This window comes from Cenococcum geophilum (assembly GCF_001692895.1).
Source record: "Cenococcum geophilum 1.58 unplaced genomic scaffold K441scaffold_48, whole genome shotgun sequence".
In the NCBI taxonomy this organism is placed as follows: Eukaryota; Fungi; Ascomycota; class Dothideomycetes; order Gloniales; family Gloniaceae; genus Cenococcum; species Cenococcum geophilum.
In genome coordinates this window covers 264,454-334,529 of record NW_027137606.1, presented here as the reverse complement: position 1 = coordinate 334,529, position 70,076 = coordinate 264,454, and the positions used below count along the sequence as shown (strand labels likewise).

Sequence of the window (70,076 nt, the reverse complement as noted above, 5' to 3'; positions counted from 1 at the left end):
GATATACTCCCCCTATATTAACCTAATAACTATACCATTAATATTAAATAAGGAAAAATGCTACCTTATAAGAGACCCTACCTAATATCAAAAAACGAGCTTCTAGTTGTAAAAAAGTATATCGACGAGCACCTTAATAAAGGATTTATTCGTCCTAGTATATCACTAGCAGCCGCCCCTATCCTTCTCGCTAAGAAGCTAGGAGGAGGTATTTGATTCTGCGTTGACTATAAAGGATTTAACGCTATTACGATTAAAAACCGATACCCAGTACCGCTTATACGTGAGACCCTTAAGCGGCTTAGTTAAGCTAAAATCTATACTAAGCTTGATATTATCGCCGCCTTTAACTATCTCTAAATACGGGAAGGTAATAAATGGAAAACCGCATTCGCATTACGCTTTGGCTAATTTAAATATACTGTTATACCCTTTAGCATATATAACGGCCTAGGTACCTTCTAAAGCTATATTAATAACGCCTTACGGGACTACCTTAATGACTTCTACTCTGCGTACCTAGACGACATACTTATTTATAGTAATAACTCCTCTAAGTATACTAAACACGTTTAAAAGGTCCTATAGCGCCTTAGGGACGTAGGACTTTATATTAATTTAAAGAAATGTAAATTCTTAGTTATAGAAGTAAAATACCTTAGACTAATTATTACCACTAAGGGTGTCTGTATGGACCCTAAAAAGGTACACATAATTACTAAATAGTAAGCCCCTAACTGCATTAAGGACGTACAAGCCTTCCTTAGTTTCGCTAAATTCTATCGGAAATTCATATATAACTTCTCAGGCGTAGTAGCACCACTTATAGTAATAATGCGAACGAAGGGCCTTTCTGCAAAAGGAAGAAAAACGCACCTACGCTTTACCTAGACGCCTAAATACGAGAAGGCGTTCCAAGACCTTAAAAATGCCTTTACTAAAGCACCTATCTTAGCTTACTTTATACTAGGATAATAACTCTACCTTAAAACTAACTCCTCAGACCACATTAACGCAGGCGTCCTCTCCTAGATGGGCGACAACGGTCTCCTTTACCTAGTCGTATTCTACTCGTCTAAGCTTACACTATAAGAGTGTAACTATGAGATCTATAATAAAGAACTCCTTGCAATTATACAAGCGTTTAAAGAATTCTAACTAGAACTCTCCTTAGTAGAGCCCAACTAGCCAACTAAAGTCCTTATAGACCATTGCAATCTTAAGTACTTTATAACCACAAAGTAGCTAAACTAATGCTAAGCACGTTGGAATAAGTTTCTCTCTAGTTTTAACTTTAAAATTATATATAGACTAGGAGTATAAGGTACTAAACCTAATAGCCTAATACGCCGCTTATAAGACCTTCCTTAGTCTAAAGATAACCCCTATAATTAGTTCTAACAACAGACAATCCTAAAAGCACAAAATTTGGCCCTAGGCATACTACCTACAATAAAGCCAACTGTACCCTAGCTTTATACCACAGAACTAGAGTTACCTCCCAAAATTAACGAGCTTATTACTACGGCATATAACGCCTCTATTAACCTATTACTGCATTAACTTATTACCGCAAAGACCGCTAGCGCCCATACGCTGCCTACTAACCTCTAAAGCTTAGGCCAGATTAATATAGCAGCCTTAGAAGTAAAAGAAAATAGGCTCTATTATAGAGGCCGCCTATTTATCCCCAACTTAGAAAATCTATAACGGCAACTAATCTAAATGGCCCACGACCTCTAATTAAGCGGCTACCTAGGTAAAGAAGGAACCTACAAGCTTCTTAGCTGATATTACTTCTAGCCAAAAATAATAGACTTAGTTAAACGCTTTATAGGTGCCTACTATAGTTATAAGCGCGCTAAGGCCTTTAATATAAAGTACTAAGGACTACTACACCCTCTACCAGTACCTATATAACGATGGGCAGATATCGCCATAGATTTCGTTATTAACCTACTACCCTACAAACGACACGGCCGTACCTATAAGAACATCCTTATAATAATATACCGACTTATAAAAGAGCGCCACTACGTCCTAACCGAAGGCGTAGCCGTTAGCGACGTTACTAACGCCTTTTTTCGCGAAGTTTACCGACTATATAGGCTACCTGACTCGATTACGTCCGACCAAGGCATATAATTTAACTCTAATATATAGAGATGAATCTACTAACGCCTTGGCATCTCCGTTAAGATATCTATATCCTTCTACTATAAAACTGCTAGGTAACTAGAAAACGCTAATGCTAGTATAAAAGCGTACCTACGACAGGTAGTCGCCTATAGTTAAGATAACTGGGTAGATCACCTCCTACTAGGTAAATTCGCAGTAAATAACTACGTCTTAACTACTATAGGACTTACCCCGTTCTTTGCGAACAAGGGTTATTACCCCTAATCCGGCATAGAGCTACTAGAACCTATTAATAAGAAACTACTATATAGAAAACGCCTTAAGATGCTACTTACCAACTAGCATATAAACTATATAAAAAATCTACTTAACTACTATAAGGGAGAAATGGCCTAGGCTTAAGTAAAGTAGGCCTACTTTGCTAACCGTTATAGAACGCCACTACCAGAGATGCGTGTTGGCGACTGGGTATAGCTAGATATACGCAATATCTCTACACAGAGGCCTATAAAGTCACTCGATTATAAGAACCTCGGCCCCTATCCGATTAAATAAGTTATTAATAGGGGAGCCGCATATAAGCTAGAACTCCCGCCTGCCCTAGCTACCTGTGGGATATAGCCCATATTTTACCTATGGCTACTATACCTCTATTAGCCTAACCCCTTACTAGGGCAAACACAGCCTAAACCCCTACTAGTACTAATCTAAGACGAGAACGAAGACAAAAACTATAAGGAGTGGACCGTTAAACGAATTATTAACTCTAAATACTTTAGCAAAGGTAGAGGACGACGGCTCTACTACAGAGCTATATACACAGGATTCGATATAGATTAGCCAGAATGGCAACTATAGGAAGACTTTAAAAATGTAAAGGATCTAATTAGCGACTTTTACTACGCGAACTTATAGAAACTAGGCTTAAGCAGAGACTTTATACCTAATCCTTTATAGGAGCCCTTATAGAGTTAAACCGTTGTATATTACCACGTAAGGGTAAATTACCGTTAGATTGCCGTTAGATTGCGGTAAAGTGCGATTACGTAACTGGAATATCGTTAAGATGTCTAGGAACTTCGACCGGCGGTTAAAGTTATCTAATTAGTTAGATTTTTAGATACCAAGCCCTATTACATAATATTGTTTTAAGCCTTCAGCGATACCCCCCTTTTTCTTCTTTTCTATACCTTAAGTGTCTCTTCTATATATATATAGTAACCACAGCGTCGCCGGAGCTCCGCCTCTATAAGAGGGGGGGTAGTGTTACGGAACCCTACCGCAGGGGCCTCTATAGGAGAGCCCCGTGCTCTTACGTATACCTCGCGTACAGCTTATATCAGCTACGCGTAGGTATATCACCTCCTTACGCCCTCGACCCTTACGATCGATCGCGCAACGTCTTATAGACTCCTCGAATACATACGCTTTGTAGCCACTACCTACGTCCCGTAACAAGCTCCTTATCGTAGATCTTATAGTTATATTTAGCTAGGATTGGTTATTTTAAGAAGTATACTATAGGGTAAAATACTCCGTCCTTATTATATTAAGATAATATATCTCTAGTAACGTAGTTAGATAAATTAGCTTCTGTAATACTTATTTAGTTTAGGTTAAAGTATTAGAGTATAGGCGCGGTAGTAAATATAACCTTTAGGTAAGTAAAGGCCTTTTTATATTCCTTATTAAAGATAAAAGCTTAATTTTTTTATATATTAGAGCTATAAGGAGTAAAACTAGGGCGGAGAAGTTATTAATAAACCATTAGTAAAAGTTGGCAAATCCTATAAAGGCTCTTATATCCTTAACGTTTTTAGGTTTTTACTAGTTTATAATTACTTCGACTTTCTTTAGATCTATTTATATACTATTTATAGAAATAAGGAGTTTAAGGTATAGGACTTCTGTTTTATAAAACCTATATTTATCTATATCTAATTATAGACTAGCTTTATATAGGGCTTATAAATTAAAGTAAACATATTTCCGACATTTAGTTAGGTTATTACTATATATTAGGATATCGTTAATATAAGTAGTATAGAAGATGTCTAGGTAGGGATATAAGTTATTATTTATATAATATTAAAATAAGCTTAGGGTATTTACGAGGCCGAATAGCGTTATTAAGTATTTAAATAATCTATAATAAGTACAAAATGCAGTAAGCTATTTATCTTCTTTTATAATATAGAGGCGGTTAAACGTAAAGATAATATTAAGCTTTATATAGTAGCGAGCCTTACTTAGTTAGTTTAGCGTTTTCTATATTAACGGGATTGGATATTAGTTCTTAACAGTAACGGTGTTAAGAGCTTAGTAGTTTATATAGAAGTGTAGACCGCCACTAGGTTTCTTAATAAAAATTACTAGTACGGCTATAAGCGGTAAGCTTGATCTAATAAATCCTTTACTTAGGTTCTTGTCTAAATACTTTTATAGTACTTAGAGTTTATTTTAAAATATCCTATATAAGGGTCTAAATCTAGGCTGCTTTCCTTCTTTAAGTATAATCTTATAGTTATACGGTCGGTATTCTAGTAGCTTATTAGCTTCCTTTTATAAGAATATATCTAGGCGGTAATAATATTCTACGAGTACCTTCGTGGTAGGGTTAGTGTGCTTCTTTAATGCTAAGGCCTTTTTAATATTGGCTATCGTAATAGTAAAAATCGTATATTTGGGTTTTTTTAGTAAGTTACGCTAGCGGGGTAGCTATAATTATGCGGATATCTAGGGTGTTAAGCTTTTTTAGGTCGTTTATAGTTTTTTATATAGATTCTTGTTTGGCTTTAGGTTTAGTATTAAGTACGAAGTTAGTGTTAGATTTAGGTTTAAGTTATTTAAGTATACTTTTTATAGTAGAGTACTAGTCCTTCTAGTATTTTTATGTGGTAAGCTTAAGCTTTTACTTAGGATGGGGTAGTGTAGTACTTAGAGTTCATTTGTGAGGTTTAGTAGAATTTTTAGATCCTTAATAGATATTGGTAAAAGTCTTATATTAGTGGAATTTAGTAAAATTCTTAGGCTAGTGGAATTGGGTAGACTTCTTAGATATAGGGTAAACGTTAGTAAAATTTTTAGATTTTAGTTTAGGGTCTAGGCAGCGAGTTATAAGGCACTTCTACTTATAATGGGAGGCGGTAAATAGAAGCTTAAGGTTGTTCTAATTAATAGTTACCTTATATAGCTTTATTTAGGGTTGTTTAAGAATTACTAAGTAACTTAGAGTAGTAATAAAAAGCCTAATTAGTTCTTTATGGTTTAGGTATTAGAGTCTTAGGTATACTATATATATAATTTAGCCTAAGACTATACGTTTACTATTAAATTTAAATATATTAATATACTAGTTAAGGGGGGTTAAGGTAAAATTATTATCTTACGCGAAGATCTTATTAATAAATCCTATACCACTAGCTCCTATATTAATTAGAACTTAAGTATTAGCCTATTAATTATTCTACTAAAGATAATAGTTATCGGTTATACTATAATTTTAAGAGCTAGAGTTAATGATATTTAAAGCATTTAATAAAAATTTAAGGTGAGAGCTATTACAGCGCTAGTGGAAACCAATGGATATTAGTAGATTATAGTAGATTATAGCTAATAGATATTGGTGGATTATAGCGGATAGTTATAGATAGTCGCAGACAGTTTTATATAGTTTTAAATAATTGCCGTTACGTAACTAGGGGATTATATATAACGTTAAGCGGTACTACCCTCTATCTTCTTTTCTTTCTCTAGCTTTAGATTCTTATTTATAGACTACTAATCGTATAGGCTTACGCGTCCCTCTTGCCGTGCTTATGCCTTAATTAACTAAGTTGCTAATATTATCTAAAGCTTAACTACCCTTTCTTGTCCTTAATCCGTTAAACCAACTAAGACCTATTTCTTACGTTACGTCCTTAATAAGGCTACTAGGATAAGCTGTCGGAGTCTAATATAGGGCCAATAGCTAGAGTTCTATATTCTTCTATGGTTAATTAATCCTAAAGTAGACGGCTATATAACTATAGCCCATTTAGTGGTTAGTAAAAAGATTTATAACTTATAGCTATTATAAAAGAGGCTATAGTCTGCACTAATAAGTATTTATCTCTCCATTAATATCTAGTCCTCTCTAAATAATTACCTTCTTCTTGCGATTTACGGCCATTTTATTAATATCCAGGAAAAGCTTGTAAATGCTCTTCTTGGCCTTTATACAGTGGCCTCTTATAGTAGGAATAAGCAATAAAATACTCTTCTTTTAGTGCTTAAGGACTATAGGATTATATAAAAGCTAAGTGCCATTATATCTAATAATTATACTATAAATAATAAGCTCTGTTATATAATAAGCGATTAACTTCTCTAGGAAAAAGAAATTAAATAGAATCCTATCTACTAACGGATTTACTATTAGGGCTATATTCTTAACCTTACTATATAGGCTTCCCTCTTTAAAAACTTAATTAGTCTTAATAACATTAAGTTATATAAAGAAGATAAGGTAAAAGGAAAAAAGTTAAATCTAAAAGAGGACAAAGAGATAAGTAATATATTTTAAAAATTTGGCGCACTTAGAAAGCTTTATAATATTACCATATATACCTATAGCTTAGCTAATTATATAAGGGAGTTTAAAGGTCTTATAAGGAGAAGAATTCCGCTTAATAATTATATAAGATAGAATAGCCAGTATTTTATACTTAGCGTAGCAATTTAGAAAAAGTCTGCCCTTAATATGTATACTAAGCGTAACCTTAATACGCTTAAAAAGGACTAGGAGGCGCTTTATACAATAAAAGGTTTTCTTTAGATATTCTACTAAGTAACCCTAAAATGCTAGGGACATAAAGCAACACTTAAGAATATACTCTTTATAATAGATATTATAATTAAGCACCTTGATAAATTCTAGGTTAGTTTATCTCCCCTTTTTATTTTCTAATTTAGATAATATTTATATAATAAAAAGAGTATATATCTAATAAAGAGTTCTCTAAACGTATTAAAAATGCTTAGAATACCTTTAATAGATATTACTATAAAACAGATAACTCGCCCCTTTACGCCGCTGCACTTATTCTTTATCTAGCCTATTATATAAGATATATTAAGCAGGTTTAGAAAAAGAAGTGGCGTAAGCTTGCACTTAATAGCGTTAAAGAGCTTTAGAAAAAATATTAGAATAGAAGTTCTACCCCTAAAAGTATATTGTTGTATAAAAAGCTAGCTCTAGCTTAAGACCTTAATAAGTTTAATAAGATTGCCGAGGATTTTAATAGTATAATGTTTTGACTAAAAAGTTAAGATAAGTATAAGGACTTTATCTCTAAGACGCCGTATAAGATTTTAATAACTATACTTTAGTAGTAGTCTTAAGAACAGTAGCAAAAGCGCTGGCTATAGCTCTTGCTTATAGCACTTAAAATTCTCTTAATTCTAGCAATAAGCGATAAGCTAGAAAGAGTCTTTTTAGGAGGACGTTATACGGTATTATAGGAGAGAATGTATATAGATTTTAAAACTCTTAAGAAAACAAAGTGTTTGAAGAATTGGTATTAAAGAACTATAAGAGAAATAGGTAATTTTTCTTTAAGTATTTAGCTATTATATAGTTAGGGGGGAAGGGTAGATAGGGACCTCCTACGATAATATCGGCAATATCTACTAAATTCTGCTAGAAGCGAGTCCTATTCTACCTAGCTGGGGTAGAAAAGCTCCGCATGGGCACTTTTATCCTTATCGGTTGCGATATTTTATGCATTTTCTATTGAATAAAGGATATTTTATGCTCGCTTATTTGCATTATCCAAAACCACCCTGAGTAACTTAGGCGGTTACTAAGATAGGGTCATTAGTGGGGCGCGGGGTAGACCGGGTGATTCAATTAGACATCAACAGTAAGCCTTCTACGGGACTTTTATTAAGCCATTCAACGACTACAATGTCTTAACGTACTTACAAATATAGAAACCGGAGGTGGAAAATTTATTAATAGGCTAGCGTAATTTCAGCTAAGAATTACACCAAGTTGTATGTCAATACCAACGTATATATAAGCACTCCGACTGCCATTGTTCCCTTACGCCAACCACAAGACATATCGATATATAGGTAGCAATACGAATAAGGTTCAGTAAGCATGCGTCTTCCCGCTCTTATCTCCCTAATCGTTGGTCCTATTATCTCCGCGGTCTCCTCCGCCCAAGCAACACTTTCATCGGCATCTACTTCTTCTCCCGTCATTAAGACGACGAAGATCACCCCGTCCTACTGGCGCGCGACATTCTCGGACCCCCCGCTAAACATCCAGGGCGACGCCTTCTTTCGGGACTTCTACGCGCTCGTCGACCAGATCACCGGCGACCCGGACGTCAAGGTTGTCGTCTTCGACTCGAGTTCCGAGATTTTCTTCTCCACCCACGTCGACCTCCTCAAACCGCTGGACCCCAACCTGTGGCCTGGGAGCCCCCAGTACTGGGACAGTATCACTCGTCTCGCAAAGGCCCCCGTGCTCACCGTCGCTGCGATTAGGGGCATCGCTTACAACGCCGGCGCGGAGATCGCGGCGGTCTTGGATGTCAGATTTGGTAGTAAAGAGAAGGCTGTTCTTGCACAGCTCGAGGTCGGCTTCGGTAAGTGCTATTCTCATGATTTTGACCTATAGTGTTAATGGTGGGTTTTAAAGGAGCTAATCCAGGCGGTGGTGGAATCGAGCTGCTGTGCCGTCTAGCCGGCCGAAGTCGAGCACTTGAGGTTGTACTCGGGGCTAACCGTATCGATGCTGATACAGCTGCTCTTTATGGATGTATGTCATTCCCCTTTTTGTGGACTCGCGTTGTTGTCTAGCCTCTGGGTGTGCCGTTCGTAAAACGTTAGGGAAATTTTTTGACTAAAAAAAGGGATCAATCGCGCAATTCCGGATGCTCAATTCGAAGAGTTTGTCGACAACTTTGCCCGCCGGGTTGCTGGCTGGGACCACTACGCCATAGCCGCAGCCAAGAAGCTCATCAATGAGCGCACCGATTTTCCCACGGCGAACCAGCAGCAGGAGAGCTTCAACTCGTTCTTAGCGGCTGTTGCCCAGGGAGCGGTTTCCGCGCGCCTGAAGGCCATGGGTGCCGCCGGGCTGCAGACCAACCTGAACTTCGAGATCAACTTAGACGAAGAAGAGCTGAAGTTTGTTGGCGACGGGCCATGGAACGTTTAGGCTTGCCTCGGCTTGTCTATAATCCGCGATACACTTTTCTAGAGCTTATTAAGATCTGCACTAAGATAGTGCGAGCCATATTAAAAGAAAAGAGGCAGAGTTAACGATAAAGCTGATGGGGTTGGAAAAGTAGGCTAAAAAGTAAGTTGAAAAAGTAGAGTAAATAAAAACAAGTCCGAGCACACGGGTTAGTGCATTCCACCATCAAGAACTACATCTGATGACCTCCCGCTATGTCAAATCCCTTGTCATAAACTCAGGCACGTACAACGCCTTTCTCCTGTTCGAAGCCCCGGTGGCCGGAGGTCTTTACTTGTCCGAGCGAGGTCTAGATATAAACTCTGGGCATTAAGGCCGGTGGGAAGCAGCGGAAGAGCTGGAGGTGCAAGTGCTAGAGACTCGCAAGGAGAAGCTAGGCTCGGACCATCCTTCCACTTCCCAGCATCTTGGTTGGATTATAAGGCCCGGGTTAGATTCTTTTATAAGTTTTAGAAGTAATAAGAGATCGATAATAGTGCCATGATGAAGAATTTCTCTGGCGCTATGCAGCTGCACTGTGCCAAAAGCAGGCGACAGACGGCCGTACTGGGACAAATTTCTACTAAAACGGGTGTCAGATGCCAAGTAGTGGCTATAGAGCACATTTAAGATAAAGTTATAAAAATATTAACGCGTGTGCAGATTCGGGATCGCTATAAAGTAAAAGTACCTCGCATTTGGCTCGGCATATAGGGGTGCTCGGCAAGCAGGGGGGAGGTTATATATGCTTTGCAGTATATGGGAATTGGCCAAGCGACTTGATTGTAAATCTATGGAAATCAAGTAGAATATATACATGAAAGTAGACCCCTAACTCCGGAGTCTATGACTCAATCTTTGACCATATCCAAGACATATAAGGGTAGTGTTGATCCTATCTCGGAGCCCTCCAGGCGGCGATCTTGTGTCTCGGCATAGTGCCAGTAGTCGGTTACAGGTTAGTTGCCTCATTATCCTCGCTGGAGCATTGAGAAATCTACGGTCTTTAAAGAGGCTGTATAACAATAATATCAGTCTCTTTACCTTTTGAAAATTATTCCAGATATTTTTTCGATAGCGTTAGTCCTCTATCCTAGGAAAGAGTCTTCCTGTTTCAAAAAGAGGTTTAAGTATATCTAGATCTTCTTAAGAATACCCTGGACATTTAAGTTATAATATTTCCACAGTCCCTCGACCTAGACTCCGCATCAGCGCTTTATTTCCTTTAAGGATTGCGGACTAAACCTGCCAAATGTAATCGAGATAATGCCAGGTCTCTGTTAGCGACTCAGTCAATCGAGACATAAGCACGGCAAAAGGGTCGCGCAAGCCTGTACGATTGGATTATCTATAAACGAGAATCTAAAGCTAAAGAAAGGAAAGGAGAAGAAGGGGAGCGCCGCTTAAAGCTATATACAATCTTTATATCACGTGACCGCAATATGCGGCAATCTGTGGCAACTTACCGGTGCGTAGTTCTACCAGTGCCGTAATATTACCCCCCCCTCCAAAAAAGCCTGCCCTTAGGCTTTGCCGCTAAAAGTCTTGGTAAGAGAATCTAACTAATTAGACAACTTCGACCGCTGGTTAAAGTTCCTAGATATCTTAACACCTTACGTGACTAAGAAATTTCTGGGGCGTTTTTGTCCTTATATTCTTCTGGTAGCTTATTATCTTTGTTATACCAGCATTCTATCTACTTATCTAGGTACTTTAGCGGTTTAGGTTTATTAGGGTAACGGCTATAGAACTTCTAAAGCTTATAGGGGCTACCTATAAAGTTCTATATAGGGTACTAAGTAGGGTCTGGGTTATATCCTTTCTAACTAATACGATACTTTAACGTTCCCTTTATAAGTTTATAGGCTAGTATTTCTTTAATTTCCTATTTATTATCGTCGTTAACTTAAATTGGCAGGGGAGGTTTATTCTTTTGTCCGGGTAGTAGGTTATTTGCAGCTTTCCGTAGCTTATCCAGTAAAAAGATAGGGTAGACTTTAATTAAGTTTAGGAGCTTAACCTTGTATAAGTTGCCTATTTTATTAAGAATCTTATATGGTCCTGCTATCTTATAGTCTAGCTTATGGCTAGGCCGTTCTATCTTCTAGTTCTTTATTATAACCTAGACTATGTCGCCTATAGTAAAGTTAGGCTTGCGCCTATGCTTATTTGCCTGCTGTTCCATTAATTTCTGGGCCTTTTTTAGGTTTGTATAGGCTACTTTCTAGGCTTCTTCTAAGCGCTTAGCGTACTGCTGGGCTTCCTTATAAGATAGTTTTTTGTATACAGTCTGGGGCCCTTCTGGTTTTTCCTAGTCAAAGCTTATACGGGGTAGGTAACCTATTTCTAGTTAAATAGGGGCAAATCCGGTAGAGTTATGGGGTAAGGTTGCTTAGGCGTAGTCTATTAAGGGTAATAGTTTAGCCTAGTTATTTTGGAAGTAGTTAATAAAAGGCCGGAGTCTCTAGTCTAAGTATTAATTTATAATCTCTGTTTAACCGTCTGTCTAGGGGTAATATGCCGTAGAAAGCTTTAGCTTAATGCCTAGGATCTGGGTGAACTTATTCTAAAAGGCTGATATAAACTGCGGCCTATAGTCGGATATAATAGTGTCTAGTAGTTTGTAAATTTGGTAGACGTAGTAGATATATAGTTGGGCTGCCTCTTTAGCATTAATATTCTTATAATAGGGAATTAAGAATAGGCGCTTGCTGAAGCGGTTAACTAGGATTATAACTATATTATATCCGTTACGGTCTAGAGGTAGCTTATAAAAGTCTATAGAGATATATTACTAGGGGCGGTTGGGTATTAGGAGGGGTTTTAATAGTCCTAGGGTCTTATCTTGCGGAATTGTAGACCTGCGGTAGTTGTTGCAGTTCTATATATAATGGTTGATATCCGTAACTATTCCGGGCCAGTAGTAGCGGTTACTAATAATCCTGCGGGTCTTATTCTTTCTGGGGTAGGCCGTAGAGACTTAGGTATGTACTTTAGCAATAAGCCGAGTCTATAAGTTCTATTTCTTTGCCACTACCAGCCGTTCCTGATGCTTAAGTAATCCATTTTTAAGGGACTATGGGCTAGTAACGTTCTTTGCCTTTTTACGGTACTTCTGTAGAGAAGGGGCCGTACGGTTTATCTGCAGTAATTTGTCGATTAAGTTAAGTCCTAAAGGGTTAATAGGATATATCTCGGCGCCTAAGGGGTCTATACTTAGTTCTGCCTATATCTAGGGGTTAAAGTACTCTAGTTGTAGTAGCGTCTAGGTCTATAATAAGATCTTCGCAGCTATATGGTCACCTAGGTCTTATTCGCGCCTAGTAAGAGTATTTGTACGGTTTGTAGCGCCTAGTCTATATATAATTAAGAAGTTAAATTGAGATAGGATATCCGCCTAGCGTGCCTACTAGGCCGTAAGGGCCTTAGTTATTATAAAGTATTCTAGGGCCTTATAATCTAACACTACTTTAATGGGTTTAGGGGTCCCCTCTAGCTATATACGCTAGTGCTAAAAGCTAGAGATAATAGCCAGCATTTCTTTATTATAGATGTAGTAGTTTAGTTTAGCATCTATTATAGTCTTTAAATAGTATATAATAGGGTGCTATTCTCCGTCTGGTTGCTTTTGGGAAAAAATACCGGCTATTGCGCCGTCTAAGGCATTAGTTTCTAGCATTAAGGGCCGTTTTGGGTTAAAGTGGGTAAGTAGGGGGACCGACACTAGCCGTTTTTTAAGCTTATTAAAGGCCTGTATATATATAGCGTTAAAGTAAAAGGGCTGGTCTTTTCTAGTAAGGCGGTTAAGAGGCCAGATAATCCTGCTATAGTTCTTAATAAAGTATTAGTAGAAGTTATAGAAACCTAAAAATAATTACACCCCCTTTATAGTCCGTGGGGGCGTCTACTGGTTAATTATAGTCGTTTTCTCTAGGTTGGCCTTAACTCCGTCTATGCTAATAATAAAACCTAGGTACTTTGTACGCTTAATACTAAATTCTAACTTCTTAATATTGGCCTAGAGGCCAGCTTTATAGAGCCGTTATAGGACTTTATAGACGTGCTCTTTATATTCTAGTTCGTTTTCTAAGTAGATTATAATATTATCTAGATAGGCTGTATAGAAGTTATTAAGGTAGTTAAAGAGTACATTATTTATATACCGCTAGTATATAGCTAGTCCATTAGTTAGTCTAAAAGGAAGTACCTTATATTTATACATCCCGTAACGGGTCCGGAATATAGTAAGATCCTTAAACCTAGGGTCTATCCTAATTTAGTAAAAGGCCTAGCGGATATTAAGCTTTATAAAAACCTTAGCTCTACTTATTTAGGTAAGAGTCTTATTAAGTAAGGGCAGTGGGTAGCGGTCCTTGGGTTATATTATTTAGCTTATGGTAGTTAATATAGAAGCGTAGTTCTCTATTTAGCTTTTTGATAAAGAGAATAGGTAAGTTAAAAGGGGCTTAGCTAGGCTCGATAAAGCCCTTATTTAGGTTATTAATAAGGTACTGCTTTATAGCCTATAATTCGGCAATAGACTATAGGTAGAGAGGGCTAAAGCTAAGGGTGCTTCCCTTATCTTGCTTAATCTTAATCTTATAGTTATATGGTCGGTAGGGTAGAAGTATGTTAGACGCTACCTTAAAAAATACGTCCTTGAATTTCCGGTGTTAATTGGGCAGTTTTTACTCCACTAGTTCTTTATCTATAAGCCCGCTTTTCTATCTACTAAGCTTACTTTCCTTTTCCTTAATTATTCGGTTAATTTTATATAGGCTAGTTGTAAAGGCAACGGTATTAGGCTGGACTAGGTTCTAGTAGAATTTTACAGCGCCAATATAGCAGACATTAACTGGTGGGAGGTCCGTAGGTTTCTTTAGCGTCCGTTAGGCTGTGGTTTACGGTATAGGGTTTATAGTCTTCCTTAGCTTACGTTCCATTTTCCGTAAATTATCCTTCTTATCTATTAGTTTAGTATAGCGTCCAATATCTCTAACTTTCCTTTATAGCTTTATAGGGTTCTCTATAGGGAACTTAGCTAGGTCACTACCGACTTCCTAGGTCTCTGGTGCGAGTGGCGTAATATAGGTAGTTTAAGGGCGGCGTAGTATACGGATCCGTTACGGGTTAAGCTATACGTCCTTCTTAAAGGCCTAGTCTCTGCGCATAGTATTGGCCTAGTAAATAGTATTGATCTAGGGCCGTACGAGGTTTTCTATTATAATGCTGATTTCTTTTATAAAGAAAGGGGTTAGGGGTAGAGTTTTGGGCTAGATAAGCCGTCTACTCTATACTTTAAGCTGTAAGCCTAAATAGGCTAGCTATTTTCTTTTTAAGATTATATTATAGCTTCCTAAGTCCGTAATAAGAAAGGGGATATTATACTACCTTTGTCTGTTAACGCGGAGGTAGGTCCGTAAGATAGTTATAATAGGTAGCCCTATCCGTCCGTTATAACCGCAAATAGGGATTAGTTTGGGCAGTTCTTTAAGGGGTGTATTTAAAAAGTCAGCCAGTTTTATAGCGCATTTTGTGTTAATTAAGGTAAAGGCATTTGCTTCTAAGTTAGCTAAAGTAGAGGTTAAAACTTAATATTTATTGCGAAATAAAGTATAAGGGATAGTGTAGCTTCTTTTACTAACTAGCTAACCTAGATTAATATGTAATATATCAATCCCTTTTAACCCTAGAGAGGAGTCTTCCTCTAGGGTTCCTTTTTTTCTAGCTCCGTACTATTCTCCTAAATTAATAGGACCTTGTTTGTTCTTGCCTTTATTAGGCAGTTCCTTATAGAGTGGCCTGTTTAACCATATAAGAAGCAAGCTCCTTAATCGCTAAGGGCCTATATATAGGGGTTGCTATATATAGGCCGGGTGTACACTAGGCCCGTAGTAGGGGTAGCTGCGCGGCTAGCTATTAGGTTAGCTATAGGAGTTGCTAATTATACCGGGGCACTATAGGCCGTACTCGTAGTACTTGCGGCCTGGTTTGTAAGGTTTCTAGTTTTTAGCCAGTTGGCGCGTGCCTTAATTTAATAGAGGCCTTAGTTAATAGCTAGGCAATAGTCCGTAAGTTCCTTTAATGTTTATACCGTAGTATAAGCTAGCAATACGGCCCGCTATAGGTCTAGGGTAAGCTTGTTAAAGAGGTCTAGTAGTAGGTCTTTCTAGGGGATCTGGGCCTATCCTACTAGGTATAGAAAGCGGGTTTAGAAGGCCGAAAAGGTCTCCGTTGTTTTTATATTTAGGCTTTTATAGCTAAGGCGGGCGTTTTATACTTTAAAAGGGTCTTTATAAATAGAAGATAAGTATTTAATTATTTCTTCTTTAGAGATAAAGGGGTCTGCTAAGTCTTTAGTATATTACGGGCGTAAATGCGTCTAGGTGTCTCTGCTAGTACGGCCAAAGATATAGGCTATTCTGGCTCGGGCGTTAGGGAAGTAGTCTGTATTAACTTTAAGCTTGTCCTGTAATTAAAGCTTCCAATTATTAAATATAGGGTCGGTTCCGTCTATAAGTAGTAGGGGGTCCACGACCTTTGCTGACCGCTTTGGTGCTATATAGGCCTTAGTAGATCTACTAAGGCGCTGGAATAGGGCCTAAAGGACTATAGTAAGTCTTTAGTTGTCTAATAATAACTTATTATTAGATATAGGGGTATCTCTAGCTTTAAGCAGCTCTCGCAATTATTTAATTTCGGCATTAGCAGCCGCAAGCTCCGCTTAGGGGGTTAAAACGTTAATTATTTCTTTATCTAAAGTATTTAAGGGTCCTGCAGCTGCTTTACCCGCTGCTGTGGTTCGTGGCATAGTGGTAGGGGTGTTAGGTAATTCTAGGTAATTTCTTTAGGGGTTCTGGTTTGTGTGTGTCTTATAGGTCCTTTCCTTAGGGTTCTGTTCTTTTCTTTTAGGTCCTGTCCTTATAGTCCTAGTAATGTCCTTAGGGTCCTATTCTGTGTTCTCGTAGATATATTTAAGTTCCTTCTTAGGAAGAAAGAGTAGAGTGAGCTTTAGATAATGTTAGCGACTTAGTCAATCGAGATATAAGTACGGCAAAAGGGTCGCGTAAGCCTATACGATTAAATTGTCTATAAACGAGAATCTAAAGCTAAAGAAAGGAAAGGAGAAGAAGGGGAGCGCCGCTCGAAGCTATATACGATCTTTGCGTCACGTGACCGCAATATACGGCAATCTATGGCAACTTGCCGGTGCGTAGTTCTGCTAGTACCGTAATAGTCTCCTAGATTAACGTTAGCAGTGCTTAAGAGAAGTAAAGATATAACGCTAACCTTACTAAATACTTGTGCCTAATTTAAAAGCTACCCTAAAGACCGGGTATTACAAGGGGAGCATTAAAGCCACTAGTGAGCAGTTTGTTCTTAAAAGGCTGTTTAAGATCTCGTTACTTAGTCTTGCTAAGACGTATCTATCCCTTATATTGTTAATGTGATATAAAGTGTAGCCTGTGCGTGCGATTACGAACGGGGTACACTTTATATTATATCAACAATGTAAGGGATAAGCATTTCTCGGCATATATAGTGTCTAAAGATGTCTTGCTAATATCTTTGTATTGGCTTATTTTCTAATATATTTCGCCATTTAAGAAGTTTATTAAATCCGAATATTCCTTGGACATATTGCGATTTATACCAATACACGCCTTATTCCGGATTATTTCTGTCTTATTCCAGAACAAGTCGTTAAAGAGGAACAATTCGTGTACCGCTTTAATTAGCTCTATTCCGGAACAATTACTTCATTCCAGAAAGGATCTAATACTACTTTAAACTTTTAAGGCTATATGGACCTTTTAAATAGATTTTAGCTACTTCTACGAGTCGATTTAGGAAGTATAGGCAGCCAATTGTTGTAAATAAGGATTAATATATTCTTAATATTATATTTAACCATCTAGTAGAGTATAGTCGCGATATTTAATAATAATAATTCATTGCTTAACGTCCGATTTGGATCCCTATTGGGCCCACGCGGACTACTCCTTATATACATGTGGGGAGAAAACTCTATTTAAGAAAACCCCGTGATCTATCTCCCCGCCTTTTAGGACTCGCCTACGAGGCGCCTACGAGGCGCCTGCGAGTCACCTATAGTGCTCCTACTACCTTACTTTTTAACCTCCTTAGGAACCACTGCTGCCGTAATAAGCCTACGGACGCGCTAGTATCGTAAACTTTACTCTACTACTATAGAGTTAACAGGGGGCACCCGTTGCTCGCTCCCCTGCCTTCTATTACTATTTCCTTTGCAACCCAGAACTGGTTTAGTACATTTTGGCTAATAAGCTACTGGGTAACCGCCTTAAGGCCTTTTTATATTAAGAGTAGTGTCTTATAGTTCTCTATACTAGCTACTAAAAGCATTACTTCTTAGTTAGTATATAAGGGGTATAGTAGTATTACATGCTTTAGTGTCTGTCTTAGCTAGCCATATTTGCATCTAGGGCTACCTACTAGGATACCTATCCAGTAGAGCTAGTCTTTTAGTCCTATTACTCCTGTTCTTAAGAGTGTTGCTATTATATTTTCTGCCTTTATTAGGCCTTCTTAGAGCCCTAAAGTGTTTACCCCCTATAGCGTTAACTATGCTACGGCTTAGGTTCTTCTTGCCTTAGTTAGCCTCTATACCTTTAACTCCTATACGCCTCTCTAGCGTTGGTCTAGCTAGTATTATATTATGGTAGTTAGTTTCCTGGTATTCTTTTATACTTTACTTTAGCTCTTTTTTCTCTCTTACTATTATCCTTGCTGGCCTCTTACGCGTTTCCCTTTCTCCTCTATATAGGCCTGGGCCCTAAAGCAGTACTATTCTTCTTCTGCTTTCTTTACCTGTTTCTCTAATATATCTTCCCTACTTTGGGGTTGTTAGTTTGTTCTTCTATAAGGCGCCCTAAGGTCCCTCTATAGTTTATTTAGGCGTGTCTTAATATACTTTATAATATTAAAGTTACGTTCCTTTTACGCCCTTTATATTATAGCGGCTTTAATATATAGTTATAGGGGGGGAATATTAGCTTCCTTCTTAAGTAGTGCTGTGGCCGTTCGCTTATATCCGCCTATTATACTTTAGAGGTAGGCTGTTTAGACCTTTTGGAGTAGTTTAAGGAGTAATTTAGGGGGGCCTTTTTTAGATTCTCTAATGGCCTAAATACTGGACCTATATGTTATGGTTGGCTGGATAACTGCTATATATAGTAGGCGTAACCTCTAGAAGTATGGACCCTATATAGAATTAACGATCCTAGATAATGTGATGTACTATACTTGGCCCTTATAGGCTACTTAAGCCGTATATACGCTCTACCGGAGCTTACTGTCTACCTATACTCCTAATACTCTTAGGCTTTAAACTAGCTAACCCCTAAAGCCTTAAATGCGAATTATATACTAGAGATCTACAGATTGGTTGCGTTTTCTTATAAAATAGATTAGCTAGTACTTCTCTGGTGAGAATTGGACTCTATATTATCTTGCCTATTCTATATAGGTGTTATAAGCTTTCTCTATTGTTCTACAATTCTCTACGGCTATTAGCCCGTATATAATTAGGTTTATATTATTAACGAAGCCTATCCCCTAGGTCGCCCCTTTCTTAAAAGAGTTAAGTAGGTTGCTTATAAAGAAAAGGAAGAGTATAGGCGAGAGGGGTGATCCTTGTGGTATTCCTATTGCAACTATAATAGGGGGGCTTTGGTATCCGCTAAAGACTAGTAATTTTTTTTTTGGCCTATAAACCCTTAAATAAATTATATAATCTATTTTAGGAAGCCTTTTGCTCTAAGAATGTATAGGAGACGCTTATAGGGTATGTTATCGTAGGCGCTATTAATATCTAGGCTAAGCATTAATACTATAAAGTCCCTTCGCATTACCTATGCTAATTTAATAGTGGCAGCGAGTAACGTAAGTACTAATAGTGTTAAGCGGTTCTTTCTTGCCCCTATTTAGCTTTATAGTAGTAGGGCGTGTTCCTTTGCCGTATCTACTATGCGGTCCGCTATTACCCTTTCTAAGATCTTACTAAGGGTATTCTCTAAGGCAATAGGGCGGTAGCTCCCTGGAAATAAGTAGTCTACTTTACCTTCTTTACATAGGATAAACGTTATTATAGCTCTTCTAAGTCTTAGGTAGTAGCCTATTATAAAGCATGCTTTAGCTATATCCGTAAGCTAAGGTACTATTAGTAGTCCGCAGGTCTTTAGGGCTTTATTTAGGATTCTATCTGGTCCTAGTGCTATATTATTTAAAAGGCGGCTAATAGTTCTGGCCATTTCTTTAGTTATTATATTACTATTAACCCTTAGGCGAGTTACTGGTGCTTCGCCCGTAATATTACTAAGGTCTACTAAGGCTAGTTAAGGGAAGAATCTTTCTGTAAGGATTTTTGCCTTTTTATTATTGTTGCTTGTGGCTAGTAATTTACCTAGTCTTTGCAAGGGCGGAAGGTGTGGGTCTTTTACTAGATATCCTGCCTTTCTCTTTGCCTATTTTGCTATCCTCTAAAGACCTTTATTATGGGGGAGGCTTAGGTTAGTAGTATACTTATTTATAAACCATCTCTAGCTATTCCTTACTTCTTTTTTTAGGGTATTCTTTAGCTAGTTTCTTATATCTTTATAATGTCTCTCGTCTTTAGGATTATAGCTACTTATATATTTTCTTCTTGCTCGTCATTAGCTAGTAATAAGAACTATGCATTATACGGACCATACGTGTTGCGTATAGGGGCCCGCTTTTAAGATTAGGCAGTGCTCTTCTAACCTATTTTTAATTGCTGCCTAGATCCTTTCTAGTCTTTAGTTGATTTTCTTAGGGGTAGCTACTAAGCCTCGCTTATTTAGTATTGGGTGAATTTCTTCTAGGTCTTAAAGTTGTTATTTAACTATATTAAGGAAGCTGTCTATCTTAAGCTTTCTTATTACGTATCTTTTGCTATTTAATTATGCCTTAATATCTAGATCTAGCTATATTTAGATAGGGATATAGTCTAAAGCGAGTGCCTATTCTTCTTTAGGGTTGCACCTTTTAAGTCTCTAGTATAGGCCTTTGTCTATAAATATAAGGTTAATTATACTTCTGGCGGTGCCTTATTGCTATATAATTACTCCTAGGGGGGTAGCTAGCTTAAGGCCCCAGGTATCTATAGCTTTTAGTAGGCACTCTACCTATTATTTAGTAGCAATATAGATACCCCCCTACCGCGGGTAGTGGAGGTTTATGTCTTCTAATAGGATAAACTCTATGCCTTCGGTTTCTAGTAAGCTTATTACTAATATAATGTTCTCTGTTTATAGGACCCCTTTAACCCTAGGGTTATATATATTAATAATCTATACCGGTCCCCTATATGTCTAGATTATTATAACTATAATATCTGGGTTAACTGCCTGCTATAACTATAAGGATAGGCTAATAGCCTTACTAATTATAAAGCACACGCGTATGGCTGCTTTTGGTTTATATAGGAGCTAGAATCCTTAGGGGCAGTATATTAATTATATGTAGGTATTATAATACGGCTCTTATATAGTAAGGATGTAGTATTTCTTTAGGTTTAAGCTGTCTAGCAAGGGCCTTACAAGATGGTGGTTTGTGTTGCCGCAGTTATACTATATAATGGATAGGTGGTAGACCCCTAGTAGGGGTCCTTTACCTCTCCTTTACTCCTCGCTTCCTCTATTTCTACTTTCTCTAGGATATTTAGAGCTTTTATCTCTTATATCTGCATCCTAGTTACTACTTATTTTGTATAGAGCTTTCTATTCCCATATCTTGTGTTCCTAGTAGCGCTTCTATATCTAAATCTGTTATTATCTCCGGTTCCTCCCCTATTTTTACTAGTTAGCTATATACCCTTTAAGAGTTAGCTGTAAATGTTATGTTTGCCGTATTAAGTCTAATTCTTAATTATCCTAGTCTTAAGCTTGCTATAGCTATTTATAATAGTCTTCCTATAGGGCGTCCTCTCCCTTATATCCCCTGTAACCCTTATATCCCTATATAGTCTAGTAATATTGTACGGCGTCGCTTCTGGCCCGTTAAGGCTTGGGATAGCTGGCCTAGCCCCCCAGTATTAAAGGTAGGAAATGCTAAAAAGGCACCTATGCCCCCCTAGCTTATCGCCTATTGTTTCTATTTATATAACCTAGCGTGTAGTTATTCCCGTAGCTGTTAAGCCCTTACCTTCCGTCTCCTATATTTAATGCAGTCTCCTCTTTCCCACGCCTTATATGTGCTTTGGTGGTAGTTTACGTATTTTATTTAGTTTTGATTTAAGTAGTTTCTTATATTATGGGGGCCTGCATAGTAGCTGTAGCACACCTATGCTGCGCATATGGATTGGGTGTGTCCCTATTATACGTAGCGGTAGCATTATTTTAGGTAGAGTTTATAGTTATAGAGCCTTGCGTTATATATAAGGCCATTTATAATAATACCTTTTTGGATAAGGAGTTTTTGCATTCCTAGTATATATATGCTAATAATAAGGGAGCTATATGTTCGACTAGCGTCTCCCTAGCAAGTCTCTAGCGACCCTTATATTCTTTTATTGTTCTTATTATATACTTAGTTTGCATTTTCCTGTTAAAGCTATTAGATTTAGGTAATCTTAAGTCCTAGTATAAGGCGTTCCGTTTGTTTTACTATCTTATATATAGTTGCTATATTGTCCGCCTAGCGTCCCTTTTCTACCCTAAGGCTTAGGGGAACCGCTAGGACTTTAACTAGGTAATCTTTATAGAGCACTTTTATGCCAATATATTCTCCTAGCCTGTCCCCTACCCTTATAGCTCGTTCCTTTGCCTATTAGTCCCTTAGGGTAACTCTAATATCTCCGCTCCTAAGGTNTTANACTNNAACNGCGTTATANACCTCTTTANNAATTTTTATAAGNACTTCTNTTTCTAATTATCCCCTAAGCCCCTCTGCTTTCTCTATATTTGGTTATATTATAATTATATATCCAGATATTATCTTTAGGGGGGTAGGCTCCCTATACTATAGAGGCGCAGCTACGGCAGCCTAGGTACGGTTCGCCGGTATAAAGGGGTTTTATTTATTTTTAATTTTGCTTAGCCGTTGGAGGATTTAGTTAAGGGTTTGCTAGAGGGGCGCCTAAGGTTTACTAGATTGGCGGAGCCATTCTACTAGCTGCATTAGTTCGTTATAGCTAACGGTTACTCCCCCGTAACTACGGATACTAGACGCGTCCAATAGGCTTTATATTTTATTAGATGCCTTCTTAATAAAGGTCTTTCCGCTTTATAGTGTGGTATTCGCCCGTTCTTATTATAGAGGGCTATTGCTAGGCGTGGTTCTGGTGGACGCGCGTAAGTGCGAACTACCGTCGTTTAACGTGTGCCTCCCCTGCGATGCATGTATTTTAGGGGGATTCTCTAGGTGTTTTTTAGGGTTCTTTTGGTTGTTTTTGGTCTTTTTAGGCCGGGTGCAGTAAGAGCTCCTCTTATTTTAAATATATATATAGGTAGTCAATATTTAGTCGCGATATTTAGTACCAAAATATAAGATCTTAATTTTCTAACGAAATTTTATAAGGCTCTAGAGATCAACTTTTACCCCCCCCTATAACCACTACACTACTACTAAATTCCATCTAAACTAGATTGCGATGTATTTAGTGGGTGTATTTAAAGGCTTTTCCGCATTATAGATATAGCCTATAAGTAGTAGAACTAAATTAGGTGGGGGTGGGTACCTCTATAATACCTTATACATATCTACCTATTTTTACTAACTTAGTAATTAGAGACTAACTATAAGACTATAATTTACCGCAATCTATAGCAATTTAACGGCAATCTGCCGTATTCCGCTACATTCCGCTAAGTTTTACTAAATCCTGCTAAGTTCTACTAATACCTAAATTTTATTAAGTTCTGCTAGACCTAAATCCTATTCTACTCTATGTATATATTAACTAAGTAACTAAGTTAATAATATATACCCTTTCCTCCCGTTTTCTTACCTTCTTTCCTTATATAATGTTTTAACTTCCTTATATAGTTTATATATATAGCTTAATAATATCTACTTTGCTATATATTATTATCGCTTATACTTACTCTATAATACTATATTACGTTAACTACCTATACTATTATTAATATGCAGAACGAACCTAAAGCTCCTATAACGGCCGCTGGCATTATATCTATACTTTAAGAATAATTAGTAGGGATATAAAAGTTTTTTTATAAACGTCCTTATATAAAACTAAGCTATTTTAAATTAATAATAAGCCGAATAAAAAGTATAATACTGGTAATTAATTAAGGACCTCTAAGAAGAAGTCCGTACCCTTAAAATACCTACGCTAGGACCTTAAGACTAAACGCTATTTTTGGAAATAAATATGTGGAATATAAGTCCTAAACCTATAGTAGTTATTTAACCTAAACTAACTATCGCACTATAATAATCCGAATAACTATTAAACCCTTTAATATTTACTAGTAAATAATAAGAGCTTTAATTATTTCTAAGCTAGCTTAAAAATAAGCTAACTAGTAACGCTAACTAATACCTAACTAAAGCTAACCAACTCTATTATACCCTAAGTTAACTAGGAGAAAAGGTAGCTAACCTTATTAAACCTCTTTAGCCAAACTTAGTATAAAGCCTAGTTATGCTTCTTAAAGCTATATACAGTAACCTAAACCGCTAAGGTACTACTTAAAGAAAGATAAATTATATGGCTTAAGGAATAAAGAGTTTCCTAATATACTTTTCTGAATTTAACTATTATATAAGGGAAACAGGCTAAAATAACTCCGTATTAATTAATAGCCTTATTAAATTTCTAAGCCCTAAACTAAAAACCTCCCTAATAGGCGTAGACCTACTAGAAGCCCTTAATACCTATATAAACGTTATTAATAAACGGTATAATAATATACTACGCCTAATACTAAAACACGCTTCTTAATATAATATAATACCCCTGCGAACATCTACTAAGTTATCTTAGCTTAAGCACCCTAACGCCATAAATATTAATACTAGGACCCTAAAATACGCCCTACTAAGGTTCTTTAAATAAGAATAACGCATTAAGCTAGGCCCCTACTTTAAATATAGAAGTAACTCCCACTTCTCTAACTACTACTCCGCCCCCTTTTAAAAAGATCTATAAATAGTTAACGCTAGCAGTCTACCGCCCTAATTCTCTAGCTACTATCTGCGATTTTTATCTAGCTCTAGCTTAATAACTAATAAGTACTATTTATAAGGATAAAGCTCTAACTAATGTCCTATAAGAAACCCGCCCTAATTACCTCTAAAAGGAAGGTCCTAAAGCTAAGTTTTTTTAGGACGGCTCTGCTATAGAATTTTATTAAATATATTTAATGTTACAAACTCTAACTCTTAGAGCTATAGCATAATTACTAACTACCGTCTTTAGTAGAATAGTTAATAGGCTAATACTTAAATCCTAATTAATATAGGAGCTAGCGGTATAGGATTTATTAATGAGATTTTTGCGTAAGATAATGGTTTTACCTTAACCCCCCTTAACCGGTATATTAATATATCTAGATTTAATAGTAAACATAATATCTTAGGCCGTATTACTTATATAGTAGCCCTAAGACTCTAATACCTAAACCATAAAGAACTAATTAAGCTCTTTATTACTACCTTAGATTACCTAATAATTCTTAGATAACCCTAGATAAAGCTATATAAGGTAGTTATTAATTAAAATAACCTTAAGCTTCTATTTACTGCCCCATATTATAGAAAAGAATGCTCTATAACTCGCCGCCCTAATCCTAAACTAAAATCTAGGAAATCTACTAAGATCTACTAATCTAAGATTTCTACTAATATTTACCCTACGCTTAAGGAATCCACCAGATTCTATTAGCATAGGAATTTTACTAAATTTTATTAATATAAGAATTCTACTAAATTCTATAAGCTAATATTTAGCACCGTACCGCCCTAAACTAAGTAAAAGCTTAAGCTTAGTATATAAAACTACTAGAAGAACTAGTACCTATAATAAAAAGAATACTTAAAGAACGTAAACCCGAATCTAATATTAACTCTATACCTAATCCTAATCCTAATCCTAAATAAGAAACTATAGACGATCTAAGCGAGCTCGGTACCCTAGATGTCTATATAATTAGAGCTACTTTACTAGCGTAACTCGCTAAAAAAACCCCAAATATATAATCTTCGCTATCACTATAGCTAATATTAAGAAGGCCTTAGCACTAAAGAAGCACACTAACCCTACTATAAAGGTACTAGTAAAGTACTATAACCGCCTAGAGATATTTTTATAGAAGGAAGCTAATAAACTACCGGAATACCAACTGTATAACTACAAGATTACACTTAAAGAAGTAAAGTAGCCTAGATTTAGGCCCCTATATAGTATATCCTAAAATAAACTCTAAGTGTTATAGAAGTACCTAAATAAGAACCTAAGTAAAGGATTTATTAGAGTAAGCTTTTTACCCATAGCTATACTAGTAATCTTTATTAAGAAACTGGGCGGCGGATTACGCTTCTACGTAGACTACTAAGCTCTTAATGCCGTTACCGTTAAAACCTAATATTTAATCCCGCTAATATAAGAGACGTTAAACCGATTAAGGCTTGCTTCTATACAAAGCTTAATATTATCTCTATATTTAACCGCCTCTATATTATAAAAGGAGATAAATAGCTTATTACATTTCGTATCCAATATAGATTATTTAAGTATTTCGTAGTACGCTTTAGCCTTATAAATACTCCAAGCTCGTTTCAATATTATATAAATAACGCCCTACGCCCCTACCTGGATATCTTCTATATTGCTTATATTAATAATATTTTAATATATAGTAATAACCTAATTAAATACTAGAAATACGTTTATTTTATTTTATAAGCCCTATAAGGAGCTAATCTATAATTAGATATAGATAAATACAAATTCTATAAAATAAAAGTCCTATACCTTAGGCTCCTTATTTCTATAAATAATATATAAATAGACCTAAAGAAAGTTAAAGAAATTATAAACTAGTAAGAACCTAAGAATATTAAGGATATAAGAGCCTTTATATGGTTTGCCAATTTCTACTAACGGTTTATTAATAACTTTTCCGCCCTAATTTTACCCCTTATAACTCTAACCTAAAAGAATAAAGCCTTTATCTTTAATAAGGAATATAAAAAGGTCTTTACTTATCTAAAGATTATATTTACTACTATACCTATACTCTAATACTTTAACCTAGAATAAATAAGTGTTATAGAAACTAACTTATCTAATTACATTACTAGAGGTATTCTATTTTAATATAATAAAGAAGGAGTATTGCACCTTATAGTATACTTTTTAAAATAACTAAGCCCTATTAATTATAATTATAAGATTTATAATAACGAATTGCTAGCTATTATTAGATACTTTAAGTAATAGTAACCTAAGCTAGAAGGCGCTAGATTTCTAATTAAGGTCCTTAGCAACTATAAGAACTTATAATACTTTATAACTATAAAACAGCTAAGTTATTATTAGGCCCACTAGTTAGAATATCTATTTTATTTCTGATTCTTAATTATATACTACTTAGGCGTTTAAGGTTAGAAGCCTAATACCCTAACCTAACGCTTATAAGACGCTCTAGCCCTAAAAAAAAGCGCTCTTACTAAAATTAGACCCTACTTCGCCCTAAACTATTTAATCCTCCTACTAAAGATTTTATAGTTGTCTGTACGAGTAGAGGTTACGTGGTCATGTCTCTGATTAGTCATCCTTACGGTGACTCATCAGCCCCCTATTTAGGCACCGCGATCCTTACGATCCTCTGCGAAAGACACGAATGAATCAAAGAACCTGTTACCTTATATTGCAATTGCAGTACCCCCGGGTGATACCGACAATAGTATATGTCCTTAAAATAACTAATTAATTAATTAAATAGATTATAGTTAACAAATATCTAAATAATAAGTTTATTTAAGAGACGCTTAAGCTAATATAAGATAGTATTAAACGCTCTAAAAAGATTTCTCTAAGTAAATATAAAGCCTATAGAAACCGCTTATACTACTAAAACTATTTAGTTATCCTAAATTACGATAAACTTAAGCTTAAGCTCCTTAAATATATATACAACTTACTAGTAGCCGGTTACTTAGGCTAAGGAAAGACCTTAAAGCTACTTTAACGGGAGTATTACTGGCCGAATATATATAATATAACATAAAGGTGTATCTTTAGCTGCTATATCTACTAACGAGCTAAAGCTTTATATAAGACGTATAATAGCCTTTTAAAGCCACTACCTATTCCAGACTAAAGATAGAAAAATATCTTAATTAACTTTATTATTAACCTCCCTATAAGTAAAGGCTATATAAATATTATAATAGTTATAAACCAACTATCTAAGATATGGTACTTAATTGCCTGCCCTAATATATTAACGCCTACTATCGCCTAACTATTCCTGGATTATATATTAAAACTTTATAAACTCCCTAAAACAATTATCTCTAATAAAGGTAGCTAGTTTATCTTTATATTTTAGAAAGAACTAACTAACTAACTTTATATTAAAGTACTGCTATCTACTATATATTACCCGGAAATAGATAGTTAAATAAAATGTATAAACGCTATAATGGAATAGTATATCTAAATATATACGTTATATTTATAAGATAACTGGATTAACTAGCTTATATTTACTAAGTTTACTATAAATAACTCTGTTTTAGAAACTATAAAGGTCTCTCTATTTTTAGCTAATTATAGCTAGCATTTATAAATAGGTTTTAAACCTTTTAGTAATATCCCTTACCTTATTTACTACGTCTTATAAGTTATAAAAGTAAATAAATTTATAGAGAAGATAGAGGAACTATAATGGTTTCTTACTAATAAAATAATATAGGCCTAATTTATTTATAATGCTGTAGTAAATAATAAACAAATCCTAGTACTAGCCTATCAAATTAATAACTTTATTTAGCTAGATATAATAAATCTAAATATAAAACGCCTTACTAAAAAGCTTAATTAAAAGAACGCTAGCCCTTATAAGGTTAAGAAGGTTATTTCCTCTTACGCCTACTAGTTAAAGCTCTCTAATACGGTTAAAATCTACCCTATATTCTATACGTTAGTCCTTTACCCTACTACTCCTATATTAGATACCCTGTCTAAATAAATATAAGACCCTCCCTTACTAGTTAAAGTAGATAGTAAGAATAAGTACTTTATTAAAAGAATTAATAATATTAAGTATAATAAACGGAAACGCTAATATATATACCTTATAAAATAAAGAGGCTTTATTAAGCCCTAATAGGAACCTATTAACTCTATAGGACTTATATAAGCTATAGAAGACTTTTATAAACTCTACCTAGAACTACTATAGCCCTATCTTATAAAAGCTTAAGTTTAAAGAGGGAGTACTATTATAGGGCACCCCTATAACATCTTATATACATCTACCTGTTTTTACTAACTTAGTAATTAGAGACCGACTATAAGACTATAATTTACCGCAATATATAGCAATCTAACGGTAATCCGCCGTATTCCGCTATATTCCGCTAAGTTCTATTAAATCCTACTAAGTTTTGCTAATACTTGAATTCTACTAAGTTCTGCTAGGCCTAAATCCTATCCTACTCCGTATATATACTAACTAAGCAACTAAATTAACAATATATACCCTTTTCTCCCGTTTTCTTACCTTCTTTCTTTATATAACGTTTTAACATCCTTATATAGTTTATATATATAGCTTAATAATATCTACTTTACTATATATTATTGTCGCTTATACCTACTTCGTAACACTTTAGTATAATAGCCTTATTTTCTATAATTTATACAAGCTCCTTTTTTAAACCACTTATTTTGCTATAAAATCCGCCTAAACGTCTTCTATTACTAAGATCCTTAGTTTAGCCTTTACCCCTTAGTCCTTTAATTACTTAATTCTTAACCCCTAAGTTTCTATAATTTTTTTTCTCTCTTTAGGTTTCTTTAGTACTATTTAGGTCTATTAGCTCTGGTTTGCTATATTATAGTTTCAATACCTATTATAAAACTATATTTACCTATATTAGTTTACCTATACTTTTACCGCCCTTCTCTAACTAGTAAAGCCTATTATTAACTTTTATTGATTAGTTAATTAGTTCTATTATAGTTATTATATATTCTATAGGTATTATTATTATTGAAACTTTAGCCTTTAGCTCTCTTCAGTACTACGCTATTAACGCCCCTTTATTCTACTTAGTTTACGCTATTAGCGTTTAGAACTACGTTATATAGTCTATAGCCAATACTTTCTATTCTACTATAACCGTTAATTCTATATCTTTATATATCTACGTAAGTTTTTCTACAAGTCTATTCTATATTAAAAATATATATTAAACTTTTAAATTAGTTACAGCTAATCTATTAGCTTATATCTCTATAAAATAGAGTTTAAACTATTCTAGTACTCAATCTGTTAAGAATAATTCTACGTATATAACCTAGTTGGCTAAAATAGCTAGCTTTGTTCCTTTATTCTATATCTTAAGTCTTATTTATATAAGAAACCCTTTAAGCTTTAATTTTTTGCCTAAAAACCGTTCGATTAATAGTATCTTTATTTTTATTATTCCGAAGTTTCTTAGCTTGGTTTTAAAACTTGCCTAATTAATATTAATATAATCTATTATTTCCCTTAACTGGTCTATTATAACTATCTATAAGTTACTGCTTTTTACTAGACTTATATCTCCCTAAGACCTAGAGGTTAATCCTCCTAACGTTATTATATGTACTATTTTAGGTAGTATCTTATTAACTATCATTTTACTATAACCTATATAATAAAGCCTTATAGTAGTTACTATAGTAGACTTATTAATAAGCTAGGTATATTAGTAAATATAATAATAAGATTTAACTATAGAGTAAGTGCTTAATAGACTAACTCTAGTTATATTCTAAGATTTACTATAAAGAGAGAACTATCTAGGTAAAAACTATAGTACTTTAAATATATAACCTAACTTCTATAAAATATGCTAAGTATATTAATACGTCGCGTTTCTACGTTTTTATATTCTTACGTTCCGAATATATCCTTATAACCTCCCACGTAACTTACTTACCCTTAGTCCTATAGTTTAATCGGCTCTAGCGTCTCCCGCGTTATCGCTACTAACTATTACAGAGTGAGTATAAGCGACGATAATATACAGCAAAGTAGATATTATTAAGCTATATACATAAACTGTATAATAAGGTCAAGACGTTACGTAAGGAAAAAAGGTAGGAGAACGGGGAGAAAAGGGTATATATTGTTAGCTTAGTTGCTTAGTTAATATATACACAGAGTAGAATAGGATTTAGGTAGTGGTCCTAGCAGAACTTAGTAGGATTTAATAAAACTTAGCGAAATCTGGCAGAATCTGGCAGATTGCCGTTAGATTACCGCAAATTGCCGTCTTGTGGTTAGTCTTTAATTGCTAAGTTAGTGGAAATAGGTAGACGTGTATAAGGTATTACGGGGGTATCCCATAATAGTACCCCCCCTTTAAACTTAAGCTTCTGCGAGATAGGGCTATAGTAGTTCTAAGTGGAGTTTATAAAAGTCTTCTGCGGCTTATATAAGTCCTATAGAGTTAACGGGTTCCTATAAGGGTTTAGTAAAGCCTCTCTATTTTATAAGGTATATATACTAGCGTTTCCGTTTATCGTACTTAATATTATTAATTCTTTTAACAAAGTACTTATTCTCACCATCTACTTTAACTAGTGGGGGAGGGTTTTATATCTATTTAGGCAGGGCGGAGAACTAACGTGTAAAATACGGGGTAGGTTTTAACCGTATTAGGGAGCTTTAGTTAGTAGGCGTAGGAGGAGATAACCTTCTTAATCTTATAAGGGCTAGCGTTCTTCTAATTAAGCTTCTTAGCAGGTTATTTTGTATTTAGATTTCTTATATCTAGCCAGACGAAGTTACTAATTTAGTAGGCCGGTGCTAGGGTTTATTTCTTATTCGCTGCGGCTTTATAGATAGATTAGGCCTATATTATTTTGTTAGTAAGGAACTGTTATAGTTCCTCTATCTTCTTTATAAATTTATTTACTTCTGCTACTTATAAGGCATAGTAAGTAAGGCAAGGAACATTACTAAAGGGTTTAAAACCCATTTATGGATACTAGCCGTAGTTAGCTAGGAATGGGGAGACCTTTATAGTTTCTAAGACAGAGTTATTTATAGTAAACTTGGCAAATACAAGCCAGTTAATCCAGTTGTCTTATAAGTACGACATATATATCCGAATATACTATTCTATTATAGTATTTACATATTCCATTTAACTATCCGTTTTTAGGTAGTATACCGTAGACAATAGTGCTTTAATATAGAGTTAGGTAGTTAGTTCTTTCTAAAATATAAAGATAAACTAGCTGCCTTTATTAGAGATAATCGTTTTAGGGAGTCTGTGGAGTTTCTATATATAGTTTAGAAATAGTTAGATAACGGCAGGTATTAATATATTAGGGCAGGCGATCAAGTATCTTATTTTAGATAGTTGGTCTACAACTACTATAATATTTATACAGCCTTTACTTATAGGGAGATTAATAACAAAGTTAATTAAGATGTCCTTCTATTTTTGGTCTAGAATAGGCAAAGGCTTTAGAAGGCCGTTATACGTCTTATGCGAAACTTTAGCTTGTCGGCAGATATAATAGCTAAAGACGTACCTTCGTGTCGTGTTATGCATATTTAGCCAGTAGTACTCCCGTTAGAGTAGCTTTAGGGTTTTTCCTTAGCCTAGGTAGCTAGCTACTAGTAGGTCGTATATATATCTAAGGAGCTTAAGTTTAAGTTTATTGTAATTAGGGATAACTAAACGGTTCTAGTAATATAAGCGGCTTCCGCGAGCTTTACATTTACTTAGAGAGATCTTCTTAGAGCGTCTAGCGCCATCGTAGATTAGCTTAAGTGTCTTTTAGATAAACTTATTATTTGGGTATTTATCGGTTATAATCTATTTAATTAATTAATTAGTTATTTTAAGGACGTATACTATAAGGTCCTTAGCGGGAGGGTTAAATAGTTTAGGACAAAGTAGGGTCTAGTTTTAGTAAGAGCGCGCTTCTTTTAGTGCTAGCGCGTCCTATAAACGTTAGGTTAGAGCATCTAGCTTCTAACCTTAAACGCCTAGACGGTATATAATTAAGAATTGGAAATAAGATAGATATTCTAACTAGTGGGCCTAATAATGGCTTAGCTGTTTTATAGTTGTGAAGTACTATAGGTTCTTATAGTTATTAAGGACCTTAATTAGAAATCTAGCACCTTCTAGTTTAGGTCGCCATTGCTTAAAGCATCTAATAATGGCTAGCAATTCTTTATTATAGATCTTGTAATTATATTTAGTAGGGCTTAGTCGCTTTAAGAAGTATGCTATAGGGTGCAATACCCCTTCTTTGTTATATTAAGACAGAATGCCTTTAATAATATAATTAGATAAGTTGGCTTCTATAATACTTATTCGTTCTAGGTTAAAGTGTTAGAGTATAGGTATAGTAGTAAATATAACCTTTAGGTAAGTAAAGGCCTTCTTATACTCCTTATTAAAGATAAAAGCTTTATCCTTTTAGGTTAGAGTAATGAGGGGTAAGACTAGGGCGGAGAAGTTATTAATAAACTATTGGTAGAAATTGGCAAATCCTATAAAGGCTCTTATATCTTTAACATTCTTAGGTTCTTACTAGTTTATAATTACTTCGACTTTCTTTAGGTCCATTTATATACTATTTATAGAAATAAGGAGTCTAAGGTATAGGACTTCCGTTTTATAAAACTCGTATTTATCTATATCTAATTATAAACTAGCTCCGTGCAGGGCTTATAAAATAAGGTTAACGTATTTCTAATATTTGGTTAGGTTATTACTATATATTAGGATGTTGTTAATATAAGCAGTACAGAAGATGTCTAGGTAAGGACGTAGGGTATTATTTATATAATGTTAAAACAAGCTTAGAGTATTTATAAGGCCGAATGGCGTTACTAAGTATTTAAATAATCTATACCAAGTGCGGAATGCAATAAGCCATTTATCTCCTTTTGCTATATAGAGGCGGTTAAATGCAGAGATAATATTAAGCTTTGTATAGTAGCGAGCCTTACTTAATCGGTTTAGTGTCTCCTATATTAACGAGATCAGATATTAGTTCTTAATAGTAATAGCGTTAAGAGCTTAGTAGTCTATACAGAAGCGTAAACCGCCGCTAGGTTTCTTAACGAAGATTACTAGTACGGCTATAGGCGACAAGCTTACTCTAATAAATCCTTTACTTAGGTTCTTATCTAAATACTTTTATAGCACTTGGAGTTCGTTTTAGGATATCCCGTATAGGGGTCTAAATTTAAGCTGCTTTCCTTCTTTAAGTACAATCTTATGGTTATATAATTGGTGTTTTGGTAGCTTATCAGCTTCCTTCTATAAGAATACTTCTAGGCGGTTATAGTACTCTACTAGTACCTTCGTAGCAGGGTTAGTGTACTTCTTTAGTGCTAAGGCTTTCTTAATATCGGCTATAGTAATAGCGAAGATCGTATATTCGGGTTTCTTAGTAAGTTGCGCTAGCGGGGTAGCTCTAATTATGTAAATATCTAGGGCATTAAGTAGGCTTTAGTCGTCCGTAGTTTCTTATATAGTTCCTTACTTAATTTTAGGTTTAGTGTTAGGTACGGAGTTAGTATTAGATTTGGGTTCGGGTTCTTTAAATATTCTTTTTATTATAGAGTACTAGTTTTTCTGGTAGTTTCGTATGCTAAGCTTAAGCTTCTGCCTAGTTCGGGGCGGTATAGTACTTAGAGTCTGTTCGTGGGGTTTAGTGAAATTTTTAGATCCTTAATAGATATTGGTGGAAATTTTATGTTGGTGGAATTTGGTAGAATTCCTAGGTTAATGGAATCTGGTGGATTCCTTAAGTGCTAAATAGACAATAGTAGAAATCTTAGGCTAATAGATTTTAGTAGATTTCCTAGATTTTAGTTTAGGGTTAGGATAGTACATTATAAGACACTTCTACTTATAATAGGAAGCGGTAAATAGAAGCTTAAGGTTGTCCTAATTAATGGTTACCTTATATAGCTTTATTTAGAGTTATCTAAGAATTACCGGGTAACCTAAGGTAGTAACAAAAAGCTTAATTAGTTCTTCGCGGTTTAGGTATTAGAGTCTTAGGTATACTATATAGGTAATTCAGCCTAAGACCGTGCGTTTACTATTAAATCTAAATACATTAATATGCTAGTTAAGGGGGGTTAGGGTAAAACTATTATCTTACGTAAAGATCTTATTGATAAATCCTATACTACTAGCTCCTATATTAATTAGGACTTAAGTATTAGCCTATTAATTATTCTGCTAAAGACGACAGTTAACGGTTATACTATAATCCTAAGAGTTAGAGTTTGTGACGTCTAAAGCATTTAACAAGATCCTAAGGTAGAGCCGTCCCGGAGAGCAACTTAGCTCTAAAACCTTCCTTTTGGAGGCGATTAGGGCGGAGTTCTTATAAAGCGTCGGTTAGAGCTTTATCCTTATAAATAGTGCTTACTAGACATAGGGCTAGTACTAGATAAGGATTAGAGACGGTAACCAGTAAATTAATAAGGTAAACGGCTGCTAGTGTTAGCCGTTTATAAGTCGTTTTAGGACGTAGGTAAGGGGATAAGATAGTATTTTAAGATATAGTCCTTACTTCCACACTTAAAACAAAGGCCTAGCTTAATACGTCTTTCTTATTTAGGGGACCCTAGTGGGGCGTACTCTAGGGTTCTAGTGTTAATATCTATGGCGTTAGGGTGCTTAGGCTAAGATAATAACTTAATAGACATTTATAGGGTTGCCGTATTATATCGGGGAGCGGACTTTAGTGTTAGGCGTAGTATATCATTATACCGTTTATTAATAACGTTTACGCAGGCGTTAAGGGCTCTAGGTAGGTCTACGCCTATTAGGGAGGTTTTTAGTTTAGGGCTTAGAGATTTAATAAGGCTATTAACTAGTGCGAAGTCGTTCTAGCCAATCTCTTTTACGTAATAGTTAAATTTAGAGAAGTATACTAGGAAACTTTTCGTTCCTTAAGCTATATAGTTTATCTTTCTTTAAGTAGTAGATTAGCGGTTCGGATTACCGTATATAGCTTTAAGAAGTATAACTAGGCTTTATACTAAGTTTAGTTAAAAAGGTTTAATAAGGTTAGCTACCTTTCCTCCTAGTTAACTTAGGGCGTAATAGAGTCGGTTAGCTTTAGTTAGGTAGCAGTTAGCGTTACTAGTTAGCTTATTTTTAAGCTAGCTTAGAAATAATTAGAGCTTTTATTATTTACTAGTAAATACTAGGAGGTTAGGTAGCCATTCGGATCGTTATAGTATAGTAGTTGGTTTAGGGTAGATAGCTACTATAGGTTTAGGGCTTACATTCCGCGTGTTTATTTCTAGGGATAGTATTTAGTCTTAAGGTTCTAGCGTAAGCATCTTAAGGGTACGGACTTCTTCTTAAAGGGCTTCTATTATTTTCTAATACTATACTTCTTACTCGGCTTATTATTAAGTTAAGGTAACTTATTATTATTTAAGGGCCTCTATAAAGGACTTCTATATACTTGCCATTTATTTTTAGAGAATAGATATAATATCGGCGGCCGTTATGGGGGTTTTAGATGCGTTTTCCATTTTAGGCGGTAGTATAAGTAGTTAACGCAATATAGTATTACGGAGTAAGTATAAGCGACGATAATATATAGCAAAGTAGATATTATTAAGCTATATATATAAACTGTATAATAAGGTTAAAACGTTACGTAAGGAGAGAAGGTAGGAGAACGGGGAGAAAAGGGTATATATTGTTAGCTTAGTTACTTAGTTAACACGTACACGGAGTAGAATAGGATTTAGGTAGTAGTCCTAGCAGAACTTAGCAGGATTTAGTAGAACTTGGCGGAATCTAGCAGAATATGGCAGATTGCCGTCAGATTGCCGCAAATTGCTATCCCGTGGTTAGTCTTTAGTTGCTAAGTCGGTGGAAATAGGTAGACGTGTATAAGGTATTACGGGGGTGTCCCGTGACACTAACCTACTTATGTCTTCTCTAAGTAGTTGTTCTACTGCTAATATAATGTTTATAGCAATTATTAACTAACTCTAATTTAATTATACTAGTAAGGGTCTAGTACTAGCGAGATTTAATATCTTAGTTACTAGCTAAGTCGCTTACTAAGATAAGATTTAACTAAGTTATAGTAGTAGCCGCTATTAATTATAAAATAAACAATGCTAAAAATATATATAAGTCGAACAGATTCTAAAATAGAGGTAATTTATAACTAAATCCTTATAAAATCCCTACTAGCTTTATAAAACCCCTGCTAGCATTATATAACCCCTATATTTTAGAATTACTATCTTAGTTACTGTTTAAAGGCCCTTAGTATAGAAATATAGGAGAGTCGGCTTATTAATAGAACGCGATAATACTAAAGAGTAATATATCTCTATTAGTTAATTAGTTAACTACTTTAAAAGGTAATTAATTATATTTTAAGGGCCACTTTATTTATATGTTTTAGCTAATATAAAGTTCTAAAATTAGGGATTAGAATTCCTCGACGCCTCTTTCTAAATTAACTCCTTTGTATATACCCCGGCCTAAATCTACCCTTAATGCCTTAAAGCAAGTAGTATTACTAATATCCGTAAGGTATCGGTTAATATATTTATAACCACTATAGAGATCTAGCCCAGCTAATACCTTAATAACTTAACGCTTAATACCACTCCCAAGTAGTAGATTCCTAATGTTTTATAAAGAAATTGGTAATAAACCGTATACGACTTCTATAGATAATAGAAGAAATTAAATATAACTGCTGCTGGACTATCTTAGAATTGCCTAACCCTTTATAACTGCTCTAGTCCTAGCGTTAATTGCTTAACGTAATTCACTACCAAGTGGCGGCCCTATTAAAAACGCGACGCCTTCTATAACTACAACTATAACGGCCACACCATAATAATAAGAAGCCCTATATAGAGAGGGCAGATTGATTCTAGCTCTCCAGGCCTATAAGTGGGGCCAAATTGCGACCCTTGAGGCTGCCGCAAAACTATACGACGTCCCCCTAATAACAGCTAGGCGACGCGCTGCCGGTGTATAACTAAAACGCGGTTGTCGCGCATTAAATAACCTCCTTACACCTATAAAAGAAGAGAGTCTTAAGCAGTGGATTCTATTAATAGATTAACGTGGTATATTACCTAGGATTGTAACCGTATAGTAGATAGCTAGTATCCTAGCTACGTAATACGCTGGGTTAGCTACCCCATTACTAATTGGCCTAAATTGAGTACTAAGGTTTATTAAGCGCCATAATTACCTATAATTTAAATATAATTATAAATATAACTATTAACGGGCTAAATATAAAGATTCTGTGCTTATTCGGGCCTAGTTTAAACGCGTTTTAGATACAATTATATAATATAGGATTCTTAATAAGGATATTTATAATTTTAACGAAACTGGCTTTTAGATGGGTGTTATTATAACTATAAAAGTTATTACTAAAACCGAGTATACTGGTCGGCCTAGAATAGTATAGCTAGGTAATTAAGAATAGGTTATAATTATTAAAACTATTAATGCCCTAGGGGTTGTAATTCCGCCACTTATTATCTTTAAAGCAGTAATATACTAAGCTGCTTAGTATAAGGACGATATTATACTACATAACTAGCTAATTAGTGTTAGTAATAATGGCTAGATAATAAATAAGATTAGCCTAACCTAGCTAATAGAGGTCTTTAACAAGTATATAAAGGATCGCACGGTTAGCACGCATCGGCTGCTAGTGCTAGATAGCTATAACAGCTATATATTACCTAAATTTAATTAGTTCTGCCTAGATTATTAGATAGTCGTCCTCTATATATTAGCGCATTTATTACATCTATTGCAGCCGCTAGACGTAGGTTGTTTCTTAGTCCTTAAGCAATTATATAAACGCCTTATTAAACAGCTTATAGGCCGTGGTGTTAACTATATTAATAAGCATAAATTCCTGCCACCGTATAGGCAGGCTAGGCAGGCAGTACTGTATTAGAATAATATACGGGTAGGATTTGTAGCTACTAGCCTAGTTCCATATAGCCCTAATCGCATACTAGTATAGCTACATACTAAATATTAAACGCCATTACCCCAACATTGTCCGCAATTAAATACATCCTAAATAGCTAAAATACCCCATAATATCGCTAAACTATAACGGTACACGGCCCTACTAAAGCGCTATCTTAAACGGCGCACGTATAGCCCACTAAGTCTAATAGAATAAGCACTTAGCTAGCTTATTAAGGGATACGAAATAGCGATACTAAGCGCTGTACTACTTATTAGTAAAAATAAGAAGCTATATATGGAAAAGCAACGCTAGAAAAGAAAGAGGGCAACTAGGCGCACGTATATAGCTAGGGGGGGTGTTCTATCGGGAGCAGAAGGACTATCTCGTGCACAAGCTGCCCAGGAGGGGGCAGCAGAGGCAGCAGTCGAGCGACCGCAACGAGCAGTGCGCAAGTGCGGCATGTGCAAATCAACAGAACATACAGCTCGTACGTGTCCTAGACGTCAGATAAGCAGGCAGTAGATAGCTACAGCAAATACAATTATTCGTGGTTGAGGAATTCGCATTTTTGGTGTCGTAAGTTCTGATGGGGCCGCCACATGGTGGTGGCCGCCACTTGGTGGTGGATTACGTTATAAGCAGCTGTCGTGAATACGCTGATGGTTGATCTGAGATTCGGATCTGGGTACGTAGCGCAAGGTGGTGATATCGGGAGCGAAGTCTCTCGAGCCTTGGGTGCGGTGCATCCCGAGTATAAAGGTAAGTTTATCTATACCCCTTTTAACACTGATTGTCCACTTGAATCCCTAGATAGCTGTACACAGTAGGTCGGCACCTTGAGTGAAAGAAAATATCAGATATCTAACAGAAACCCCGCGCCGGTCAACTTCTGCATCATGCCTGAGCCGGAGGGTGTCTCTCCAGACTCCGTCAATGATCTCGAAAAGAAAGGCCTCGTCCCAGCAAGCGAATTCGGCCGCATCGGCAGCGCATATGCTTTTAGAACACGCAACCCGTCCGAGCACTATCGGCTTGGTTTTGGCGTCGAACCTGCTAGCTCTACTGGCATGGTAAGCTCCTCTGCCGCAAGTGTCATTGCATTCGATGAAATGACTCCAGACCGACATGGGCATGGCAGGATTGGTGAGAAGCTTCTCGACTGGACCGATGACGATCTGCCACTCGATACAACTCTTGAAGCCTGGCGCTGGACTGGCTAACTGAGACGTTTCCGCGCTTAATCTACCCTTACCGCTAGGTGAGTTGGTAGCATTTATTCTCTGCGCTGGCTTGCTTGTCCCTCGTATGGAGGATGCCGATCTAAAATTTTCCCAGCTCCCCACCCCCGGCAATATCGGCGCGCACGAAAACCAAATCTGGCATATCAATAAGCCGTTTCGCTTTTCGTGGTTCCCGTATGAGATCGCGCTGATACCGAAGGCGTGGGCGGTGACGACGGAAGATCTACCGCCAGCATCAGAAGGTGAGCTTCTCTTTCTCTGTCACCTCCGCTGCACGTTGATCTTCAACTGGTATTTGCTGAAGGATATACTAAACAATATCCGTAAGGTGGCCATTTTGCTGCTGTCGAGCAACCCGAGGTGCTCTGGGACAACGTGGTGGCGTTTGTTGGCCGGTCTGGAAGGCTGCTTAAGGAAGCTAATTAGGAATTGATAGAAGAGAAAGTACATTGAGTAACCTGTGCTTTCGGTGATTCGTTTCAAGAATTGGAATTGACGGTTGGGTAGCTCATAATAGTAAAAACGGGATCACTTTAGAAATGATGCATAATCTAATGGAAAACAGTATGGCTACCACTATCCCATGCACCGGTTCTGGCGTATACCAGGTGTGGCCTCCATATTATGGCTTCGTAAGAAACTTCAGGCACTTCAAAAAGTAAAATTATCAGGTCCTTCTTTCTAAGTAACCTTGAGGTCATTCAGGCAATCGTCCAAAACTTTTATGGCGCGGCAAGGACCTGCTCTACAAAAAGCGTAGAGGACAGGGCTCTTGATGTTACTGTACCATGCAACAAGAAGCTGACAGTCACCCGCATCTGCTTACTCAATTCAAGGGTGAAAATGGCATTGGCCGTCTTGGTAAAGCTTGTAGAGTCCAAATGAACGAGTGAAATCTATCCTGTCAGCCATCAGTCTAGAAGATGCAAGTTTCCAAGTGTAAGACCAAGAACACGCATGCAGAATGAGAAGAACTATAATATGAGCACGCCCGCAGAAAAAGGAACTAGGTTTGAGTGACCTGGTGTGCTGAATCCTCTCCATGCCACGCGATAGAGGACTCGTCAACTTGTTCGATTTTTCGGTTCCGACAGATTCCTCCAAACACGTGGCCCAATATAAAGCCAACTCACCACCTGGCAACCTCTTCTGGAGAAGATCCGATAAGACACGCCGCACCTCCCGAGTGGCGGTGAAGCTATCGTGCGGCTCTCGACTAGCCCGCAGGAATCATGCAAGCAGCGAACAGCGATGCCCCACCCTCCTCCCCGGTCAAAAAATATATAAAAAATATAGGCTGATGGGAAAAATGTTCGAGAGAAAAAAATCGATGTAAATGTGGTACATACGACTACACTCTTTCGCGCCTGACTTTTTAGGAAAATACGACTCCGTACATAGCCCCAACAGATATCTTTCATGCAGCCGTCCGTCGGTAGTCCAGAAACGCCACGCTGAATGCCCGCCAAGCAAGCTTACCCGAACGCAAAACATCAATGGGTCATTATAAATAGGAAAAAATGATACCCAGACAGTATAGCAACTCCTGGTGTACAAACGTATATGGATGTGTGCCCAGCCCATTATAACCACCACCCCGTATACCCCAAGAAATCATCCACCGCCACGATGAAGTCCCGCCCGGTCAGCGTCCCCGCGACCCGCTTCTTCCACAGCGGCTCGACGAGACCCTGGAGACGCACGCGCGCAGCCTCACCCGCGGCGGCCTTACCATCGCACCGCATGACCGTGACCTCTCCGCCTGGGAACCGTTCGCTCAGGTCAATCCTAAAGGTGGCGTCGCCGTCCGCGCAGGTATACGCCTCCGTGTCGGCGGCGTGCCCGCCCGGCGGGACGGGCCGGAAGTCTCTGCTGCGCACGCTGAGCTGCAGCAGGCGCAGGTTACCCGCGTTGACGTCGCCGATGGACGAGATCCACGCCTTGAACGCGTCGTACATGAGCTTGAACTCCAGCTTGATGACCCACGTGTTGTAGCCGTAGAAGATGGCGAGGCTCTCGCTGCGGATCTGGCGGCACACCGAGGCCAGACAGTGCTGCTTGCGGCCCTTGAAGGTCGACAGGCAGTATATGAGTGGCCGTGAGGATATCAATGTGTCGGGCAGCTCGCGGTAGATCTGGTTCCTGATCTCGGGTGGCAGGTCGAGGAAGCCTGTGGGAGCGCGGACAGGTTCAGGAGGGGGCGGATGGGGCGCTTCTACGACTTCTATGGCCAGTTTGGCGATTTTGGTCGGCAGCCATTTGGGGTCCACGTCGTTGGGCGAGGGCAGCTGCGTTGCGTCCCGCTTGGGAGGCCGGCGGTCTGAGACTTGGATTGTCAGCATTGTTTGGCTGGATATGCACTTCGTCTGGGTATCTACACACCCAAGTCTGGAAATGTAGCGCTCTCACGCGGATTGCTCGGCGTTTGCACGGTAGGCTGGATTGCAGTGATTTTCGGGGACCGCATACCAACTATGGGCGGCGGGGCTCGGCCTCCATCCAGAATTGTATTGCCAGTGACCGAGTACCGCCGCTGTAGGGGCATTATGAGCATGGGGAAGTGTGATGGGACTGAGGAGGGACCGGTCGACGAGGAGGTGTGCTGGCGCCTCAGGCAAGCGTGGGCTTCGGTGGGGTGAATGGGCGGGGTTGAACAAGATGGTTCTGAGGGGTGAGTAGCAGGTGAAAAAAGATTAAGGTAAAGGGCGAGTTTATCCGGAAGAAGAGGATGTCTCAGAGAGTGAAAAAGGGTTTGATTAGGATTATTGAAGGGGAAAAAATGCATCGGGATGACAGCGTTTCACCCAGCCAAGATGATTCACCCGCATGAGCCTTGACCGCGTCAAATAGCGTTGAGGCTTCGCTGTGGCTTAGGGAAAGAACGCCCAAGGCAGATAGCTCCTTATCTTTCTTGGGAAGCCCTGCGAAGTCGCGGCCGACCATCTACAAGACCATCTACAAGATCATCTACAAGATCATCTCAACGCCATGCTAGCACATGCCAACACCAACGACCTCAGCCTCTCCAATACCCACAATGACGATCCACAATCTACATGCACCCTGCCTGTCTATCTGGGGAATCTCGAGACGACGACCAACAAGTCCCTGATTTTCGACCTACCTCACTAGCCTTGTCAGCAAAAGGTGCAAGGTTACCTCGTCGATAATTAGCCGTGCAGCTTCGACTACGCTGGAAAGATCCGCGCCTTAGTTTTCTCCTATCGCAAGAACACCATCTTCCTGGCCTCGTCAGTTGGAATGCGAGTGAGCCAAACAGCAACATATGTTTCTTAAAGTGTATGATTCAACGAAAAAGTAGCAATTTCATCCCGCCTCTGTCCTTCTGCTTTTCCTCCACGGTCTCTGTTGAAGAAATCTAACCCTGAATCCCAAGCATTTCAAATTCCGTTGCCAGCCATTTTTCCTGCTATGGGCAGTGTCTATGAACACCACGAGCCCGTCACCTGTTGTCATGGTGTTCAACTCACACCCCATCTCTCATATCCCCTATCAACACCTAATTGGGAGAAGGCTTCTAGGTCTGGCCCCCCCCGCCCCCCATCCCTACAGGCTCTCTCACCATAATGTCTAATTCCACGTCCTTCTCTGCTCGCTGCAGATGGACCTTCCGACGTTCCTCAAAGCCGAGCTTCCTATAGATCGCCGGATTGATGGCATTACTACTCTCCAAGTAGCATAGTTTGCCGTCATGATCGGCCTTCCTCGTCACATGCTCGATGAGTTTCCGAGCATAGCCCCTTCCGCGGGAAGAGGGACGAGTGCCAATGTACACAAGGTACCAGGAATCATCATCGTGCTCTCCAAGAACGGCATGCTTCGTGTCATGAAGCAATGGCAGAAATTCGGTGAAGAAGCGTTTCTTTCCTTCCGCAGACAACCTGTAGATCAGCCGCCACATTCCGCTACGGAACATGGTGAGGTAATCGTCCATGTTTTTGCCTGGGGGCATCCTGTGACCAACCATACGATCAGAATAAACCTGAAGATGGGAATAAGAGGAAATATAACTCCCTGGGAGAAAGCGAAGCCGAAATCGCCAAGAGTAATGTCGAGGTAAGAGACTTACCAAAGCGCAACAGCACCATAGTTTGGACCTACGGTAGTCACGAGGCCTTTCAGGCAATGAGCATAGGTTATATATTCGAGAATTTCTACGTGTAGACTCCATCGGTCCTCCTCCGACCAGTGCTCCCGATCGGGAACATCAATGAAGTAGCGAGCTACATCGTCTTCGGCAAATGCCTCCGCTAAGCAAAGCGCTGCCTCCTTGTACTCCTCAATGGAGATGACGCGAACGCTGTCATTAGCCGAATTGACAGCATGCTTCGGCTTTTGCTGCACAATCCTGAAACTTGTAGGAACCTCATTGACAAGGCTGGTTCCGGGGTTCATGGTTGACTTCGGCTCGACAATGGAAATTCCTGCTGAGGCAATCGTTTTATCCATGACTGTGGTTTGCTGTGACCGCTTTTAAGATTGATGTGTGATCGGCCGCTTTTTTTATGAACCGGGGTTGTCGAATGCTGAGCCAGCGTGATTGATGGCTACGAGAAAGGCACAATCGCCGTCGAGATATGTCACTTGAACGAGATGGTGTTCACTCGAAGAAACCTTCAGTTCAAATAGCAATGCTCTGTTGAAATTAGTATTGATGTTGAGAGGTAGAGTTGGCGGCAGCGTGCGATGAGCTAGCTTATAAGCCATGTTATACCTTTGTCGAAAGTGATTAATCACTTAGTTTCCGCTGGTCTTGTACTATCACCTGTATGAACTCTAGAGAGCTGAGATCTCGAGACAGATTCAACTCGAGAGGGAAAGCGTAACGAAGTGAGAGCTTGACGTATATCAACCGACATCAATAGCAGGAGCAAGTAAGCTGCCGTGAATGGCAAATAAGGGCTCGGAAAAGGCGATTGATGCGGCTCGTTCGGATGAGTGGACAAGCAAGAGGATGAACCTTTATTGAAGACGCAGCCTGGCAGGCGAGGCGAGCAGACGGTGACCGCTGTTTGGCTGCAGGTGAATGTATTCCTTGCTTTTTCCTTTGATCACGGATCGTCACAAGACCTCAGCCGATAGCAGACTGTACAATAATGACTTGGCAAGGCTCTCTCTATGGTGAAGCGCAGCGGAGAGGATTCAGTGGACCAAACCGGCTGCAGCGGGGTTCCCGTGCGTCGTGGGGGTGGAGAAGGCAGAGGTGGTGAGAGATGGCAATGATGCTCCGCACGGTGATACTGGTGCGTTTGCAGGACAAAGATGGGGGACAAGAACCATTGATATAGATTTCCACCCCGATCCTGGGAACACCCACGACACCTCTCGCCAAAGGTGGAGGCCATGTCGACCTTCCCGCCGCGCCCTGCCTGGTTCTGGATTAGCCCTCGTGAAACCGACTCTCTCAGTGCGACGCAGTGCTGCTACTCAACTGCTGTACATGCCCGAGACACGGCGGCAGTTCGGCGGCACGGCAGCAATCGACAGCCCGAGTGTGAGTGGGCGGGCTTTGAAGACCTTGCATGCATAGCCGGCGACGTCCTGGCGCCGACCAACAGCTATATGTCGCTGGGGCAAGCTGGTTTGTTGGTGATACCGGACGCCTTGCTGGTGAGCAAAGTGTGGGGTGCGAATCGCCGTGAAGATGTGTCGCAAGGACCTGCTGCAACGAGGAAGCCAGGAATTGGACCAGCCAGCCTGACTGACAAGGACCAGGTTTGAACACCTGTTCTCCGACGCCTAGAATTCAGACCTTCGAGAACAATCCACAATCCTCACATCCTCGATGCCCGCGGTGCCGCAACCGGAAAGCATTCCGCCGTTGCGCTGCTGGGCGAAAGCTCAGCCTTGGGCCGCATCAAAGCCGCATCTGAAGTGCTGGTGGTGACAAAGCTGGTTGTGTGCTGCGGCGGCATCGCTGATCACCACCCACGCTGTTGGTCAAGGAAAGATATCGATAGCAGCGGTTCATGCATGATTGACTGATAAAAAAAGGCCAAAGGCAATGCCATGACTAGCAGCGCGTGGGACTGGCAAAACGCCTTGCAGATGCGATGTGCATTTTGACCATCTAATTGACCATCCCATCACCCCTCATCGACTATCTGGGAATGAAACTATTCTTTTTGGTATCTAAGTCGAGAATGGGGTCTACCAATCTACCAATCCTGCATCGGCCACACACGTTACTCCGAAATGCAATCCGTTTTCCGGAAATGAAATCCATCGATATCAACATAGCCTTGCGGAGTTTGAAACCCTGCAAGCTGTTCGCCCGTAATAGATCTGACTGCCGCTGTAGTTCCGGGACCCGCCGCTGCCGCCATGCATGTATTTATCGCTGGAATATGAAATCATTGTTGTAGTCAACCCGATGCCTACAACATGCGCCTAATCTCCTTCTCACCGGTATACTTCTCGATCCCTGAGTCGAGATGGTCCCACCACTCAAATAGCATGCTCTGGCATATGAGTTTGAACCATGGTGTGAACTTAAGGGACTTGTCTTCGAACATCGCTTTCAAGTCCGATTGGGAAACATATCGCGTGTCCTGGGCTTCGTTGGGGTTGACATTGAGGTCTACATCGGCACGGATGAATAGAATGTAATCAACTAAGACAGTCAACATCAGCTCCGATTTTTATCGAGTCCTCATAAGGAATGTCTTTGTTGTCGGAGACCACCAATTAGTGAGGTGGGAGCTGGACTTACTCTCATGCTCTCCCCACTTTCCATCACTGGCAGATTTGTAGTGTATCCGAGTCAGAAAGTCGAACTTGTCAAGAGGCACCTGCGATGCCTGGATACCCAATTCATGGTCCAGCTTGCGCTGTGCTGCACGGCGAACTCCTTGTACCGATGCATCCAAACCTATGCCAGTCTCTCCAGGGATACCTAGAGGATGCGAACAGCAGGTATTGGTCCACATGTCTGCATAGAGAAGCAGAACATTAGTTGCTTGTTTGACGATTATGCTTTTTTACTGTGCAAACTAACCAGGGAATGTGATCTTCTCCGACGCACGCTGCTGAAGGAGCAGTCGGTTCTTGGAATCGAATAGGAAGACCGAGAAGGCGCGGTGGAGAAGCCCTTGATCGATGTTCTCCATCAGATGGCCTACACCACTTGTTAGCACAAGAGCCTTTTTGTTATGTAGATTTGTCCGTGGGCATGTGCTCGCACGTTAAATAATGTACTTACAGATCTTCTTGCTCGCACTGCCAATTGGCACGTCATTTTCATCCAGCACAATGCAAACCTCATCCATCAACCGGATCTGTTCTTCATCATAGCCTTCCAAGTCATTATCGCCGCTTGTAGTGTCCCGCGCGGCGCCAATCAAGGTTGTGTTGACTTGGGGAAAAAGACGCAAGATATTCTCGGCCGTAATTATGCTGGTTTGGGTCGTAGTCATAGTGGAACTCATGATTGCGATTGCGATTTCGATTGCGATTCTATCCGTACCCGTTAAACGATTTCGGTGAGGACTAGAGTGTTGAGATTTTATCGACGGATACGGAGTTTCGGCAGTCAGATGCGGAGTAACATGCAGAGGCCCGCGCCGATTTGGATAAACCCTGGACTTCGAATTTGCGGCCCCTTGCATTTACGCCACAAATTCTAGAACTTGCAAACGTGAATGTCTATATAGATTACGGCTTGGAATAAAGGTAGACTAAAAGCTCCTTGAGGCGCTCATAGTTTTCTATTTAACAGTGACTTTCACAGCCAGGTCCTCAGTTGATCGTGTGAGGCATCAAAAGTGACGTAAACTTTTCCGTATCCCGGACTATGCAAATGCTAGAACCCAAGTCCGAAAATAGAACACAAAAGAAATCTACAACAACCGGTAACTTAGCGCGCTACGGTACAGATTCAGTCCGAGTCTTCTTGGCTATCGGAACCTCTGCTTCAGCATCAACAGCCGCATTAAGCCCCCTCTTCTCCGGCTCAGCGACTAATCCGGCCTCTGCATGCGCTCCAAATTTGCTGTGTTGATATTTTTGACATAAAGAGAGCTGTACCTTCAAGCCCAATTTGCAAATTGTTCTCCTTCTCGCAATGTTGATTCGATAATTTTAAACCTAGAAACATTGGATAGAAAGTCGCCCACAGGCTGGTATGGAGACCTGTAGTGCGGATGTGGGTTGTGGTTGCTGCGAATCGATGTGAAGCCTTCGTGCGAATTGCCGTTTGTGTGGTCATTGGAGTCATTCACGCCATTAGCATGGTCGTTTGTGCCATTAGTAGGTGCTTCTTCTACTGGAGGACACATTATGAGAATTGCAGAGTTGTAGGAAGGAAAAAGAAGCGGTGGGAGTGAAAGGTTTTTGTAAGTGAGTCAGGCCAGTCCGGTGTAGGTTGATACGCTCTAGCCTAATTATTAAATTTTCCTCTTCCAAGTTTTTCTTATTGTAAAACTGTCGACTTGAATCGGACATACTTATTACCGTCTTACCACTGTCTTAGTTACCTACCTTGACTCGGTTATCGACTCGGTCATCAAGTCGGTTACCGACGTAGTCTCCTACCCCTTCTTTATGTATATATAGAGGCTCTAGAGCCACATCTAATAGACAGAGTTCTCATTCCTTATCGTCCGTTTAACAAAAACCAACTTTCCTAGAGATGCAATAACTCCCCCCGACTTCATTACAGTTATCTGTGAGCTTTACCAAATGGCCTGGAATCCTTCACAAGAGCATAGTAAAGGCAATAAGATGGATTTTCAATTTCAATTTGAATGGCATTGATGGAGAGCCGAATCGGCCATCTCCTTTCGTTCTGGACTTTCCCTGGGCACCTACGAACCTGCATGAGCCTTTCAAGCCCCCTTCTTGAAATCAAATGGTTTCCTCGTAAAACTTTTCCCCTCAGTTCTATCTGTTAGCCACTTGTTACCTGGCAAGTCATCAGTCACCCCTAGAATTGCATTCTCCATATAAATATGCTGTACTGCTGAACAAATCTCTCTCCCCAGTCCTCCAACCCTGGGAACATGGTGGCCATGCTCGTCATCCCAGGCCGACGTTTCGTCGCGTTTTCCGCATAAAATGTCTTCGTCAATGACCCCGAGATTGATTTCTGTTTGCTCCTGCTCTTTGTCGTAGTTGAAAGTCAAAGAGCTTCCGCACGTGCCGCAAAAGCCACGATACGCGAACGACGAGGATTTGTATATCTTGTAGGCAGGGTTCTCTTTGAGAGGGGGAGATATATTGGCGGTCGGGAACGCACAGTTCTGAGGCAATATGCTTCCTGTGTGCTTGCGGCACATTGTGCACTGACACGTACCATTCTAGAATATGTTAGGAGAGTTGTGAAGTTCATAACTTTGAATGGTCCTACAAGGCTGGGAGGCCACTCTGCGTCCTTAGGGAAGATGATAGTAAATCTGACAGCTCCACAAAGACATCCGCCCGTGATACTCCCTGGTCGAGATGAAGGAGCCATTTGTAGTTGAAATACGAGTTTTCAAGGTTGTTATTAGAGAAGGAGTTTGATAAGTATTTCCTTTGGCCGTTACCATGCGATATTTACTATGAGTAAGTCTCCCAGGGCCTTCAAAAAGCGCTCACTAGATCAGTACCAACCTTTGGAGAGGGGGTTGTGAGGGGCAATATATCAATTCGCGAAGGGCGCGCCAAGGCGATCATACGCAAACGACACGAGAACGTGTGACTGCTCCTGCACGGTTGACGTCGGTGACATGGTAATAGTATGTAAGTGGCTGAATTAGTCCAGGAAGGCATTGTGGAGGATTGGATGACTATCATTCCCTCACAACTACTACAAGTCTCCCTCATGAACGTCACTAGAAATGATACGGGTAGAGGAAGGCGTTAGAAAGGCTAGATGTTTTGCAATGGTCTACATTAGAAGCAAGAACATATGTGTCCAAGATAAAAGACTTAATGTACGTAAATGCAAATAGGATGTCCCGTATAAACAGAAGTATCTATAGGATTGTTAAGATGCTGATATGCTTTAATAGAGAAATATCGTCGCAGTAGCTGGTGAATATTAAACGAATGTCCGTGGAGAGAACATTGCATAACCGGTTTTTCGGGCAGATACCAGTAAAGAGGTTAAAGCAAGCAAGTTCTGGAAAAGCGCGAGCCATTTAAACCAATTACGCCTTCGCAAATAGCTTCAGGCGATCTAACATAGCCGAGAACTATAATTTCAGTGCGGCCCAACGAAACCTTTAATTGCTAAAGAGAATTGCACAAATTCTTCTGCATGCCCAATGAAGTTCTTCAAATACTCGTGACCATGGCTCCGGGCTTGTAGCCGAGGCCGCCGAAGTTGCCGCAGCTAAATGACAAACTTCCATCTCAAACAGTCTAAGGACCGCCATATCGTGGTTGACATACACTGTCCATAAAGGGCTAAATCATGTCTACGCTGAAGTTCTCATGATTGGCCGGCTGGTCTCATTCTCCAGATTCTATCGCCCCTGTTTAGGATATCTCTTCTGCTGCCATGGAGCACATCAAAGCCGCAACCAATCTAGCTCAGAGAGCAGGATCCTTCGCTCTCTCTCTTCCTGAATACTTTGATAATCTTCTCGGGAAATTGACAAGTGGCGGCAGTATCATCGCCGAACCTACATCTTCTAATATCGCGAATACTACCATCATAACCAGCTCCGGAACATTTGCCCAGGACTCACTTCCAGCTGGGGCGACCGCAGCATTTAGCAATCAAGACTCTGTCAGGAACATGTCCCCATTTCAGACCTTAAAGAATATTGGAGGGTTTTTTAGTTATATGACCTCGAAGTGGGCGATCGCAACCTTTACCACTGTGGGTGCTTTCCCAGTTTTTACACCTGTACCTGGGCACTATAGTAGTATTGGGGGAGACGCTCGGCATTCATATTAGTTATCGCATTACCAAGAGTAGCTGGCTAACGTTCATGGTTGCTTCGTAGGCCATTCTTCTCAACAGGACGCAATTCTACGCCTCTTCACGCATCCCTCTTTCGCTCAACCGATGGCACCTAAGACTGTTTCTCTACATTCTCCCAGCAATCATATTTTTATATCGTATACAGTGGTTGTTACAAGCTATTCGATGCCAAACTTCGCCGGACTGGTCGCAGCTACAATATGGGGTACTGGGGAAAGAATTGGATACAGACTTCGCCGGAGAAGGCGGGCTACTTTGGCGAATTAGTTCGACTCTTTTGTTCTGGGAGGATGGGCAGGCTTCTTGTGTGGCAGCCAATATGATGCCTCCGGATAATGACGTGCTAAGACCTGCTGGTTCGCTGGCTATTCTATGGCCCCTGTTCATCTCATTGAGCTTCAGCCAGTTCATTGAGACCTTGGCTTGTGCCCTCGAGAGCCGCCAACCTATGCCTGAGACGGGCATGACCATATTCGAACATTCCTTGGCATTTGCTGAGGCAGAAGCAGTCGTGACCAAACCTCTTGGCCTTAATTCATCTACTCTTCTGAAATCTACGACATTAAACGCTGTTGATGGAACATCCCTAACCTTGAGCCACTCTGCAATCATACAAATTGCAAACGTGCCGCCTGAGGTCCTTGTAATTTCCTTGATATCAAGCTTGAGTCACCTCAGCAGCAACATTCTGGCAATAATTGGCCTGAGAGCAAGGCTCCGTCTGATTTCAACCGGTATCTGGGGCCTTACTTATATGTCAGCCTTTGTCTGGAGTTTTATCAGAGCTGCGAACATTGCCGAAAGTTCCGGTGCCCAGATCGGTATCCTGAGGTTTCCTACCGTGTGTATCGTTGGTTTCATACCGCATCTGCTCATTTTAGTTGGTATTATGGCTTGCGGTGCTATTTATGCCCTTGCCTTTGTTTTAACAATATTATCACCACCGCCCGGGAGTCACGCCCTGTCATCTTTAACTGACAGGCTGAAATTTGCCTACAGAAATCTTCAAGCCAATATCCACCTGTCGACTATAACACCAATTAGGATTAATTGGCAGGAGGACTTCTATACTTTCATTCTCAAATGCGGCTTTACTGTGCTCACAGCAGCGAGTGAGGCAGTGTACTTGAATGAAGGAACAAGGGTGACTGTCAGTCCCTTAACATGGTTGGAAGAAAAGAGGCTTCAGGAAGTGATCGCTCGTAGAGGGTTGCTGCAGCAGACCCTTAATCTTGTTCCGGCGGAACTCCGCGGTGATATTATTGCTGAAGGCGTTGGGCTAATCGATCAAGTAGATGATGGCCGACCAGCCATCTATCAAGAATCTGGATATACCCGCGAGAGAAAAACGCGTGGCGCAAATTCTGCTTTAGACGCATCAGGAGCAGTAGGAAGAGATAATGGCGTTGGCCTTCAACAACGGCGCGGAAGATGGGCATCGACATACCAGTTTCTGAAAGGCATTTTCTGGCTCGTAATAGCCTTATATTCCAAGGCCACCATAGCAATCCTACAAAGGCTTCGAATCACATATAGACCTGCTTGGTTGTTGAGGCTTGCTGGCACTGAAACGAGCCAAAAGCGAAAGGCACGAAACCCCGGCGGTGGAGACACCCACGACCCTAAAACGCTGGATTTCTGGATGATATATGATGACGGCCAGTCGGGCCTTCCATCTGACACTAATGTGGACGTTGAAGCAGATGCAAGGCAAAGGCTGGAGGACGCAGGCTTCTACGAACAGGATCAAGAAGAAGCTGAGGAAGTCCTAGACTTCAATTTATACGCATGGTGGAAAACTGGAGGATGGTGGGGTGAACTCGATACGAGTGGTGATTACGAGGCTCTAAATCAAGACGACGATGCCACGAGCGTTGTGTCTATGGCAACTACCGAAGAACACGACTGGTCTAATATAGGCGATAACGACAACGGTGACGGCCAACGAACACCAACACAAGAGTCTCACTCTTACAGCCGAGATACAACACCCTCAGACGAACTTATCTCCCATCTCTCTCGTCTCCTTGATCCACAAACTCGCGAGCAGCAAGAAGAAGCTCGGCTGCTTGCACGTCACCTTCAAAGCAAAGGTGTTTTAACCCGCTCAAAATATCGCAAGGCCATCGAAAGAGATCAGAACCGCCTCTTAACCTCTTCCAGATATCGACCAAACGGCATACGCGTCAACGCGCAATCAACACCAGAAGAAGAGGAACAATTGTTAGAGCAATTCATTCTTGAGCGTCGTAGCGACACTACTGATGCCTCTGCGAGCAGAAGTAATGCAACGTGGGATGCCGGAGCGGAAGGTATGGGATCTGAAGGCCCTCAATGCGTGGTCTGTCAGCTTAGTCCTCGCACGATTCTCGTTTGGCCTTGTGGATGTCTAAGTCTTTGCGACGATTGCCGCATCGGCCTTGCATCGAGGAACTACACCTCATGCGTTTGTTGTAGAACTAATGTTGTTGCTTATTCACGACTGTATGTTCCATAGGAGGTTTATGAAGGATTGCATTATCGATTTGGCGTATTAATGGTTGGGCATGGCGCTGTTATTCACGGCTAGCTTGTTGCATGGAATGGCTTTACTGTACAGTACAAACAGCACCAGTAGTCAAAATCTCTGTACCGGAACATCTCGTTCAACTAATATCGATGGCGCCCCCTGACCTGATGAGGAGCTAACGGAACTGAAATCTGCATCTCCAGCAGTGATTCCACGTGAAGCTTCCTAGCAGGCCGACTATGCTAGAGAAGGCCCTGCTCAGAATACAAGCGAATTCAATGAGCGTCATGAAAGCTGCCAAACAGAGGAGATGCCAGTAATACTCCAAAAAAAAGCAGATCTTTTTGCTAATAATGGGCTGCTCTAGTTGACAGCATCTTCAGTATTACTAAAATATAGAATGCTATGAAATTTCATAAATATGTCCATTATATAGAAAACTTCACGCCATTCTCCATTTACGCCGCTCTGACTAACAAGGCATAATCAAGGGGGAGCGTTACTAAGCACGATCAGTTTCTTAACGCAGAGAACGTCACCTCTTCAGTCATCAAACAACATCAAGCAACAACATCAGTAGCGAAACCGCTCACCATATACGACTGACCAGATACCCTGGCTCAGTCCTCCATAATATCACTTTAGTCTTCCCTAGATTTTTATGCAATCAGAGCTTCCTCAAGTAACTCAAAATACTTCCCCCAAAGAAACCCTTTCCCCGAACTTTTCAACTTCCTCCCAGCATGGACGCCGCTTTAATGATCAGCCGGCCTCGCCGCTCTCTCATGATGAGGAGCGGAGAGTGCCACAGCAAACACTGGACGAGGAAAATAATATATCCTCACCTCTTGCCGGACGCGTCGCGATTGACCCGAACGAAACCACGCGACTGAGCCAAACCTCACCATCGCCACGTAATCGAATTACAGAATATGAGAATGCTTTGACGCAACCAGGGAGAAAGAGATTGGATGGTCCTGTGTTTGAAATTATCAAGAAAAGTAGGAAATCGGATGACAGTAGTTCGCCCATCGCAAGTCTTCCGAACGGTACGTTGGCATTTCCAAAATGTTCACTCTTCTGAGCCCTACCAAATGGGAATATCTGGGTTGGTTATGCTGCTAAATACTGTCGCAACAGAAATCTTGACCCATGCCTTGTCACACTTGTCACCAAACGACCTTTCTGCAGTGTCTCTTGTTTCTCGTCAATTCAATAGCTTAGTGACAACCCCACATGCTTGGAGGGTTGCATTTGCACGGTATTTTCCTGGCCCTGGGTCTCTTCTGGAATTGTCGGCCGATCTGGCTCTGGAAGATGAAGGAGAAACTTTACGGTCTGAGAGGCGTTCATTCACAAGACTGACAGCCCTCGCGTCATGGAGAAGTGAATACATCCTACGAACTCGATTGTTGCGGTCATTAGCTAGGGGAAAGCCGGTCCAAACTCCTATGTCGCCTTCCGCGATACGATCCGGCTACACTCAGACAGTCAATCCAACCATCACGTACAATGCGCAGACGTTCGCAACGGTCAACCATCTTCATGCTACCTTCGGTACCAGCTTGAATAAGCGCCTGCCTCGCTTCATTCACGGTGCAGATGACATTGGTCACGCATCCAGTAGTGACCCAAATACAGGTAAAGTGGACAGTTGGGGTTTATCGGATCCCCAATTCTTCCTACAATTTTCAGAGCGCTTCCCTGGGGATGCCCAATGGGGTTTGGGTCCTGGTGAAGTAGTTGGCTGCCCCAATGTTATGGATGTTAGTCAACCGCATGGCATGGTCTATGGCGAAGGCTCTCCAGCTGGCTCACTCTATTATCGGCCTGTTGAAGAAATGCGTGGACGTTTCATAGCCATGCCTTCGGATATCTCAATACCAGAACTCGGAATTCCCAAACGCCCCTCTATCAACGGTGCTGTCTGCTCTGTATGGTTAGCTAAAACATCGACCATACCTTCCCTCACTGAAGGTCTCATCGGTATCTTGACTGGATCTTCTACTGGTATCATCACAGCTTGCAGCCTTGGTTCTGATGGTATGCGTAGCCATCGCCTTCAAAGGGGAGAGCTCACTGCCCGTTGGGTTTTGTGCCCTGGTGTGCCAATCATTGCAATCAGAGTTGATGAATCATATTCGTTTAAGCGTCGTGCTCAAAACCGTATATGGGCAGTGGCTTTAAACGCGCTTGGTGAAATATACTACCTCACTAAATTTCCGAATCGTGCTGCAGTACCCAAGGATGCCATCGGGACAGAAGACGCTACCGAATGTGTTGCATGGTTAACAGGTCGAAGCGTTTATTGGAATCTGGTAGAGCCAAGCAGACGTGCAGCACGTGTAAATCCTTACAATGACTTAGACGTAGATGGAAGTTATTCTCCACGGTCTTCTTGGGATGGCATGTGTTTGAGCAGAGACCAAATTCAATCAGAAACAAAGGAAATAGAACAATTTCTCCGGAAGCAGCCCAAGGATTTCCGAAAATCGTGCTTGGGGTGGGATATGAGAAGAGAGTTTGAGGTAGATTTCGCAGGTGATGACGGTAATTACGCGGGAGAGGCCATGGTCGTCTTCGAATGCGGAATTGAAGAAGGCGATATCGCCTCTGTGAAGAGATTTACCCGGTGCAAGATTCAAGAGAAGGATAGATCTGGTCCCAGTTCGAGGCCCTCGGAACCCCAGGAACGAGCATCATTATTTGGTGGATCTGTGACGCCTGACCTCCCCTTCAATGGACGTTCAAGCGAACGTACTCGCCGTTCATCCCAACTCTCGTCTGATACATCACCCGAGAGGGCAAGTTTTGTCGAAGAATGGCGCTCCTCACATTTTTCATTTGGTGGGCTCAAGTCAACCGAAATCACCGCAACCGCTCTTGACTCATCCATATTTGCTACCCTTACTCTATCCGAAGATCCAGCACTTGGTTTCTCGACCGCATCAAACGCTTCTTCCCCTTACGCTTCCCCACAATCTACCACAAGCCAGCCTGCATCTCCATCGGACATCCCTGGGCAGCGAGCTCGCTTTCTTGCTGCCGGAACAAAGACGGGAAGCATCCTAGTATGGGACGTTCGTGCTCCAGTGTCCCGCCACTTAGAATTCGTCAATACCATTGACCCAGTTCGTATCATCTATACTGAGTCGCCGGAAATCTCTTGCTTGGCTCTTACAGCTCTCTATCTTGTTCATGGTGGCAATGACGGTCTTGTACAGGCTTGGGATCCATTAGCCTCGAGCATACAACCAATCCGAACCTTGAATTCACGGTTTTCGTCTCGTGCACGTCGCCGTCTTGTTCAAGCTCAGGCTTCTCCCCAAGGGGTTGGCATCAACCTTTTTGCTGCCGGTGCTATCTCTCTCGACCCGGATTCCACTGTCCTTCGAGGAATGGTCTCACTTGGTACTCAACTCCGCTACTGGAGCTACAACTCATCTGCAGCAGATCAGTACAAGAGTCGCAAACGCAAGCTTCGACGTTCTGAGCGCGGAAGCAATAACGGTGGCGAACGCTTTTCTGGTTACGGGAGACCAAATCTCAAGGACTACATCGCCAATGAAAAGTTCGAGCTTGAGAAGGAAAAGGAACAACGACGTCGTCATACTGATCGGCTCGCTGGACGTTTTGGTATTGATTTGCTCGGTAGTGAGGAAGAAGCTCTGGCCTATGCTGCAATGCTATCTCAGGAAGCCTTGGAAAACGACGAAAAGAGGCGGCAGAGCCGAAATAACAAATCGTCCAGTACATCGACAAGCGGCACCTTTAGCATCAACACCGTTACTCCTGAAGGAAGTGTCCTAGACCAAGCTACATCTTCGCCACAGTTGAAGAATAATGATGAGCTTGATGCCGATATTGCTGAGGCTATCCGTCTGAGCTTGCAGGATGGTTTCGGTTCTAGCACGTATGGCTCCGGAAGCCCTGAACCGAGTAATAACACCTTTGACGTTCCGATTAGGTATACGAAGACCCGCAAATCGCCCACTTCGCGCTCGAGGACAAGTCCAAAGTTAGATGCAGGAGCAGGCTCTAGCACGCAGAAGGAGATGACCGACTTAGAATTTGCGTTGCAACTAAGCCTTGCGGAGGAAAGTTGAAAAGAGAATAGAGGTGACGGGGGGGGGGGGGGGTTTCTGCCTGAAGTCCTAGCCCTGACTCAAAGGGAAAAGGCAAAGGAAAGGTAGGGTGTAGAGGAGGCTCGATAGCTATTAGTGTACTTCAGGATTACGTTTCTCGGCTTTAATTCTTACCTTTTCAAAGTTTATTCCCATTTTGTCTTCGTCGTTCGTGTGGCTGTTACAGTGGATGTTATAATAGTATCGATGAGCTTTTATGTTCAGGCTTCGAGGTCAATAGCTTCGATATCATTTAACTTATTACTTCTGCTCCGCTTATTCAGAATTGGCCCTTGATATTTTCCGCATTAATGACATGTTACCCACCGTTTCGTAAAACAGGTTAAGCCAAAGCTTTTATACCATCGCCAGTTTGAAACCATAAAGTAGCCATTACTTCCTTGCACCCAACAACCACCTTATACCCACCGCCAGCTCAATCCCTGCCGCTACTGTCTGCTTAATTTGCGGAAACTAGACAAACATATTCGGCAGTCCAGCATAGAAATCCGTCCTCGTTTGTACGTCCGCCTTTCGCAGCAGCTCCTCGTATAACCTACCCTCATCCCTAATTGGATCCAGCCCATTTATGGCCAAATATGCTAGAGGCAGTCCTTCCAGCGAGCCCCAAACAAGAAAATTCTCACCCCTACGTTTCTCGCTATCCGGCACCGCCAGCAAGTTCAGAAAGCGTTGCCAGGACGCCTCGTCCAGCACAGGAGCACTCCCATTCCCACCGAGTGAATTTATCCGCGCAGCCCACTCGGCTGGGATATCTTCAGGGCCCTGCCACGACAGGACCGTTGGCACGATGAGGATCTGGCCGGTGAGCCTAACGCCGCGGAGATAGTTGCGGACGCGGATGGCGCAGATGGCGGCGAGCTGCGCACCGCTCATCGCCCCACCGGCAGTGAAGCCTTTCGGGACGTCGCCGCCAAAGTCAGCCGTGTGTGCTGCGGTCCATTTCAGCGCGTTTTCGGGGGCGAACCGGTACGAAAAAGAGGTCAGCAGGACGGCGTTGCCGTGTGCGATTATGGCGCGGCAGCCTAGATCTTCGGAGTTGAGGTCGCCGGAAACCCAGTAGCCGCCGTGGAAATAGAGAATCACAGGCAGTATTGAGTTAGAATGGAGGTTAGTGGGTGTGTAGATACGGATTGGTATTGGATGGAGGGATCAGAGGGAAAGGATATCATGGTATCTTTCGTGGCGACATTCCCGACTAATTTTTCGAAGGCTGGTTCCTTGAGGGTTGCTTGATATCCTTCTCCTTGTTTTCGCACTTCTTCACGGAGCTGGGCGATGTCTCTAATATTTGGTATCTTGATAGGTTTAGTTTCTGCAAACTATACATGAATCATTTCATGTCAGTATGCAAGTTTCTAATTTTCAAATATGGTGGGTTATGAGAAAGTAATAAGATTTACCTCCTGCCATTCTGCTGGTAAGGGTGACATGATTATTGTATACTTTCATTCACTGTAGAGGTGAGGCACGATGCGTGAATTTGCTGCCGTACAGCTGTTTCAGGACCCTTACCAAGTCTGGCTTTATGCTTAGGTCTATACTAAATCTCATATACTCCAAAGTTCTTGAAGAATTTGTTGGCCACGGAGGTAGCCCTACTACAGAGGTGGGACGGGTGCTGTTCGACGTCAGTTTCAACGTGTATCATCACTCTCTAGGGACCCCTGTAGGGGGTCAATTCTCTTATGTATATTAGGGCTCTTAGAGCCACCTTAAATAAAACAGATCACTCATTCATTTCTATGTCTCTACCTATCAGCTGGCCTATGTCATCTATCGTGATACCTACCTAGCTAAAAGTTATGAGCCTGGTAACCTTCTGAGCACTAGGGAGATCTTAGTGGCCAGACGAATACCACTAAGCCTCTTTAAGTATAGTTTGTCACGAAATATTGCGTGCTTTACGCGTAAGCGCGTCTCTTTACGCAACCTCAAGAAAACAACAAAAGCCACTATGGCACCCACAATAACGGACTCTACCAATCCTCTTTTGCTGACCTAAAAGGACTGGCCTTTATGGTTTTAATTTATCCGCTAAGAAGTAAGTTTTACAAAGATCTGGGACTATATTAACCCAGATAAGACGGAGAACAAAATTAAAGAAAACAATAAGCTAGACATACCCTCAATAGCAGCAGCTCCTACAGCACCAGCAGTAGCACCAGTAGTAGCTCCTGCAGCACCCGTAACAGCTCTAGCAGCTCCTACAGCACTAGCAGCAGCCCCTATAGCTCCAGTAGCAACTTTAGCGTCTACTGGAACAGCTACACCTGGGTTATTAAGTTAACAAGAATAATAAACTCAGTAGTCTTTAGAGACACAGAGAATGCTCTTTAAGCTCTATAAGCTCTAATAACAAGACTATATAAAGCGGGAAGAAAAGCTTTATACCTTTATAGCACTATTATATACCACCATAGGCACCAACTTCTTAGGATATCTTAAAAACCTTACCACACCATATTCGATTTTAAGGCAGCTAAAAAAGGTAGTAAAGCTATCTTAAGCTATATTATAGCAAATAGTATTAGACGATCTTAAGAAACGGAAACAAGGGCCTAAACGTTAGACTCTGGAATCTTAGCTTTAGCTTTATATTACCATTATATAAAACGGCGAAGAGCTAGAGGAAGGGTTAATAGAGGCAATAGAAGGCAGCGTTATACAAGCCTTTATCCAGGACTATAAGGAGATCTATCCAGCTCTATATTATACCTTTATTTAAAAGGTAGCAAAGAGGTTAGAGAAGCTTAAAATAGCGATAATAATTAAGGAATTTAACCTCCTCTATAAGCATCCGAATATAGGACGTAACGCCTATGCTATATTCTTAGGGCAGCCATCTGTAGATCCTACAACGTCTACTACCCTAGTACCTTCTTAATTACCTAAGGCAAAGTACTTTGCTTATAGTTTACCCTATAAGTTAAAGAATTATAAGTAACTGTTTTAGTCTCTTTAAGGTCTAAACTTTATACCAAATAATAAGTATCTAAGGAGGTGTTAGGAATGGCTTAAGGTCCTAATAAATAAGTAGTATTATAATAAAAGGGTTAAGCAGATTAAGAGGGAAGGCCCTAAGTTAAGAACGTCTATATTAGCTTTATCTACTGCTAAAAAGATTAAAGATCTAAACAGGCCCTAAGCTATAGTAGCTGTTATAACAACATCCTTTTTATTATTAATATTATTGCAGGATTATTTAGATCTGTCTTTAATTAATACCTAGGGGTACAATACTATGGCAGACACCCATATTGGCAATAATATTAGATACTTCTGTGACTTTAAGCTAAGCATGTCTATAGTAATAGCTAGAGATTTTGGGGCAGAAATCTATAAATACGGTAATATTAACTTGGCAATTAAGGTGGGAAAATAACGCCTAACTTAGTATCTAATATTAAGGAACGTAGTATACGCTCCCTATTTTTATACTAATCTAATATCCGCAGCAAAGCTCTATAGGGTTGGAGTAATTATAAACTATCTACGCTATAAAGATAACGGAAGCCTATTTAGTAACCTTATAAAATACGGAGGTCTCTACCTTATTAATACTATCGCCTGCATACCACCTACTCCTACTGCCTATACTATATATACTAAATTCTTTAAGACCTTAGTATATAACAAAATATAGTATTAACGCTTACTATACTATAATATAGAGTTAGTAGATTATCTGCCGACTGCGGCAGATGGGGTTAAAGTAGTTAAGATAGATAGAGGAAGAACTCCGTATAGTGTACCACTTTGTAAACCATATATTCTTAGAAAGATCACATAGCAGACATCTTATAGAATATCCGTAAAGGGAACCTACCCTTTTAAACGTGTTTACTTTAATATTATTATAAAGGAAGACGGGTTTAATAGAGATACGTATATAGCTTACTTTTGGTATAACTATATAAAGTACCATTATACTTTTCCTATTAAGAACTACGAGTAAGAGACACTGCTCCCACTCTTCTAATTAATAATAGCATTTACGAAGAAATTTAATGCTTAAGGTATCCGCATTTAGTATATAGATAAGGAGTAAGGTATAGGGGCTAGGGTAAAGAACCTTATTTAACTTAACGGAGCTATTATTAAGCAATTAACGCTATATACCCTAGCTTAAAATAGATCTATAAAGAGATTAGGGAGAGCTATTTCCGAATAAGTAAGGACTGCTATTATTAAAGTAAAGTTACCCGTAGATCTATGGCCCAAGTTTATACTTCTAGCAGTATTCCTACTTAATTAAACTCCCATTAAGTCCATCGACTAAAAGACCCTATTTAAGATACTCTATAAACGGAAGCTATAGCTAGCAGGACTTTATATAGCTAGATCTTTAACCTATATACTTATTAAACACGGCATTTCTAGGAAGGTAAAGTTTAAGCTATAAGCCTAGGTAGGTTATCTCGTTAGTATAGAAGCGTTAAATATCTATAGGATATAGATACTAACTACCAACCGCATTATCCGATCTCGTGATATACGAATTAATAAGTTAAAGAGATATTAATCTCCTATAATACTAAAACACCTTATTATCTTACAGGCTTAAAAAGATCGTTTTTAACAAGTCTAGGACCTATTAGATAATCTTTAAGATAGTAATAAGGACTAGATAGAAAACTTTAATAAAGAACTAGATGTAAGACTACCGCATTTAGCAAATATTAACGTTACTTCTACGTTAAAAAGCATTTAGATCTTAATAGAAGAACTCTATTAGCTACCTACCCTAGAACTAATTCTAGAACCGTCTATCCCTTACATCGATAGTGTACTTAGAGCTGTGGCCCGTGCACGCGATTAAAGAACATCAACTTTGTCGCGTCGCGTAGAGAATAGATAACTTCATTAATTAATTACACCACCATAATGGTTCGTAACTATATTTCTAATGATATAGATCTTATACAGCCTACTTAATATCCTACCTCTAGAAGTCGGGTTGCGAAAAAGCCACCGCCAGCTCCCGAACCACTACCTTCCTTTAAGCCTCTCCCTATACACAATAATTGCGAATATAGTAAGCCAAATCTTCCAGAATATATTAATAATAAGGATCCTTGGTAGATCTTTAGGCTGTTTTAGACTAATGAATTAGTTAATTAACTTGTAGAGTATATAAATAAGAATGCAGAGCTATACCCACCTCTAGAGGATAAGGACTTCCTATGTAGGTGGACGCCTATATCTAGGCAGGAGCTATATACATATTTGGCAGTACTTATTTATATAGGGTTACATATAGAAAGCACCATTAAAGACTATTGGTATAAGGACTTCTTATATAGTATAATGCATATTATTCGGAATTATATTGGAGCAAATTAATGGTAGCAAATTAATTACTATTTCTACTGTACTAAGCTAAGACGTGAGGAGGACGAAGGCTTCTAGAGTACTTTTAAAAGAATTAAGGAGCTTAGTAAGGAGCTTTATTTTACTTTAATAAAGTTATATAAGCCCGGAATACACCTTACCGTTAATAAAACTATTTAGCGCTTTACTGGCCGTGTACCTGAAATTATTAATATACCAACTAAGCCTACGCCCAAAGGCTTTAAGATCTAGCTACTGGCTAATTAGGGCTATATTCTTAATTAGATGTTTTATATAAAAGGTAATAGTAAAGGCCTAGTAGATTTGGATAATTACTGGGTATTAAAGGAAGGCTTTTTAAAGATGCAGGTAATAGTACTAGATTTTCTAACCTAGGAAGATCCTACTACCGGCTACCGTCTCTACTAGCTAAACAAGCATACTATCTGGCTAGATAACCTCTTTATATCTATTAAACTCCTTTATTAACTCCGGCAGCTTAGAATTAGGGGTATAGGAATAGTCTAAATAATAAGGATAAGACGTAAGGAACTTAATGGCAAAAAGGGATAGAGGGAAGGGCAGGAAAATAGCCAAACTATATTACTAAATAAGTAGATTGATCGAACGCTTGTAGACCTTAAACTCCTCCACTAAAGCTAAATTAAATGGGGTATACTATACGGGAGGCTTTTAGAGGACGGAACAGTAATGGAGTTTACTTAGAAGGATGCTAATATGGTCCTATTTATAAGTACTATTAGCAACGGTTTATGATTTAGTTTAACACTAAAGCTCTACGGCTAATGACGTCATCTATTGCAGGCTTAAACTCTATCAAACGCGAGCGATAATGGCCTACTACTACCTCCTTAAGCTCTCGGCAGACTCGTAAAGTATTTAGTAACACTACTAGAAAGTGGTTACCTATATTAGAGTTTATTAATATATACAATCGCTTTATAAAAGGCGTCGATACCGCTAACCAAATGAGATCCTATTACACCTCCCTTAAGATTTATCGCCGTACTTAGAAGGCTCTCTTTTACTTCCTTTTTAATACCACAGTCACTAACGCCTATAAGCTATCGTCCTACGCAACTCGCGGCTGGCTTAATTACGCTGGCCATAAGGCCTTTCGCAAAGATCTCGTTAATGCCTTATTTAAGCACTCCACCCGACTTCCTTAGCAGTATAAATTAAGCGTTTCTATGGACAAGATAATATAGTGCCTGGTAGTAGAGCACGGGTATAAGCCTAAGAGGATTAATAAGACGGCAGTTACTTGTGCAGCTTGCCTACAAGCAGGAAGGAAGACTTAAGTTTAAAGAATTAGTCGCCGAAAGCCTCTTTATAAGCTATCACTAAATACTATAAGGAAGCCTCGAAGCAGTAAAGCCTGGAAGAGGCCTTAAAGGTTTCTACGAACCAAATTTGGGTGTAGATTGTGTCGCATACCCCTCTGTAAGACGGGGCCGTATTGGCAGGAGCACGTAGATCGACTTAACACTAAAGAATGAAGCTTTGTATATAATATATATACCGAATTTAATATATTTATAGCCTCATCTACGAGGCCTTAGTTTTCTGGCAGAACGATTGACCGCCTACGTATGCAGCTTCCTGATTGGTGCGCACGGAGCACAACTCTAAGGACGCGTTTATCGATACAAGGGATACCATTAGCGTCTTTAGCGCCTTAGCAATTACTATCTACTGTAGTATTTACGCCATAGACACTATCTACTACTTAGTTATCTTCTAAAGTTACTAAACCACTATTTGTAGATTCTATACCTTATTCTAAATCTTAGACAATAGCAGGCTTATTATTAGGGGGTAAGAGACGTTCTAGCCGTAAAAAGCGGTTTACGGTAAAGAAGAAAGATATACTAAATTAGGATCTATAATAACGAGCCTTTACGGTTTAAATTAATAACAGTAATATTATTAATCTAGATATAACACCATTGGCTTACGCTTTCTATACTACTGCTATAAAGATATACGGACATTAAGACGACTTTCTACCACCACTAGGGTTATAAAAAGAGATACTAAATTATAAGTACGCTATAGAGTTTAAAGCAGCTGCTTATACCAAGATAAAGGCCTTAACTAAAAAGTAGACCTAGGACGAGGTACGACTAATTAAGAAGGTCTATTAACTTCCTACTATATAGGTCTTTACGTACAAGGAAGATTTAAATGGCTTTATTATAAGATTTAAGGCTCGTCTAGTTATCCGTAGAGACCTTTAGGCAGTCTTATAAGAGGAGGTTAAAGCTATAACGGCAGCCTATTAAACCTTCCGTCTACTTTACGCTCTTATCGCTGGCTTTAACCTAGATGTTATACAAATTAACGCCATTAACGCCTTTATTAATGCCTTGGTTAACAATAAGGTCTACCTTATTCCCCCTAAGGGTATAGACCTACCGCCTAGATTCTCTCTCCGTCTAAGAAAGGTAATATACGGACTATAGAAATCTCCAAAATTGTAGTTTTTAGAAATATCTGCTGCTCTATAAAGTATGGGTTTAAAAGCTATACTAAATAAGCCGTATCTCTATATACACCCTACCAAACCTATCTTTATATTCTTTTACGTTAACAATATCCTAATTATAGGACACCTAAGCTGTTATTAGTAAATAGAGGACATCCTAAAGCAGCTATAAGATTAATTTAAGATCCGCTAAATACCTTAGTTTATATCATTCCTAAATACTCGTGTTATGTAAAATCGATAAAAGGGAAAGCTTTAGCTCTGTTTAGATTAATATCTTAAGAAGCTAGTCTTAATATACTATCTAGAATATCTAAAGCTATTAGCTATACTACTATCGGGCTAGGAATTAACGCCGTATAAGGGAGAAGCTACGCCGAATTAGACGAAAGGATATTAATATTATGTAGGTTCTGTAATATATCCGGCATCTACTATATAACTAAACATTGCTTTCTTAGTCAGTAGACTAGCTAAGTTCTTATAAAATCCGTTACTAGCTTATCTTGCAGAGATTAATAGATTACTTACCTATCTCTACAATACCAGATACCTCACTCTTAAGTTCTCTACTATTACGCTATATAAGATAAACTAGGTTCTAAAAGCTGCTTCTAATACTAGCTTTACTAACAATGCTTTAATATATTAGAGCTTACAGGGTTTCTTAATAAGCTTATTTAATAGGCCTATAGCATAGTAGGCAACTAGATAAAAGGTAGTCACTAAATCTACTACAGAGGCAGAACTCCTAGCTCTCTTATACGTCGGTGGGGAGGTTAAGCATATAGTTTGGGTCTTTAAAGCTATTAAATTCGATCCTAAATAAGTCGTTATTATTAATTGTAACAATTAGTAGTTAGTACGGATTATAATAAAAGAGACCCTTATAGTATCTATAAAACTCTAATATATAGATATCTATTAATTCTAGCTTCGCCAAGAAGTCTAAAACGGAAGCTTTGTTGTATAATAGGTACCAATAAGCAAGATAGCTGCAGATGGACTAACTAAAGCTCTCTTAAAGCAAAATTATTAAAAATTCATCGAAGTCTTGGGGCTCCGCGATATTAGACATCTGGTTAATTAACGCTCGGCAAAGCTTACTACTAGCACGTCTCTCCTAACTGCCTAATTTGGTAATCCAGCTCTAACGTAATACGTCAGATCTAAGGGGGTGTGTTGGCCACGGAGGTAGCCCTACTACAGAGGTGGGACGGGTGCTGTTCAACGTTAGTTTTAACGTGTATCATCACTCTCTAGGGACCCCTGTAGGGGGTCAATTCTCTTATGTATATTAGGGCTCTTAGAGCCACCTTGAATAAAATAGATCACTTATTCATTTCTGTGTCTCTACCTATTAGCTGGCCTATGTCATCTATCGTGATACCTGCCTGGCTGAAAGAATTGATCTCGGAAACCAATTGCGTAGCGATGGCTATGCGTCAACCGATAAAATACGTCCTATTTGGCATCACCAAAAGGACCGGTCTTTTTGGGCCAATTGGGCGTTAACACTATGTGAGGCGACCCAGGCACTGCAAAGTTAAAGCGGCAAGTTGCAGAACTTAGGCGCTAGATACCCTTGATTTATGTCTCTCGTGCGGTGCGCATTGCTAACTCTATTAATTAAATTAAATGGCAGCAGGAGAAAAGCTGGCAGGATTCCATAGCAAGTTCCCTTATTGGGCTAGTGGAACAGCTTCTTGTGAGATATGCACGCCAAGATTCAAGAATTAACACACCGTTGTACCTTTTTCAAAAAATTGGTATTGGATGTCTAAAGAGAGCCTATGAAACAAAATCAATAAGCTTCACTTTCGGGAAAGGGCATGTGGTCTTGATTGAATCTTATCCCGCGGAGATATTTATCTCCTTGCTTAGGAATCTTTGAATTGGAAAGTTTCCATAACCACAGTAATTAGATTCTCGGAAGAGATTAATGCGGAGTAGAGAATTGATTACTGCTTCATTCGTGAGTATCAACCCGCAATAGGTAACAAGGTAGCCATATGCCTTATAACGTTAAACAATGCAAGCCGTAGGCACAAACGAGCCCAAGAAGGTTTTTTCTTGGAAAGTTCTGGGTCAGTCGGAAGCTCCTAACCTAAAGAAACGAAAGCCTAAGCCCCGAAGGTAGAGCATAAGACAGTTAATAAAATATATGTCCTTGCTAAACCGAAAGTATAACTCTAGCTAATTTACCGTACATAGCTAGGATAATATAACCTTAAAGTATAAGATAGTTAAATTCTCTACAGTGCCTTTTAAGGTGGACGTATATAACGAATATATATTTATTATTTGTATACGCATTAGTAAGCACGATAATAGCTACCGGATTTATATCACTAACGGCGAAATAATAGACAAGAAGACTAAACATATAACGTACCTTATTGACGTTAAATCTAAAGGCCTATCCCTTACATTATCGATGTGATATATAATGTGGCCCGTGCGCGCGGTTAGGAACATCGAAACTTCGCGTTAAAGTTGTAAATATATAGCTTCATCAATTAAATACACTACAATTATGGTGCGTAATTGTGAAAGTAATAATATAGACTTTGTTCCTTATACCAAACACCTAAAATACGCGTCTTAAAAGTCTTAAAACCCTCCTCCTAAGCCCTAGCCCTTACCTAATTTTAAACCTCTTCCTATTAAGAACGAAAATACCTATAATAAGCTAAATCTTCCTTTTAACGTTAATAATAGCAACCCCTATAGCTATTTAAGCTATTCTTTATAGATAAAATTTTAGATTAACTTATAGAGTATATAAATAGAAACGCGGAGCTCTGTTAAACCCTAGAGAATAAGACTCTAAAGGGACGCCTATGGAAGTAGAAGCTAATATTAAGGGTAGAGCTGTATATATACTTAGCAGTGCTAATTTATATAGGGCTATATATAGAAAGCAATATTAAGAAGTATTAGTATAAAGACTTTAGTTATGGCTTAATATACATTATTTAGAACTTTATTAGACTTAATAAATTTTGCTAAATTAACTGCTATTTCTACTACACTAAACTACGAGAAGATAATAACAAAGCTTTCTAAAATACTTTTAAAAGGATTTAGGACCTTAGTAAGTACCTACGCGTACTCTATATAAAGCTTTACACCCCTAGTATATACCTTACCGTTAACGAGACGATTAAATAGTTTACCAGCCAGGCTCCTAAAATTATTAATATTCCTACTAAGCTAACGCCAGAGGGCTTTAAAATCTAGGTTTTGGGCAATTAAGGTTATAGCCTTAACTAGATATTCCACGCTAACGGTAATAAGAAAAGTCTATATAATCTAGATAAGGTATATATAAAGAAGGAAGGCTTTTCTAAGACATAGGTAGTAGTACTTAACTTACTATTATAGAGAGACAACCTTACTAATAAGCTACTTTATCCACTAAATAAATATATAGTTTAGCTTAATAACTTATTTATAAGCATGAAGCTACTCTCTTATAACGGCGCTATCGCACATTACCTGCCAAATTCTGCCATATTCTGCTGACCTACAATTGGCCCGCCTAAAGCTAGCGCCTTAGCGGCTTACCCTACATATTTATTTACATCGGTCCTAGCAACCCCTTTTCCTTCTCTTTAGCTTAGTATCTTCGTAATATAGTATTCATTCAAGCTTCGGTTTAGAGGCATTTATTTAAGCCGTAACATTATACTAAGCTCTCCCTCCCTTGCCTAGGAAGGCCTCAATAATATCCCACCCCAAAGAAACTTCGTCTGCAATAACGCATTAACACGCTATACTTAGACACCAAAACAACTCTATATTGCCTGGGAAGGCCTAGATAATATCCCACCTTATAAGCTAGACAGGACTAGACCTATACCCCCTAAAATTAAAACTAAAGCGTACGATACTAACGAACCTTAGGAAGCTAACGATGGCACCTAAAGCAAGCTTATTTAAGAGAGCTGCCTCTACCTAAAAGGAACCTAAGATCTAATTAGGATCAGAAATCGAAGACAATGATAATATTATAAACGTATGCGAGCAGATTTGCGCCCTTGCAGCCAGCTAGGAAGCCAATTATCTTAAAGCGAGAAATATATAAGAGACTCTATAAGAGATCCTAGAAAGCCTTACGGCCCTATAAAATAGCCCGGCTTCTTCTTAAAGCCCTAGCCGACCTATTCACTCCACTAAATGCAATACGCCAGGGAGTATGGATATAATAACGAAGCAATTAAAGTCCATTAAGCTCCCTAACCCCCTACTACTATCTAACGGGATAGACCCTACCTTTAAGAATTAGAGGATTTAAGTACGAGGAAAGCTCTATGTTAACTATAGCTATTTCCTTTCTAAAGAAGCCAAAATGCTCTACCTCTTTAGTTGAACCACTAGGGACGCCTAACAGCACCTTTAAGCCAAGTTTAAGGACGACTCCCCTGTCTAATTTATATCTGTAAATAAGATAATACGGTACCTAGCGGCTATCTATATTAACCCAAATAAAGTATAGGATGCCTATTATAACTATAATTACCTAATAATAAAACTAAATTAACCCTTTACTAAATTCTAGACTTAATTCCTATACCTTATAGAAGAAGGCCAGGTTCCTCTTAAAAACTACTAATTAGACCTGTATAATAAGCTAATAATCCGGCTATAAGAAAAGATCGTTATAACCTTAAATAACCTACCAACCTATAAAAGACTCGCAGCTTATTACCTATTATTAGACTCTAAACTAAAGTAGATTAACGCCCGCCCTAATCGGCAAAAGCAACTTTATAATAATTAGAACTCGCTAGCTATACCTA

The 70,076-nt window shown here is 39.5% G+C and overlaps 11 protein-coding genes across 11 annotated transcripts; 4 read left to right on the top strand and 7 right to left on the bottom strand.

Moving 5' to 3' along the window:
• Positions 1 to 8,042: 8,042 nt before the first annotated feature.
• On the top strand, positions 8,043 to 9,816 carry K441DRAFT_666289 (ClpP/crotonase). Its single transcript, XM_067649643.1, has 4 exons — positions 8,043 to 8,175; positions 8,257 to 8,777; positions 8,831 to 8,950; positions 9,045 to 9,816. The coding sequence occupies exons 2-4, from the start codon at positions 8,285 to 8,287 to the stop codon at positions 9,350 to 9,352; spliced, it is 921 nt and encodes a 306-aa protein (XP_067499761.1). The 5' UTR covers positions 8,043 to 8,175; positions 8,257 to 8,284; the 3' UTR covers positions 9,353 to 9,816.
• Positions 9,817 to 38,390: 28,574 nt separating this feature from the next.
• K441DRAFT_732565 (uncharacterized protein) lies at positions 38,391 to 38,840 on the top strand (the record flags this gene model as incomplete). Its single annotated transcript, XM_067654246.1, has 1 exon — positions 38,391 to 38,840. A coding segment is annotated over one exon (189 nt), but the record flags the coding sequence as incomplete, so codon positions are not given.
• Positions 38,841 to 39,292: 452 nt separating this feature from the next.
• On the top strand, positions 39,293 to 40,412 carry K441DRAFT_699201 (uncharacterized protein). Its single transcript, XM_067653137.1, has 3 exons — positions 39,293 to 39,670; positions 39,936 to 40,083; positions 40,170 to 40,412. The coding sequence occupies exons 1-3, from the start codon at positions 39,497 to 39,499 to the stop codon at positions 40,265 to 40,267; spliced, it is 420 nt and encodes a 139-aa protein (XP_067499759.1). The 5' UTR covers positions 39,293 to 39,496; the 3' UTR covers positions 40,268 to 40,412.
• A 248-nt stretch (positions 40,413 to 40,660) lies between these two features.
• K441DRAFT_243713 (uncharacterized protein) lies at positions 40,661 to 41,359 on the bottom strand. The gene has a single exon (XM_067640731.1). It carries the CDS (start codon positions 41,260 to 41,262, stop codon positions 40,906 to 40,908), a length of 357 nt encoding a protein of 118 aa, XP_067499758.1. The 5' UTR covers positions 41,263 to 41,359; the 3' UTR covers positions 40,661 to 40,905.
• A 65-nt stretch (positions 41,360 to 41,424) lies between these two features.
• On the bottom strand, positions 41,425 to 42,386 carry K441DRAFT_689517 (uncharacterized protein; the record flags this gene model as incomplete). Its single annotated transcript, XM_067652304.1, has 2 exons — positions 41,425 to 42,161; positions 42,224 to 42,386. 2 exons carry the CDS (start codon positions 42,384 to 42,386, stop codon positions 41,425 to 41,427), a joined length of 900 nt encoding a protein of 299 aa, XP_067499757.1.
• Positions 42,387 to 43,008: 622 nt separating this feature from the next.
• Positions 43,009 to 44,797, bottom strand: K441DRAFT_666287 (uncharacterized protein). Its single transcript, XM_067649642.1, has 3 exons — positions 44,577 to 44,797; positions 43,932 to 44,498; positions 43,009 to 43,815 (listed from the first exon to the last, which is right to left on the bottom strand). Exons 2-3 carry the CDS (start codon positions 44,309 to 44,311, stop codon positions 43,380 to 43,382), a joined length of 816 nt encoding a protein of 271 aa, XP_067499756.1. The 5' UTR covers positions 44,312 to 44,498; positions 44,577 to 44,797; the 3' UTR covers positions 43,009 to 43,379.
• A 997-nt stretch (positions 44,798 to 45,794) lies between these two features.
• Positions 45,795 to 47,364, bottom strand: K441DRAFT_666285 (isopentenyl-diphosphate delta isomerase-like protein 1). The gene is made up of 4 exons (XM_067649641.1): positions 47,064 to 47,364; positions 46,860 to 46,979; positions 46,575 to 46,793; positions 45,795 to 46,475 (listed from the first exon to the last, which is right to left on the bottom strand). Exons 1-4 carry the CDS (start codon positions 47,275 to 47,277, stop codon positions 46,240 to 46,242), a joined length of 789 nt encoding a protein of 262 aa, XP_067499755.1. The 5' UTR covers positions 47,278 to 47,364; the 3' UTR covers positions 45,795 to 46,239.
• A 152-nt stretch (positions 47,365 to 47,516) lies between these two features.
• On the bottom strand, positions 47,517 to 48,234 carry K441DRAFT_666283 (uncharacterized protein). Its single transcript, XM_067649640.1, has one exon. It carries the CDS (start codon positions 48,136 to 48,138, stop codon positions 47,890 to 47,892), a length of 249 nt encoding a protein of 82 aa, XP_067499754.1. The 5' UTR covers positions 48,139 to 48,234; the 3' UTR covers positions 47,517 to 47,889.
• Positions 48,235 to 48,687: 453 nt separating this feature from the next.
• K441DRAFT_618032 (uncharacterized protein) lies at positions 48,688 to 49,469 on the bottom strand (the record flags this gene model as incomplete). The annotated part of the gene is made up of 2 exons (XM_067645823.1): positions 49,209 to 49,469; positions 48,688 to 49,158 (listed from the first exon to the last, which is right to left on the bottom strand). Exons 1-2 carry the CDS (start codon positions 49,311 to 49,313, stop codon positions 48,688 to 48,690), a joined length of 576 nt encoding a protein of 191 aa, XP_067499753.1. The 5' UTR covers positions 49,314 to 49,469.
• Positions 49,470 to 50,345: 876 nt separating this feature from the next.
• K441DRAFT_579966 (uncharacterized protein) lies at positions 50,346 to 57,389 on the top strand (the record flags this gene model as incomplete). The annotated part of the gene is made up of 4 exons (XM_067644354.1): positions 50,346 to 50,669; positions 50,797 to 53,262; positions 53,939 to 54,332; positions 54,424 to 57,389. 4 exons carry the CDS (start codon positions 50,346 to 50,348, stop codon positions 57,387 to 57,389), a joined length of 6,150 nt encoding a protein of 2,049 aa, XP_067499752.1.
• Positions 57,390 to 57,881: 492 nt separating this feature from the next.
• On the bottom strand, positions 57,882 to 58,568 carry K441DRAFT_580189 (alpha/beta-hydrolase; the record flags this gene model as incomplete). Its single annotated transcript, XM_067644368.1, has 1 exon — positions 57,882 to 58,568. A coding segment is annotated over one exon (687 nt), but the record flags the coding sequence as incomplete, so codon positions are not given.
• Between the last annotated feature and the right edge of the window lie 11,508 nt (positions 58,569 to 70,076).

Coding starts and splice junctions, on each gene's coding strand:
- K441DRAFT_666289 (XM_067649643.1), top strand. CDS start 8,285: ATGCGTCTTCCCGCTCTTATCTCCCTAATCGTTGGTCCTATTATCTCC. Junction 8,778..8,830: donor ACAGCTCGAGGTCGGCTTCG/GTAAGTGCTATT, acceptor TGGGTTTTAAAG/GAGCTAATCCAGGCGGTGGT. Junction 8,951..9,044: donor TACAGCTGCTCTTTATGGAT/GTATGTCATTCC, acceptor GACTAAAAAAAG/GGATCAATCGCGCAATTCCG.
- K441DRAFT_699201 (XM_067653137.1), top strand. CDS start 39,497: ATGCCTGAGCCGGAGGGTGTCTCTCCAGACTCCGTCAATGATCTCGAA. Junction 39,671..39,935: donor CTGCTAGCTCTACTGGCATG/GTAAGCTCCTCT, acceptor AAATTTTCCCAG/CTCCCCACCCCCGGCAATAT. Junction 40,084..40,169: donor TCTACCGCCAGCATCAGAAG/GTGAGCTTCTCT, acceptor AATATCCGTAAG/GTGGCCATTTTGCTGCTGTC.
- K441DRAFT_243713 (XM_067640731.1), bottom strand. CDS start 41,262: ATGAAAGATATCTGTTGGGGCTATGTACGGAGTCGTATTTTCCTAAAA.
- K441DRAFT_666287 (XM_067649642.1), bottom strand. CDS start 44,311: ATGGATAAAACGATTGCCTCAGCAGGAATTTCCATTGTCGAGCCGAAG. Junction 43,816..43,931: donor TATGGTGCTGTTGCGCTTTG/GTAAGTCTCTTA, acceptor GGTTGGTCACAG/GATGCCCCCAGGCAAAAACA.
- K441DRAFT_666285 (XM_067649641.1), bottom strand. CDS start 47,277: ATGACTACGACCCAAACCAGCATAATTACGGCCGAGAATATCTTGCGT. Junction 46,980..47,063: donor CAGTGCGAGCAAGAAGATCT/GTAAGTACATTA, acceptor CAAGTGGTGTAG/GCCATCTGATGGAGAACATC. Junction 46,794..46,859: donor GGAGAAGATCACATTCCCTG/GTTAGTTTGCAC, acceptor TTCTCTATGCAG/ACATGTGGACCAATACCTGC.
- K441DRAFT_666283 (XM_067649640.1), bottom strand. CDS start 48,138: ATGTGTCCTCCAGTAGAAGAAGCACCTACTAATGGCACAAACGACCAT.